The 71,334-nt window shown below is 49.2% G+C and overlaps 2 long non-coding RNA genes across 3 annotated transcripts; one reads left to right on the top strand and one right to left on the bottom strand.

The window, feature by feature from the left end:
• Window positions 1-25,647: 25,647 nt before the first annotated feature.
• LOC141579789 (uncharacterized) lies at window positions 25,648-39,211 on the bottom strand. The gene is made up of 3 exons (XR_012511773.1): window positions 38,514-39,211; window positions 27,458-27,707; window positions 25,648-27,107 (listed from the first exon to the last, which is right to left on the bottom strand). It is a non-coding gene; the product is annotated as an uncharacterized LOC141579789 (long non-coding RNA).
• Window positions 35,355-57,112, top strand: LOC123616122 (uncharacterized). Of its 2 annotated transcripts, XR_006723979.2 has the most exons (4): window positions 35,355-35,466; window positions 35,916-36,119; window positions 42,070-42,215; window positions 56,269-57,112. It is a non-coding gene; the product is annotated as an uncharacterized LOC123616122 (long non-coding RNA). The 2 variants fall into 2 exon arrangements; XR_012511774.1 differs by lacking the exons at window positions 42,070-42,215; window positions 56,269-57,112 and adding an exon at window positions 36,969-38,218.
• Window positions 57,113-71,334: the final 14,222 nt, after the last annotated feature.

Genomic DNA, 71,334 nt, shown 5'->3' with positions numbered 1-71,334 from the left:
TCTGCATCGTCTGATTTTTCTTTTTTTTTTTTTAATTGAAGTGCAATTGATTTACAATGTTGCATTAGCTTCTGGTGCACAGCAAAGCGATTCAGCCACACACATATGTTCTTTTTCATTATAGGTCATTACAAGATATTGAATGTAGTTCCTTGCGCTCTACAGTAGGAACTTGTTTTAGTTTTTTTTTTTAACAAACATGGACTGCTTGCATAAAAGTAAATATATGCTTCAAAAATAAAGTCTATTTGGCACTTGGGAAATCCAAGGTCCTGAGACATTTTAAAAAGTGAAATGATGGCCCGGTTTCAGGGGAATTATGATCCTATTTTGTCACGAGAAGGGCAGAAGCAACAGCTGTGGCGGCGGGCTTGCCGGCCAGCTCGCCCCTTGCGCGGACCGCTGGTGCCACAGCAGCCTGGCCTCTGAGTATCCTTGCCTTTAAAATGATTACTTGTGGTTAGGATATCTTGGGTCAGTAGTCCCCCTCCTGCACAGTCCGAGAGAGTAGCTACAGAGGCGGCTGTTTAAACTAAATTTAAAATGAAATACAATGAAACGTTTCGTCTTTCAGCTGCACTCGCATTTCCAGTGCTCCGTGGCCCCATGCAGCTGGTGGCTAGCATGTGGGCAGGGATGAACTGCAGAACATTTCCCTCAGGGCAGGAGGCTGCCTTGCATGAACACCAGGGGTGAGGACGCGTTGTTGAGAGAGCAGGGCTTTGTCGGCAGACTGGCAGAGCTCCGAACCAGGCTTCAAGCTCACGGAGGACAGGTTCACTCTACCGCCTGCATAGAAAAGCCACTGTATCAGTATTTGTTTGTAAATAAATGGAAAATGTTTGGGAAGATCTGGCACGTGGTAGAGCTTCATGCATGTGGCTGTTGTTTGACGGGTGTAATTGAAGGAGGAGGGAGCCCCCGCACCCTTCTTCTCCCAGTATAGATTAGGGAACTGATTAGGGAGCTTTCCACAGCATGCTCTGATAACTATCTCGAGGATAAGGTTACTCACCAGACACAGATGTTCATGGCGTTGCTCCATGGTTGCTGCCCCGGGCAATTTGTCAAGAACTCATCCATCGATCACTGAGCAGGAGAAGTATTCCAGCAGGGAGGTCAAACCATCTAACCCCTACCCGTGTTGCATGAATGATCAGTTCTGTCTGCTCAGCAGGCTGGGATGGGTACGCGTGTCTAGGACATGAGTAATTGTTGCCAATGGCTTGTCACGTCTCCAGCATCCCGGCTCTGGAGCAGATACGCACGTGGCAGAGGGAAGAGCACGTGATTAGCTGCAGTGAGATGCTGCAGGTCCCCGGATCTGCCTGGGAGACCTGTGGGTTTCCTGGCAGTGCAGCAGTGGTCAGACTCAGCCACTCCTTCCTTCTGCTTCCCCTCTTTGCACCTGGCACACCTCTTGTTTTAGGTTTGAATCTCTCATTGGAATTCTGCTGGGGCTACCAGTTCTGCACAGATAAATCCCGCTTCGTCTGTGTATCTGACATCCCTCCCCACATCCATTTTAATTATCCCATTTCTGCCATAGTTTTTTTGGCACCAGGGGTCTTTGTAACAGGGCCCAGAGAATATTCTATTTCTTCTGATTAAATCTGGGCCTTATTGGGTTCTTTTAATTTCCTCCTGTTTATCACTTTTCTTGTCAGTGACATTGCTGTTCCTTGAATTGCTCTCCAATGTGTGTGTGTGTGTTTGTGTGCGTTTAATTACTTGCAAAGGAACATACCAGAGGGTGAAGGAGATCACTGAGAAAAGCATCGTTGACTTTCCAGAACCTTATTTCGCTCTAAGGTCTTACTTCCTGCCATGTTGAAACACAACGTTTCCGTTTGGGTTGCCTTGGGAAGATAGCTACTGCGCGGGAGGGAGAGGCAGTCAGAACTGCCGGGTAAAGAAGGTCGTTGAATCCATCCTTCACACCTTCTCTCCACCAGCACCGCTCACCGGGGTCTCCACCCGGCTCCGGAGACGTGTGGTCCTGGCCTCGTCTCCCTGGGCAAGTTGAGTGGAACCCTTTGTCTCTGTGCCACAGCACTTCCCCTGTCCTCAGTCACATGCCACATTCTAAGCACCCTGGTGTAGCCTGCCTTCAAGGGGACAGGTGTCTTCCCGCAGCTAAACTGTTCACTGCTTTGAGGGTACATAGCGGGTTGCTCTTCCCCGGCCGTTTGGATAGGGTGCTTGCTTGGAGGTTATCCACAGAGTGTCCACCGTCATGCTTAGTGGGGCACCATCCACTCTGCCCACCTGTCAAAGGTAGAGCTGTTCCAAGCTATGAAAAATGAGAGTGAGCACCAGGCAGAAACAAGCCGGCCACACATCTGAGACCATCCTCGACTGGGAGCCCCCTCATGGCCACAGAACATCCGTTATCTCAGGAGCCACGTGTCTGAAGTCTGGGCAAGGCCTCCAGAGGCAGCTGGGGCTCCCGGCTGAAGCATCTGACGAGGTCCTAGAGAGCTTGGCTCTCACCTAGTACCCATGCTTTATTCCACGCTCCTTTCTGTCCCTTTACCTTCCTTGGCCCACTCTCCTAACTGATGCCAGCGGCCTCCCAGCACACTTACAGGGGAACCCAAGCTCCTTCCCACCTTTGACGGAGCCGAGCCCTTGCTCACCGTGTTCATGGCCCTCGCCTCCTCCCAGCTCCACCTCGCTCCTCCTGCCTCAGGCTCTGGCACCTGCTGTTCTCCCTTGTGACTCCTTCCCCTTCATCTTCCCATGCAGGGTCTTAATCCCCTCCATTCTCAGCCAGACTCTCACTCCTTCGAAGCACCATTCCTGTCCATCCTTTATGACAGTCGCCTGTTGTTTCCCCTGTAGCCCTTATCACAGTTTCATTTTTCAAAAATTTACTTACTTACCAGCTTCTTGACTGCCTTGCTCACTCAACTGTAGGTTTCGTGAGGATAAGGACCTCATTTGACTTTCTCGCTGCCACAGTCTCAGCGTCAAGCACTGTCGGCATGGAACGTGCACCCCTGAAATTGTAAACATCGGGAACAGCGTGAGGGCTGGGTCACCACGGGCTTCTAGTCACACCCAGGGACTGATCTGTGTCATGGGGCCAAAGGTTTGTATCTGTTCTCCCCTCCCTCACTCTGCTTCCTGCCCACAATTTCTAGAGTATTAATGAGAAAGATGGAAGAGAAAGATTCCATGTAAATGTGGGTCATAGATTCTAATGGACAAAACCAGATTTTATTATTTTCAACCTCAAACATTTGTCTGATCCAGAAATGTGCCCCTGCAGTTATTTTGGTTGTCACATGATTAATCACCTACACATAATATTTATTGATATTCATTTATAATGTTAATGTTTATTCATTAGTCATGAGGGCCCTTTGAAAGCTGCTTATGGATCTGAACTGCCAGATGTCTGGCTTGCTCACGGCCATCAGGCTGTCAGGGGCTGGACAACGACTGGTTGCCCAGACTTTGTTTAGAGAGCGAGTCCTGCAGATGCTTTGGTATTTCAAAGACCTGTCTTACTTTGCAGCATTAGATTTCTTTTTCACTTTGAATAAAAATAAAAAAGAAAGAATATGTCTAACTGACCTCTAAAAATAGCTCCATGTCTGTCGTGCTTGGAATCCGTGGTTTGGGAAAGCTCTTGGGAGATGCTATTCCAGGCTGTGGCAGTGGACCCGCCCTCCTGGTCAACCTGCAGGCTACCCACTCTGCTTTCACGTACATCGCCACTGCCCAAACGGTCGAGTTCCCTAGAGTCCTAGATGAGTGGCAGAGTGAGGAAGGAGAACAGATCGGCGTTCTAGTCAACACAACAAAACAACACAACCTGGAGCTGCTGGGTCAATGACATTTTACTGAAATGACCTCCTGTGAGTTGGAATGGCCACCAGTGAGACCTGGACGTGAAAATGACAAAGAAATGAGGATCCGTTAGACTCCAGGCTGGGTTCTCCACCTCCCAGTTCCTGGCTTTGTGAGAACTTACCCTCGTGACTTCCTTTTAAAATTGAAGTATAGTTGATTTACAATGTTGTGTTAGTTTCTGGTGTACAGCATGGTGACTCAGTTTTATATAGATTCCTTTTTATGTTATTCTTCATTATAGGTTATTGTAAGATACCGAGTATAGTTCCCTGTGCTGCACAGAAGGACCTTGTTGTTTATGTACTTTATATACAGTAGTGTGTATATGTTAATCACAAACTGTTAACTTATCCCTCCACACCCCTTCCCCCTTTGGCAACCAGAGCTGTTTTTCTATGTCTGTGAATCTATTTCTGGTTTGTAAATAAGTTCATTTGTGTCATTTTTTTTCGGACCCCACATATAAGTGATATTATATGATATTTGTCTTCCTCTGTCCAACTTACTTCACTTAGTATGATCATCTCTAGGTCCATCCCTGTTGCTGCAAAGGGCATGATTTCATCCTTTTTTATGGTGTGGTGCCTTCTTTAAGGCTGCTGCTCCTCATCTGAAAAGTGGGGATTAAAATACTGCCCCTCTCAAAGGGCCACACGTAGGATTGAATGTCACTGTTCAGGTAGTGCCTTAGAGCTCAGTCATTATTGTTATTACTAGTGTTCTAAATTCTCCCCAGGACTGAATCACACAACACCGCTCCCTGGGAGGCTGGTGAGACCTGCAGCTACACTCCAGAGCCTCCGCTGAAATAGGACCCCTATGGCTGAAGCTGTTTGCTTAGGAGTCACCACTCCAATTCTTGCTTTAAAGGCACCAGTTCCTGGATACTCCTTTCTGCAGGGCAATGGTTCTCAGCGGGGGGATTTCAGCCCTCCCTCCTGAGGGAACACTTGGCCAAGTCCAGAGACATTTTGGTTGTCACACTGGCACGGAGGGGAGCTCCTGGTGTCCAATAGGGGGCGTGCAGGGAGGCTGCTGCTCGTCCCACAGCGCGCAGGGCGGCCCCGTGACGGTAGTTTGTCTGACCCGTCATGTCAGCGAGTCCCAGCTGAGAAAGCCTGTTGTGGGAACATGACACCTCCAAGGACCCATTTCTCCTTCTTCTTTCCCCCTTGATGTGACTAAAAGCAGAAATGGGTTATCTTGGAAAATTATCATTTTGTTATCTGAAAACAAACAGACAAACAAAACTGCGTTCTGAATATCTAAATTACACAAGCAGATCCGGGCCTCCAAACTGTTTATTTAGGAGTTTGAAAATATATTGATTTTAAAATCATGCCCCAGAGAACGCCATTCCTTTTAATTACTTCACTGAGAATCACAAACAAGAATGCTAAGCCCAGAACACTGCGTAGATTAATGATGTAGTTGGAAGTTCAGTTCCTTCAGAGATCAGCAATTCATTTTCTGAGTATTTAAAATGATTTCAAATCAAAGGGTTCTAAAAAAAGGGGGTGTCACTCAATAAAGAAACAACAAGGGAAAACATGTATTTCAGCACTGTCATTTTCTAACTTTTGTTCCTCATGCATATATTTTCAAGATCTACAGCTTTCCCTTAGCTTTTCAGAGGTCGCAGTCCCAGGGAGTACATACAAGGCTTCACCCAGGTGACCTCTGAGGTCCCTTCCGCACTGAGATCTGGGGATTGCATAATATTCACCGCCCCAGATCCTGCACAGGCTTGTACAGGCCTCAGAAGCCTCGCTTTATTCTTGATCTGCCTCCTGAAACAAAGTGTTTTCCCCTCTTGCCTGGCTGTGTCTTTCCCCTTGATCTCGGCGAGACTCCGCTGTCTTTAACTCGTCCCAGGAATCAGATGTTTTAATGCACTTTCCTCTCTGATCAAACACAGGGTGACACGGACAGGGACGCTGCAGAATGACTTCAGAATTTTACATTCTGCGATTTGAAATGTCAGACGTGGCGGCAGGGCCGGCAGGAGCCTTGGAGCTGTGTCTTGATGGCTCCCACAAAGGTCAGGGAAGCTGATGGCAGGCCTTGCAGGAGCACAGGTCTGGGCGCCCGGGCACGGTAGAGGCGCGGACCGCCTGAAATTGGAGACGGCCCGGAGAACAAGCGTAGGCCTGCTGCGAAGTGCGCCCTCCTGTCTGAAACTTTCGTCTCGAGCAGCGCGACGGCCCCGCGAGCGAGCTGGGCGTGGGGCTGTGCCCCGCTGTGCTGGTTCTTCCTGCTGCCCCCCTGCCTGCGGGGAGGACGTGGGTCCTCAACGCGGCGGTGAACGGCGCGAAACCACGAGTGCACGGACCCCTTGGTTGATGAGCGTGACCTGTTTGGGGCTTAAATGTGCAATTGCCGTGAACTGCAGCATTTCCTTTGTGTTTCTGGAATAATTCATTAGTCATTTTAGCTTGGCCTTGTTTCCTTTTAAAAGAGTAGTTTCAGTCCCCTTTGCAAGTCATACAAAACAGCGACCCGTCCCGTTCAGCTTCTGGGAGTTTTGCTTTTCCCATCACAGCTCTCTGTACAGTAGGATTGTGCTGTGTTCCACGGGGGGGGTCCCTGCTGGTCTTGGAGGATGCCCTCCCTCCCCGCCCGATAACCCGGCTGAACTCTGCCGCCCCGCCTCCCCCGCTCCCGCCCCGTCACGCACCTCTAATGTGCACCTTCCTCCTCGGGTCACCCCCACCGAGTCTGGATGCAGGATGAAGGAGAGCTTCTGCATGCCTGCACTCCCAGCCCCCCATCATGACAGCCCCCAGTCTTCCTCACACCAGGAGTCTTAAGGATAGCTTTGCGGCCCACGTTGTCCTCAGTGTAGACAAAGAACACACCAGACTAATTGGATCCATGTGGCAAACCTGTTGGCCCTGATAACCTGGAACCTCAACTGCTTTCTGATGGAAGAGGCCTGAGAGCTACATTGTAAAATCCATTTACAGCCACACGCCTCTTCATAGGTTTGCCTAAATCCATGTATTGTGTCTCTGTCCTTAGTATTTTGAGCTGCAGTCGGTGACACCATTTACAGTGTCCTTCCAGGGGAAGTATTCGTTCTATTGAGGGGTGTTTGGTTTTAAACGACTCCAGCGAGAAGATTAAGTCAAATAAATGAATCCCCCTGGGGGAGTGCTCGGCTGTCTCCTGGGGAGGAAGCACCGTCAGTGATCCCGAGAGGTCGATCAGCGGAAAAAACCCCGACTGCAGAGAACAGTTCACCCCCAGCCCCCACGTGTGGCGTTTCACGTCTCGGACGGACTGCACTGGAAAGGATGGAGCTGGAAATCCACACACGGACACGCAAGGAGGATGGTGCCCTTCAAAATGAGGCTTTGGAGAGTGGCTGTGTCCACGAATCCCTAGGCTTATTGACAAAACAGCAGAGGTGGTCTGGCCGAAGCGCTGCCGTCTGAGTTCCCGAACTCTGCTTCCCATCAGCTTCAAAGGAGACCACGTCTTCCTTCACTCCCAGAAAGTCGTCTGCTTGTGTCAGTTTGCTCTGTTTCAACCCAGGATGAAAACCCGGCTGTTGGGGCGCAGCCCGGCCAGGCCTGTGCTGGCCGGCGGGAGAAGGAAGCGTGTGTCCGTTTCCTGGCTCTTGCACACGGCCCCTTTCTCCTGCTCTCGAACGATGTGGGCAACTTGGAGCGAAGGAGGCTTTTATTTTCTCTTCTGGATTTTCCAGAGAAGGGCCCAGCGCTCTGCTTCCCTGGCCTTACGGGGTGTGATGCGGACGCAGATGCCAGGAAAGGACCACTTCATCTTTGAGAACCTCAGGCTGAAGGTAGCGTTTAGGAGATTTTGCTGGAAGACGTACGTGTCTTCAAAGCAGGGAGGAGAAAGCCAGTTTCGTTTCTGTCGGCAGGTTAAGCTCTGTCCTCTTGAGTCCTGTAGCGGGGGTTACCCACGGCGCTGGGGGGGGGGTTCTGTCGTCTGCAGGGCTCCCACGTCCCTGACACACAAGCCTCCACCCGCACTTAGCTGAGGTGCGGGGAGGCGAGTGGAGCGTTCCACCTTTCCTTGCCTGTATTTGAAGCTAGACGGAACTTAAAGGGTTTGAAACAGTCAGTTCTCGTGAAGCCGGTGAGGAGAGCAAAGGGAAGTGGCAGAAGGTGGGGGAACACCCTCTAATTTCTCACTGCTCCGAGGAGGGTGGGCTGCGACAATTCCCCACGGCCATTTTACACTCCTCCAAGCTGCCCGGCTTTCTTGCAGGATTACTTAACTCTCTGGTTATCAAAACGCGTGCACGACCGTTCTTTACTTTCTGAGCGTGGGAGCCGTGAATGAGCTTTCCTAGGGGGAGGGCAGTACCCACAGTCCTGTCCTGCAGAGGTGGCAGGGGGCGTGTGTGGAATAAAGTCCGTGTGCTGGGCTCCTCCCCGACCCCCGCCGTGGGCCACAGGCGACAGGGAGCTCTGGGAGCATCGGAGGCCCCTGCGTTTTAAGCACTCAGGGCAGGTGGTAAACGAGCCAGTGCCGTGTATTGATAGATGGCCCTTCTCTGTGGGGTCTGGTAACCCTTTTAGATATTTTAAAAAACTTTATTACTTGTACTTGGATGTAGGGAAAGGTGACACTAAGAAAAGAAAAAAGCATATATATGTCCTGAGTCCCATCGTATTAAGCTGAAAATGGTGCTACCATGTATTGCTTTCAACATTGTTAATTACGGTGCCAACCTCTCAAACGGCCGGCTGAGGTGGAGAAGTGGATAGGGGACAGGGGTAAAGAATGACAGTGACTCCCGTATCCCCGGGCCAAGGCACAGAGCAGGGCCAGGGCAGCCCCACCCACTCAAACGCTTTTCCGGATTCTGCTTGCAGTGGTTGCTGACACCCTATCGGCCAAGGGAAGCCACATGGTCGCCTGAGAGTGAGAGTGGGAGGGGTCTGCTCAGGTGCAGACAGAGATGAGGGCACAGATGTTGCCAGGAGACAGGAAGAGAACTGGGCAGTTGCAGGGGAGGTCGGTGAAGTCCAAGGGGAGGTGCTGTGTGAGTGGGGCGAGTCTGGGGTCCTGACGTTAATGATTTCAGAGTGAGAGCCATTTCCAGGGATGTCGTCTGTGACGTGACGGTGTGTCTGATTCGGTGACCTCCCCCAGGAAGCCTTCCTGGCTAGATCGGAGAGCTCTCCATCTCTCATTCCACTTTGTTCTTCTTTTACGTGCACCTTCACGCACTGTGTGTCAGAGTGCACAAATGCCCCCAATTCTCCACCCGTCCCTATTTCCAAGCTTTTTGCCCATTCACCTTGCAGACCCCTCCCACTCACCCTCAGGTGACCATGTGACTTCCTTTGGCCAATAGGGTGTTAGCAGCTACTGTAAACGGCATCCAGAAAAGTGTCTGAGCGACTGGGGCTGCCCTGGCCCTGCTGTTGCGCCCTGGCCCGGGAACATGTCTGAGCTGGATTTCCCAAGGAGTCAGGATGTGTGAAGTGGAGATAAGTTACCGTCATCATCCTGGTTGAGGCCTCCTAGGTCAGCCCACTTCCAGCTGACCCCCAGGCATGTGGTGAGTCCAGCAAAGTCAGCACAACCCTCTAGACTGACCCCACGTGAGACCTGGGAGTACCCAGCACAGACCGGCCCAGACAAACCTGGGTGCACTGAACCCCATGGCATCGTGAACTAAATGCACGTTCAATTTCATAGTGCATGGTTTTTGTGGTTGTTTGTTCTTTGACATAGTCTGTGGACAGTGGGCAGCTGGTACAGTGTGTTAACTCATTAAGGGCAGGGTTACGTGCACGACCCATGCAACAAACATTGAAAAATAAACGTGTGAGTTCAGGTAACATCTCAGAGCGCGGGGAGCTCCCCACCTTGCTCTGCAGCCCCTGCAGCCTGAGCAGAGCCATGGCACACAGTCTGAAGTCCTTATTTATAAATTAGTTAATTCAGTTAGTCCTTGTTGGCCACCAATGCAGCACACGTAGAATTTAATAAAGCAAATCTGGATACTGAATCGGGTGGAATCGAAGGTGGAAATTATGTGGTTAAGGGGGAGTCAGTTCTCCCGTTTGTTACAGGAATTCCAAGAGTTTGAAGATAAATCTCAATTTGATTAAAGGCTTATTTTTCCATGAAACCAAGAGAAGAATGTATAGGAAGAGGATAGAATTTTTAAAACACAACAGCCTGCTTCGCGTTACAAACGCACATGTATTTCTGTTCAGCATTACAGAAGTATTTTTGTGTTTGCCAAATTTGCTACATGCCTCTCTATTTGAAAGGCCAGAGAAAGGTGGTTTTAATAAAGGTTTTCTAATGTAATAGAACAGGCAGTAATAACATCCTGTTTGAAATCTCTGGGAAAGGAAAAAGTTTCTTTTTGAAATGTTTTTTCAAGAATTGTGTTCAACTAACTGGGAGCAGAAAGCGCAGCGCCGGGGCCCGGACACGGCTCTCCGGCGACGGCAGAGCCATCGCTTCCATCTTGCTGATGGACGATGTTATTAGGGCTCAGAATTACTCTGCAGTCAGATGAAAGATCCAGAAAGCTCAGAGCAAAGGGAGGCCTTTGAATGCGGTCACAAAGGGAAGTAGGTTTTCCATCTCTGTCATCAACGAAGGTGGCAGAAGCGTAAGTGCACCACCCGGGTCCGTCCGCGAGCGGGTCGTGGAACAGCGGCGGTGCCGCAGAGGAAGGCGACGCGCGTTCCTGCAGGCGGACCAGCGGCCCTTTACATGGCGCAGTTACATGACGCAAAGAGGCGTCACGCGGCCCAGTTTGATCCAGCAGACGCTCCCTGGCGCGCGGTCAACCATGACTTCAGTAACGCATCATGACCTCTGGGTGTCTTGGGCCGTGCGTCACCCCGGGAGCCCACCAGTGCCTGTGTTTCGATGCCAGTCCAGGGCAATGAAGTGGCTGCATTCACTTGTTATGGGCTTTATGAATTCGGCCGGTTTTCCTTCACGCTGTCCTCGATGTGCCGTAAGATGATCTGCTTCGTAGACCTACTTTCCTAGGAAAACACTGCATTTCAGTCAACTGGTTGTTCCTAGAAAGGAATTCGGGTTTAAACAGGGCTCCTTCCTGCCAGGCGCGTGAGGCCGTAACAAGAAGGCTGTGTGTGAGAGCGCTGGGAGGGGGAGCCCGCAGAGAGACCCCTGGCCTTCACTGCCTCCACTGGGAGTGGCCTTCCTCCGCCGGCGAGGCCAATGGCCTCAGATGCTCACCTGCACCTGTTTGGTCGCCGGTGGGACTGTGACAAAGTGGGGCGGGTCCCGGGGGCACAGCTCCCAAACCCGGCCTGTGCTGCCACCGCTTCACGTTACCGGAGAAGCTGTCTTCCTCCAGAGCTCGGACACAGCCTCCCTGGTGTGTCTGCTGCATCCGCACCTCGCGGCCCGCACAGCAGCCGACGAGGCGGCAACAAAACCTGTCCGCCGCGGAGCGTGCACTCAGTTCACTCAACGTGTGTTCTCAGTCATTTTTATCATCCTCCTTTTAAAGTTAAGGTAACCCAGGTTACACAGCAGGATGCCCACACCCCAGGTCGTCCCAGGCCCAAAGGTGGTTAATTGTAGGAGTTCACTTGGCCCGGCTGTGGTGCCCAGGTGTTTGGTCAGACGCCCTGAGGATGCTTTGCAGATGTGGTTGACGTCACCTGTGAGTTACGGTGAGTAAAACAGATCACTCTCCACTGTGCGGGTGGGGCACCTCCAGCCAGTTGATGGCCTTAAGCGCAAACACTGAGGTTTCCCGAAGAAGAAGGATTTCTGTCATCCACGCCCCCCGGTAGATGAGGCAGCTCCCAGCACACACACATACGGAGACGTTACGCACGTGTGTTAATATCTGTGTCTGTGTCCATGCGTGTTAGGAGCTGTGTTGTGTATGTTGCACATGTAACAACATGTGCACTATGTGTGTTAGATATTTAATATAATAATAACATCTATTGCAATACTGGTTTTGTCTCTTTGGAGACTCTCGTGCAGACACCATCCCTCCTAGTGTTTCACAGGTAGCACCTCCGGGCTTCTCAGCATTAGGACTATAATATGAGAAAACGGCAGAGCACAAACTGCATGAAACTGTGAGGAAGCAGACAGTGGGTTTCACGACGTAGCCCTGTATCTCGTCAGCCCCTTTAACCTTACAAGGGTTCACCCGTGGCACCAGGCCTGGCCCCCGATGTGTCTCTCCCATGCAAAGCCTCGTCTTCATCTTTACGTCCCATGACTGTCACCTAGTCTAATTAACCCACCCCTTAACACAGCCAGACCTGGGCTGAGTCTCCACCTGGATCCCTGCATGACTGGACAGTCTCCCAGTGCTGCCCTGACTCTCAGCCATTGTGTCCATCAGATTCCGCAGAGAAACAGAATCTAGAGGAGATACAGAGATGTAGAGGCAGCTAGAGACAGCGATAGAGACGAAGGACGGACGCAGACAGAGAGAGATGGACAGACAGACGTAGCTGTGCAGGGAGCTCCCAGCATAGGCAGGTGTGGATTTAGACATAGATGTGGATGAAGGTAGACAGAGATTTATTTTAAGGAATGGGCTTACTCGATTGTGAGGGCTGGCGAGCCCGAAATCCACAGAGCCAACAGCAGGCTGCAGACCCAAGCAGGAGTTGGTGCTGTATCTCGAGGCAGGACAGCCTCAGTGTTTGCTCTTAGGGCCTTCAGCAGATTGGATGAGGCACCCGCATTCTGTGCTGCACTGAATTCAGCTGATTGTAGATTTTAGCCGCATCTACAGAGTATCTCCCCAACAACACCTGATCTAATGTTTGATGGAATAACCGAGAGCCAGAGTCCGGCCAAGGCAACAAAGGAGACTGGCATCATGGCATGACTTAGAAGCCCTGCCACTTGGCACCCTGGAGGGGTCCCTTCCGAGGAGAGCTTGGTGGCGTCTGTCCGCTGTCTGTGGGCACCGAGGCCCTCACCGCCTTGGCTGGATCCAGCTGGCTGTCTCCAGGGTGAACGCGTGCCTACTGCCCAGACTGGAACGCTCCTGAGACGGACGCTGTTGACGATTCCACGAGGCCTAATTTAGGGCACGTGTCCTGCCTCCGCATCGCAGCAAAGCTGCGCGAGCCCTTTGTGTCTCCTTTGCCAGAGCTTCCTCTTAAGGCTCCTCGACTGCAAAGTCTCCCGGAGGAGAAGGCAGACATTTCACATGGCTCCACCGAATGCCCTCTGGCGCCTCACTGCCACCCACTCTGCCACGCACGCTGATGATTTCTGGTCACCCACTTTGTTAAGAGACGTCTTTGTGGCTCCTTAAATTGCTACCATGATCCAGGAACCAACTGCAGACTGTGGTTTGAAAAGCTCGCTCCAGGTCGCTGTGGGCCGCCAGCACCGCCCGCGCTGTCCCGCCGTCTCTGCCTCCAAGCACGCTCTCCTCTCGCGTCCTTCGCTCCTTCTGAGGAACAGAGACCCCCACGTTCACCCCCAGGTTCCCTACCCTGCCTCCCACCCTGCGATGGACCTCACAGCCCGGATTAGTCTGTGCCGGGGTCTCCCCCCGCAGGGGCACATACTCAAGGCTTCTTAAGTCCGTAACCTTTTTTTTTTTTTAAGAAGAAAGATTTAAAAAGTGACATGACAGCTGTAGACAATCTGTAAAACACAGATCCGGCTTGTCACTTTCTTTTTTGTGCTACTTTTGCCAGGTCTGGGGCCAGAATTTGTGCCGCTTTGTGAACCTTGCCCCTGTATCCACACCTGGCACTGCTGGGATTTGAGGTGCACCTTTGTTGCACGTGGGGGGCGGGGCTGCTCGCCCGGCCCTGGACACTGGGTGTGACCACGTGACTTGCTCTGGCAAATGGGGTGTTGCAGGAGGCAACGCCTGCAGAGGCCTGAGAGGCCCTTTGTGCTGGTGCCTGGCCTCTGCTTCTTGGCCGTCACCAAGAGGAGCCGTCCAGGCAGGCTGCTGGTGCAGGAGGATGAGGACGCGGGTGTGGAGGGAACTCTGGGTGACTGCACACTCCAGACCCCACAGCCAGCTGAGCCCCAGGCCCAGGGAGCCCGGCCAGGGTCGGAGGAAACGTCTCCCCTAAACACCCCAACTTGGACCATACGCTAAGGAAAGGCTGAGCTTCGGGGAGGCTTGTTACACAGCATCATTATGGCCGGAGGTGACTGGTTCAACAGAGAAGGCAGTATATTTACATTTCAAATGAGCACCCAGACCATCCGAATGTACGTGGTTTGTTGGCTAGAATTTGTCTTGATGATACACTATGAGCTAAGCAGACATCTGATCCCACGTTCTTAAACGTTTCTTTCTTTTTTCTTTTTCTCTAAACCAAGAATGGATATTGTCATTATTTTCAGATACCTTTTTTGGGGGCAATTTTAAAGATGATCACATGTTTTTTTTTAAAAAAAAATCTATTAATGGGATATATTATATTAAAATCTCCCTGTGCTCCAAGAACAATCTTACTTGATCATGAACTATTATCATTTTAATACAGACTTGGTCTGAAACTGCTAGTGTTTTCCTTAGAATTTTAATAAGCCTATTCATAGCCTGTCATTTTCCTTTTGGTGCCACTTTTATCAGGTTCTGGGACCAGAACTGTGCTGGCTTTGTGAATTGCACTAGAAGTTTCCTGTAGTTTCCTCTGTGCTGGAGCAGTTTACATAGCTTGGTAATTATCTGCTCCTTGAAAGCTGGAAAGAGCTTAGCCCCCAAAGCCTGGGCTTGGCACCATTTTGGGAGTAATATTTTGATAATCCTTCAATTTTTTCCACAATCATTACACATTTGGATGGTATACTTCATCTTCAGAAGATTTTGGGAAATTACCATTTCTCTGAAAAAAATCATCCATTTCTGCAAGATTTCCAAATATATTATCCTGGAGTTAACCAACCATCTTAAGTATAAGAGGGTTGACCACATTATTAATTTAATCTTATATCTAGCTGTTTCCTCACCCTTTATTTGTATATGTGTATTTTCTCATTTTTCTAGAAGAAATGGCCAGATGTTTGGCATTTTAATTAGTTTTTCCCCTCCAAGTATAAGCTTTTGAATGTGTATATCAAATCTGGTTTTCTTCTATTTTTGCTATAATTTTCTTTTTAAAAAATTACTTCCTTCCTCCTGCCTTGTTTTTCTTATATTAACTTCCTGGACTGAATGTTTTCTTTTATTTTCATTTCTCCTTGTTTAATAATAAAAGCTTTTATGGATATAAATCTGTCTTTGAACACAGCTTAATTTTATTTCCCTGTGGTCAGAGTATTTGGCAGGCGCGATTTCTGCCTTTTGAAATTCAGCAAGCTTTTATGTGCGGTCTCACGCATACTCAATTTTTGTAAATATTCTGTACGACCCTGAAAAAGAATATACATTTTTCTACAGGGAACAAAATTAGAAATGCATTATTGCAGTTACCCTTATGACATCACTCAGGCACTCTGCGCGGTTATTTTAGTTTCTCATTCTTGATCTGTTGAAAACTGGAGAGGTTTTCTGATAGTAAAATATTTACTTTATTGAGTAAAAATACATTTTAAAAAATTTATACACAGGCAAATAAAAATTTCCTTTCATCTTTTCTTTCTCCATTCCCTCAGCCCCGTCACCAAAAATAGAGTAAAATAAAATAAAATAAAATAAAACAAAACAAAACTACCATAGGCAATCAGCATTATTGCTTTCTGAATATCCTTTCAGAATTTATGTAAATCAAGAAAATGCAAATATACATCTTTTATTTTCCCATCTTCATGTTTCATGTTTATGCTGAACTGTTTTAAAGTAAATCACAGGCATCTTGACACCACCATAAAATACTTCCAAATCATCTAAAAAACTAGAGGATCTCATCAGGTAGCCGATGTAGCAATATTCCAACTAAAAATTAGTGATAACTTTTAATGTTTTCTCATACTGAGCACATAAGCAAAGTTTCCAAATTTGTTCTGTCCACAGCAGCATGTTTCCTTTACATCTGGTTATTTCATCTTAAGTCTTCTGTTTTTCCAACATTTCATGATATTTTTTCAAGTACCCAGAAAAGTGAAAAGAAATGCGATCCGTTGTTGCAGACACAAACCAGGAAGGCTCAGGCAAATGGGGACAAGCTGTCACCGTGTCCAGCAACTGAATCTAACAGTGGCAAATATGGTCTCTTGCTCCCTCTCCACAATGACTTCATTTATATTTATTAAACCAGTGTTTCCAGACAGTTTCATTCACTCTGATTCACGAAGCTCTCACTCTTCCACATTCGGCCAGCGGTCATCCCTTCAAGCCTGGCCCCTGTATCTTCAGCATCCCCTCCCTTAATCCGAGTGCTTTCTGGATCTCCAGTGTGACGGTGTTTGGGGATGGGTGGATTGTGCCCCTGGTCCTGAGAGCAGCCCTGATGGCTTTTATTTGGGAACGTATCTTAGAAACCAAGATCTCTGTACCAGGGGGTTCACTGGTCCTAGAAGCCAGTGCTTCTGGGCTGTTTCAGTGAACAGTCTAAAGGGTATTGGAATGGCCAGTACTTTGAAGTTTAGGTAGAATCTTCCTGCAAACCATCATCCAGGCCTGACGTTTTAGGGATGGGATTTTTCTTTTTTCTTCTATGAAACTTGCTCTGCTTGGACTTCTCAGTAAATTATCCAGCTGTAAAAATTTTTAAAAATATGTTTGCACAGAGCAACAAATAGTTTCTTTTGATTTTTAAAAAACGTCCTCTGTTTTAAAGATTTTCTTCTCAGTCATCTTTAACTTTGTATTTATACTTACATCACATCCTCTTCCTTTATTGTATTTTCCTTTAGATTTTTTTCCAAAATGTTTTCTAATTTCCCTTGAGACTTCCTCCATAACCCAAGGGTCTAAAAGGGTGATGCTAAATTTTCTAATATTTGGTCATTTTCAAAGGATCTTTCTGTTGTTGATTTATAGTTCTGTATGGCCAGAGAAATTACTCTGTATGATTTAAATTCTTTTAATCTTGTTAAGGTTTGTTTTATGGCCCAGAATATAGTCTATTTTGACGAACATCCTATGTGCACTTGAAAAGAACTTGCATTTTGCTTTTTAAATGGAGAGTCTATGCTGTCAGTGAGGTACAGTTGTTCAGCGATGCTGTTCGGGTCTTTGATTTCCTTGCTAATTTTCTATCTACTTGTTTGATCAATCGCTGCAAGAGAAATGCGGACATCTCAAAGTGTAATTGTGGCTTTGCCCATGTTTTTCAGTTGTTTTTCCTTCATGGAATACAGAGCTTTGTTGGTAGACACATGTGCACTTAGGAGCGCTAGCTCTTTTTGATTAATTGACCTTTTTCTAATTTTGATATGCCTGTCTTTATCCTTAATAGTTTTCCTTGGTCTGAAGTCCCCTTTTCCTGGTATTACTATGGGCACTCGAGGGTTCCTGATTAATGTTTACTTGGTGTATTGTTTTGCTATCTTTTCACTTCTGATTTCTCTACATAATTATATCTGAGGTAGGGTTCTTGTGACTAGCATATAGCTAGCGTTTTAAAAAAATTCAATGTGTCAGTTTCCTCTAATTAGTGCTATTGTAGGCCATTTATGTTTAATGGAATTACTGAAATGGTTAGGTTTATGTTTCCAATTTCATCGCTCATATTGTCCCAGATTTGACATTTGGGAATTTTCAAATTGGCTGCTGTGTTCCTGGCACATCACCATCATTCGGGGGCACTTCCTTACTTTCTGCCAGAACCACGAGATGTTCCGGGCTCATTTTATGCCTTCTTTGCCCGCGTGCAGAGCAGCTATGTGTCTAAAGAGCCATAGTTGTCGCTGGAAAATGATATTTAGGAACCAAGATATGAGTGCCAGCTGAGCTAGCGTGCTCAGTGCTATGTTAGTTTATTCATTGTTTCTAGGCCTTCTTCATGGGCAGATGAAGAAAATATATGTATACAAGTGTACATAAATACATCTATACATGTCAATGTCTAGCTCTCTGTGTTTCGTTCATTAGCCCGCACCTTTGATTCCAGTTCGACATCCCTCCCTTCCTTCACTGGTAACTTCTTATCCTGACAAAGAGAGTCCTGGATGTTATTACCTAAATCTGTTTACTCAGTTTTTCAGTCTTGGAACACACAAAATCTGGTTCTATCCCACACTCCTATGGAAAACAAATTTACTAACTAGAGTACAATATCTGTATGCTGTTCTGTTTGCCTCAATCTTAAAGCCCCTCTCATTTTTATTAATATATCTGCCCTGTTCATAGCCAACTCTCTGGTGTGTGTCAGTCATCCGTCTACCATGGCTCTGCTCCAAAGGGGTGGCTTTCCTACTAGCGCAGCCCCGTCTTCTTTAATTGGGAGGAGAATTTATGTTTGGATAATATGAAATAGACCTTTTCTAGAAATGATGGACTAAGATGGTTCAAGTTCCAGAAGGCATTGGTCCAGCGGCCCTTCCAGACTCAGCACCTGTCTCTGCCAGCTTCGCATTCTACACGGCAAGTGCCGTCCAGAGGCCGTCTGCCCGACTGGAAGCAACTGGATAAGCATGGATGTCGCGGGAGGGGAGGGTCAAAATGGTCCTCGATGCTGCAGAAAGAAGCTCCTTGTGGTGGGGACGTTCTTCCCTACTAGGTACGCGAGGGAGGGCGGGAAGGAGCGGCCTTGCTTCATTTCCTTGAGCATGATCAAGTTATTCTCGTCTGTCCTCGTTTAGCTTTGGATTCTTAGAAATTACACCTCTGGTCTGGCAGAATGTGTCATTTCTGTATCCCATTTCTTTTGAAATCTTTGTTTGTTTCTTTGTATTTCAGTGAATTTGAAGACATTTGAGGAAAGTTTCTCATAAATGTTAGTTTGGTCATAATATTTGTGGCACCATTTTATTTTTAAGGGGCCACCATCTTACTCTGATCCTAGAAAGTTCCTGTTTGGTTTCTAATTGGTAACCTTCTGAACAGTCTAGAAGATACACAGCCTTACAGTTTCGGTCTCTTTCTGGAGGAGGAAGATTACTTTGCTACTCTCTTTTGGGGACGTTTAGAGCCACACCGTTTACCGGGGACGTGGAGCTGGCCTACGTTATTGGTGTCATCTACCAGTTATTCCTGGTCTTGTTGAAACTGAATATCCAAGAACGGATGCTTTTAACACTCCCATAAGCATTTAATGCTGAAAACTCTGTGTCATTTGTTTTATGGGGTCTTTCCATGAAATTAGAGTATATTTCTATCCACTGCACAGACAATGGGGAGTTTCCCAACCTCAGGGTCCCTGTATTATCATAGATGTGTTTAACTGAGAGAGACATTAGCCTGACTTCCAACTTAACTTTTTGTTTTAAGACAAAAACAGAACTGAATGCAGATGATGTTATTAAGTAGAGGAGATAATAATTGCATGGAGTGGGATTTAAATAAATACTAGTGCAAATTTGATGAACTTTAGCAACTACTTTTAATGACTATTAGTTATGACTTACTATCACCTGAAATTTGTTTCTCAACTTGAGAAGAGTAAATTTTTCTAATGTGTTACTTTAATTTGTTCTCAAACACACAGAAAATTTGAAAGAATTTTACAGTGAACACCTGTATACCCAGCTCCCAGTTGCCACCATTGACCCTTTGCTATACCTGTCTTATCATATCTACTGATCTATCTGCTCATCAGCGTTTATTCTTTTAAATGAATTCTTAACTTGGAGTTAGACTTTATATTGAATGATCCTTGGACTTCAGGTAAACTTGAGATCAATGTTCCTTGAATAACATTTGCCTGCAGCTTCTAACTCGAGCCAAGTGGGCACCCCAGGCCCACTCACTACACATCGCAGCACAGCACTGGATCGGAGGCAGCCATGAGCAGGGAGGACGCCACCGTGGGAGGCAGAGGGGACTGGGTCCTGGGGCGGAGCCTGGGTCGGGGGACAACCATTGTTGGCATCTACTCAAGCAACAGCTCCGAAGCTGCCCGGATCTCTGACAGTTGCCACTCCACCACAGCTCACTCCCAGGCCACCCCAAGAGTCCACGTGGGCCACGCCAGCTCTGCACTGTGATTCCACAACAGGGCAGGGGTGGCAGAGGCTGAAGGCAGCCATCAGCCACGAGGGAAAAGGAGAGTCGCACCCACAGGCGGCCTGTGGGAGAAAGCTGGGACCTCTGCCCACAGCGGGCACACACCAGGAGCCCCCATGGGCCCCACTGTCTCAGCATACCGCCCCCAGAGCAAGGGTCCTGGCGCTGAAAAGGAGCAGCGCCAACCCGGGCCGACCCTCAGGGCTTCTGCTCCAGCAGCTTGAGATCAGACTGCGCCCCCAGTAGGACAGGTATGGCCCCTGAGCTGAGGGGACGCCCCGCCTCCTGCCAAGGTGACAGCTGGCAGCACGCCCCGAGGAGAGCCACGCGTCGCGTCCACGTCAGAGCCAGCCCTCCCACGGCCCGCACAGGGCGCCCGCACGGAAGGCCGCGGTCCGTGACGGCTCCGCCTGAGCTGGCAGAGGTTGAGGAAGGCCAACAGAATGAAAAGGCAGAGGAACGGCTCTCAAATGAAGGAATGAGAGAAAACCCCTGAAAAAATAAATACTAAATCAGAAATAAACAATCACCAGATAAACAGTTCAAGGCATTGGTGATCAAAATGTGAAGTTAATCAGGGAAAAAAGTAGATGTACACACTGAACATTTTAACAAGGAACTAGATTATGTTTTTAAAAGACCTAATCATAAAGGAAGAATTCCAGATGGGCCCGGGGATGGGGCGGCACAGCCATCTGCTCAGAGGTCCCACTCCGGGTGGCAGCGTCGGTGGGACCTTCCTCCAGGTTGTCCTGACGCTGCCGTCACCAGAAGTCCTTCTCAGGTGACCTGAAAGGCAGAGACATGAGGGAAACATCCAGGGTGTGTGTGACTGTAGCCAGTTGGAAAGGGACACTCTTTTTGACACTTCATGGAGTGAATGCTCGTTGACCTCACAGTGGCCATTCTCTCTCTCCTAAGAAGTTGGGCACCTCGATGCTCTCAGACGACACAGCTGCCGACGTCAGGCTTCGGGACCCGTGGTTATTTCCGCAGTCTGCTTCCCTGGTACCTGAGTGAGGCCGAGCAGCCCTTAATTCTGGGATTTCCCTTTGGTTTCCTATAAACACAGAGGCGTATGGGACTCCGTGTTACCCACTTTCCAGCTGTCCTTTTGAGAGGTGGCAATGCCTCGATCTGAGAGCACTGTTTGGGTTGTTAACACCGGTAAAAACTAACTTCTAAGGTGAGTGGCTTGAACACACAGCCGGGAGCTTGCTTCCTGGGTGCACGTACGGCAGCGCCAGGTGGTCGGCACCCGGCTTTGCGCCAGCCCTCCTCCCGTGGCGCCACGCGGGCGTCTGTGTCCCTGTCTGCACCGGAGAGCTCCGCAGCGGCCCAGTCCCGATGGGCGTATGATGGGCATGCACAGCACGTTGTCTGGTTCGCCTTCTCCAGTCCTCCCAGGTCGCCTCCTCGTCATTGAAACAATTCTGAATTAAGACGAGAGCGTTATTCATCGACACCTTGTTCAGGTGACGCCCCATGTGTTTTCCACTAATGGGATGGATGAAGCTTCCAGTGTGGAGCAGTGGGCACCTGGCTGTGGCAGGTGGGTTATGGGTGTTAAGACGGCCCCTGCACCAACACCTGTCTCCTCTGCGCACCTAAGTCTACTCCCCACAGGCGTGTTTCTTTGCGTTACAGAGATGTTTACTAAAATGCACATTTAGTAAGAAGGCAAGCAGCTTCACCTGCAGTGATCAGCAGCCTTCCGGATGTTGGCTCGGTGTCCTCTGAAGGCAAGGTGGCCGTGTCGGGGGGGACTATGTTGGTGGCAGAGCACCTGTAGGCAGACAAACCTGGAAACTGAAAGGGAAGGGCTGTGGCATGAGGGTCTGGAGTGTCACATGCTACAGGGGTACAAATCCAACCCCTGAGGCCCATAGAGAAAGCAAATGTCTTTCCTAAGCCCTGCAGCAGGGTGCATCTTAGGACACGCACAGGCCCCTCGGAGAGTCTTGGTTTCGCCGCTCCACACCCCCTTCGTCATGGTGCCCCCGCGATGAGCCAGCACACGGGGACACAAGAGAACACGCGCACGTTCCTTCTCATCTTTTCCACGCTGAATGTGATGCTGATCTGCCGAGTGACCACACCCAGTGGGCGCGCCGTGTACCAGCCCCTGTGCCAAATCCAAGGTACGGAGTCTCTGTTTTCTCCTTCTTCAAGTCAGCCTGAAAGGCGAGAAGCAAATGTGATTCATTTCATTCGTGTTTATCGCATTATGTCAACACAAAAATTCTGGCAACACATGAAAATAATGCATCTGTGACCTCGGTTCCTCTGAATGTGAGGGACTTGGCTAAAGCAGCTCAAAGCGACTTATGCTTCAGGAAGGAGGAGGACATGTCTGCTCGTCAAATGTGCATTCTTTCCGCTTACAATACATAAAGCACGAGTTCTTGCCCTTGAAAGAAGAATCAGCAAGAGGTCACTTCGTTCCTGCTGATTCGGGGCTGGTCTGGGCAGGGAGGTCGGGACAATAATCTCGGAAAGAGTGGGCTCTTTGATGTGACGCTGAGGGGGTGGGGTGGTGTCACCAGCCCACACAGAGAGGTGGCCCTAGTGTCTCATGTCACTGGGGCTGGGGGCTGGGTCCCCTGCCAGCACAGGGCCTGCCCCGAAGGGCGGTTGGCCTTGCCAGTCTCTTGAGAAGCTTTGCTGAGACATGCTCGTTGGTTCAAGAATTTAGTTTAAGTCATGTCTGCTTGGAGCATCCGTCCTCTACCTCCTGTTCGCTGTCTCTGTAAACTCGGTGTCTGCGCACGCGGAGCAATGGTCGTCTCCCAGCGTCTACATCCAGTGCTCCATCCGGAGGACTGTCCCCTCCTTGGTGCTGACTAGCGGGCAGGACAGCAAAGCAGTGCCACGTACAAGTGCGTTCCTCTCCCCCGCCGCGCACCATGCTCCTTACGCAGGGGACAAAATACTGAGCGTGCAGGCAAATGATTTCTTACACACTTGACTTACATTTGAAGCACAAGGGAGGAACTCACATTTTAAAGGTGGACCATGGGGAGCCCTTGGAATCCGTATTTGCCTTTCTCCGGTTGTAGGGGCTTCACGATAAGAGGTTTAACAGATTTAATTCAGTTACTTTGAGGTGCCACCTGCAGCCCTGCCGTCTTAGGTGTTATGCAAATACTGTTAATTACAAGCCCAAAGTTAGGATGTTCGGGGGAACAATGTAGGAAGCTGATTAACACCACTCACTATTTGCCACCGGAGGTTTGCCGGGAGCAAAACCAGCACCCTAGCTTGGCAATTCCAAGTTCCCTAACTCAGCGACACAGTACTGCCTGCGTGAGGCCCAGTGTCTCTAAGAAGCAAATAAGGAGCAAACCCGGAGGCATCTCGAGTGATAGAGAAGCTTACACCTCACGCTTCCTGGGGGCGGCGCGCACACGCGGGTGGTGGCGTTGGTGATGGGAGCTGCTCTAGTTCGCATCAGAGGCGCTGGCGGAACTGGTCCCGTGAAGCTGGACGTGACCGCACTGGTATTCCCACCCGTACCAGGAACGCCAACCCCGTTCCTTCTGGGGTGTTTTAAAGACCACACTTCTAATCATAAGGCCGTGTGCACCGGCGCCTTGTGAGTAACTGGGTCGGGTTAGCATCCACTGATGAGCGGCTGAAGCCGGGACGCAGCCATCACGGCAAGTGTCATGCTATCATCCTCACGGAGAATCGTCCCTTGGCTGGGACTCAGCCCAGCTTCCTGGGTGTCCCCAGCTCTAAGATACATTGAGATGTGGGCTTCTGATCGCTTCAGCTCATAAATGTGCTAATTAGGAGCATCAAGTGACCAGGGAACACATCCCTAGAAAAGATTTACAGGCACATAAAAATAAAATTAATGGCACCATCAACACTAGCAGAAGGTGCTAACGCTGAGGTAAGCACATAGTGCCCTAGGCAGCTGGGGAGATGGAGACTGCGAAGAGCCTGGTTTGTGATCCTGAGCCAGAGCGGAAAGGGTGCCCTTTGGGAGAATGCAGACTCAGATATGGGCACCACCGGGAAAGCCAGTCTTGCCGACGGTGTGGCCAGTCAGCTGCGAGCTGATGAAAGCAGTGGCTTTGGGGATGATGTGCGCGGTAACTCCCGGGGCAGATGCGGTTAGCTCAGCCTCGTGGTGGCCCGGGGGAGGAGCCCCTCCTGGCACGCCCAGCGGACGTCCCAGCGGGCAGAGCTGGCCCTGTGCGGACGGGGCTCAGAGGGGCTGCGCTCGGCTGCAGCTTATGCCCGCCTCCTCTCTGTGTGCACTGGTGTTTGGCGTGGAGGCTATTTCCCTGCGGCTCCTTATTATATTTGCATTTTCTATTATAAAATAAAATATCTTTTAAAGAAGGGCCACGGAGAGGCTTGGAATTCCCACTGGACAGAGATGTTGAAAGCCACAGAGGTTACTAATTGTTACCAGTGGACAGAACATAGGTTAAAAATAGATGGACAATGTGACCGTCATTTCTTTGTGTGGTGTTTTTACGCAGAACGATTTCCCTTAAAATCAGCCTGAGAAATAGAAATTAGAGAAGCAGAACATAGAAGATTACGAGCCATTGAGAGGAAAGCGAGTCTGGCTACGTGCGTAAAGCACCAGTTTGACACAGGCAGCGGCAGCGTGGGCTGGCTGTGTTCTCGGCACAGGAAGGCGCACCTTGAGCTAACTCGGGCGGCCGCCGGATGCTCATGGAGCTGGGTGGAGTCGGGGCTCCCTGGGCTGCCCTCGCCCTGCCACGAGGCCGTCGGAAACCGGGCATGGCTGGTGAGGCCCCTCCTCCACGCCCTCGGCACCCCTTTCATGGGCTCCTGGTTTGTTTCTTGGTGTTTCTGAGTCTGTGATGTCTGTCAGCCTCCCCTTTGGTGTGGCCAGAGGCTGCCTCTCCACCTCACTCCTTGGTACCTGCTCCTACCTCGCTGTGACCTACTGTGGCCCCGATCCAACCTCATGGAATTTTCTGGCTGCAGATCCCACTGTTGAAGGCTTTATTCTCTTGTTATTTCCAAGTACAATCTCCCGAAGGGGGCTTCTGAGAGGGCCAGTCCATCTTTCCACACCAGGCGTCTTCAGGGGTGGCTCTCAGCTCAGGACAGCCCTGGTGTCATCCCTTGGTCCCACCGGGTGGTGGCTGGTGGGGTGTCAGCAGAGAGGAGGGATCAGAGTGTGCAGGCACCTTTGCTGGCATGTCCAGCAGGGCAGGGCGACTAGAGAAGGCTACGTGAGCGTCCTGCGGTTTCCACAGGAAGCTGCCCCTGGGGGGTGAGTCTTACAGACAGGAAAGACCAAGGCATTTCCCAGGGGGACCAGAAGGGGCGGGTCCTGTGAGGGCGCCGTGAGCTGAGCTGGACCGCAGGGTACTGGTCTTCAGAATGAGCACCTCATCTAATCAACTTAGAGATGTCATTGTTGAGCTCAGTTTCTGGTAGGTCGGGCCTGAGCCAGAAAGTCAAGCCGACAGACAGGGGGCCAGGGCTGTGGACCTGGAGTGGGAGCCTTCTCCTCCTTGCAGAAGGGGCCGTCTGGGCATGCTGCACACAGCTTGATCAACAAGTGTGAACATATCCAATGACCCAGCCCCAGCGTGGAGACGGACCTTTGCAGACACCTCCTGAACTCTCCAGAATTCCTCCCCACCCCTACACGCCACGTAACTAAAGTCCGCTGGACTGCAAGCTCCCTTCTGTGCTGCTTTCTACCCTCAGAGCAAGGAACCAAAAAACCCGAGCTGACAAAAGAATGGAAAAATAAAATATTTTAATAGTATCCATGTTTGTTAAATTGTTGCGATTCAGCCCCGCGCAGCCTGCGGAGTATTTTGCAGTTGTCTCAAAGCTCCCGGTAGGAGAGCCGTGACAGACTCCGCACAGGTGGGGAGTCCTTTCAGGGCAGGCGCTGTGTCTTGCTCACTCCCATGTCCCCAGAACTTGCTAGAAGTTGTATCTGGTGCACAGGAGAGACGTGATGGACACCGAACGAGAAGTCCGGTTTGGTTCCTCGGCTTCTCTGGGTGGCGCTGCAGTAGACTGACACCCTCCCAGGGCGAGCGCTCTGCTCAGCGTGCTGCTGGGACTGGGGTATGTCTCAAGGTTGGGACCCAAGGTCGTCTTGTCGGTGCTGGAGTGAAGGCCGCTGAAGGTCTGGGGACCAGGATTTGTCCTGCAAGTTGCAGCTGCTGTTTCTGGAGCTGGTGACAAAGCAGAACATCTGAGCTGGAACCAGGGCTCCCAGAGCAGAGAGGGACGGGGCTCAGATGGTCAGAGAGCAAGTGACGTCTGGTTCCTTTGAGAAAGACGACACCAGCTATGAATCGCGTGGAACACCGCTGCTGTTTCCATTTATCAGTGCGCTGTTAGCTGAGTGTCAGAAAAGCTGGCCGTGTTTAGGGGCTTTGTGTAAAGTGGTATCAAAGTCAAAGGCAAGTCACAGGGTCGGGGGCGGCAGCTCTCGTGGGGCGCTGGTGGCACGGGGCGGGGCGGCCCACAGACCTGCCTCACGGGTCCTCCCGACGACCTTCCGCAGCGTCTGCTTCTCCGTGTTCAGTGTTTTTCTCTGAGCTGGAGGAAGACGGCTCTGCCCTGCGGGTCTGGAAAGGCATTTTTGAACTTGTCTTACCATAGACTTTCTTGGTGAAGCTTTCTTTGATCCCAAAGACAGAGGGAACGGCTTTTCTCCAAGGGCCTCTAGAAGCCTGCTCGTAGCATACATCAGATTCTTAGGGCAACTGTAACAAAGCGGCACAGACGCAGAGGCTGGGACAACAGGAATGATTGTCCCACAGCAGTGGGGGCTGGCAGCCCACGCCCAGGGGGCCCGAGGAGGGGCCCACCCCACCCCCGCCCCGGGTCTCCTTGTCTCTTCACCCCATCTTCCTCGCTGTCTGTCTCTGTGCCCAAATTTCCCTTTTAGCAGGGCACCGGTTACATCGGGCTAGGGCCTGCCCTGATAAACTCTTTCCAACTTGATTTCCTCCCTAAAGACTCTGTCTCCAAATAAGGTCCCGTTCTAGGTGCAGGGGGGTTGGGACTTCCAGTGAACTTGGAGGGAACACAGTTTGATAACTCTCCGTTCTGAACACTGTTTTCCTCATCCTCTGCTCCTCTCCCCTCGGCAGACTGTGGGCCCAAGGCCAGAGCCTGGGATTAGGTCTTTGTGTCTTCAGGACAGTAGTTGGAATCTTCAGAGTGCTCAGAAAACATGCTTAAAAAAGAGAATCAATGAAAGGTAGGTGCTCAATGGCTATTGTTGAATGAATGAACTGTTCACAAATTTATACTAAGCTGCAAATGACTGATATGAGACCCTTTCTGAGAGCGGGTTTTGTTTGGGTGAAGAGCTGGTGTTCAGCAGACAGCAAGGACTGTGGGCTTCAGACAGAAGTGGGAGGGAAGCAACTAACAGCAACAAAGGAAGTACACCGGGACAGAGAGGGGGTCCCAGGACGAGAAATACTGATTTTCAGTTTTTCTTGAGGCTGGCCCTGCATTTGGTACTTTCAAGAATTTTAAATCTTAACCTTATAAAAAAAAATTAAGTAGAGTAAAACTCACCTTGTGCCGCAGGTAGAAGCGGTTGGTAACCAGGTTAGACACCCTTGATCAAGGCGGGGCTAGAAGCACCGTTTCCATCTTCCTCATCCATCTAAGGGGATGCTCTCCAAACCCTGCGCTATTAATGGCTCAGCAAAGACTTTGAGGTAACACTCATTGTTCTATGACATTTTCAGCCAGCTTGTCACAATTTCATCTTTTTCACTGTATAATATTCTAACAGGCCTGCCACATCCGTGATTGGATGAGCCTGCATAGAAAAGAGGAGAAGACATCTTAAGGGACAAATTTTAACTTGAAATTTAAAAGACTTTCACATATGCTAATGGCACACATATGCTAATGACATACAAATTACATACAAATCATATGCAAATCGGTCTCTCATCCATCCAGCTCTCCTTCTGCTTTGATGTGGCCCTCGGGAAGCACCCTTCTGGAGACCATTAATCTAAAGAGTTGATTTAACAGCTTATTCGTTCTTTAACTTTTTGTTATCTAATTGCCTTCATTAGCTGGGGTAACGCATAAACGCATCCTAGAATTTCATCAATAAGAGCCCATAATTTACACAAAGGGATCTTTATTTGGTGAGTGGTTATAGACACACATATACACATACACACAAAAGCTCTGTTTTGAAAGAGGTTATAGAAATCAGAATGCACATAGAAGATGCATTCATAATAGCTATCACTGTCAAATTAAGCACCTGGATAGCAATGCCATCTTTGCGCCATCCCTGAGAAGGGCCCTTGGAAATGTGTTACTCTGTGTCTTGCTAGAGCAAAACAATCACATTTAGGTACCAAATACGTATGTCTGACAAAGTGCTGTTTCAGCAGAGAGTGAAATCACACGAACTCTCTCACGTGAGCTGGCGGATGGCAGGCCAGTTGTCTGTAGATATTCCCGAAGTATTTCTAAGGTCACCGCGGGAGAATCACTGCCAGGCTATGGGACAGAGGAGGGTACCTCTGTCTGTTCAGGGCACCGAAATCACCCAGCAGACACCCGTGGGTGGAAGGCACCCTGGCAGACCTGTTTATATAAGGCCTGTGGCTGCAGGGGCCAGCGTGGCAGCAGCTCCAACAGCAAGTTCGACCAACAAAAATGCCCATCTTGATGCTGGGAGCGTAGTGTGAGCACCCCAGACTCAGCCGGCTGGCATCCCCCATGACCCCCAGCTTCTTTTTGGCCTGAGCAACTTAGCAAACACTCAGTGAGCACCTCCCTGCAGGGACACCCCACAGCATCCACGGGGGGAAAGCAAAGTAGTGAAGATGTACCCTGGCCACCATCAGTTCAAACCACCTTACAAGCCAGCATCCTAGTCAGTTCGTGCGTCCACATAGAGCGCTCCCCGCCGAGTCCTTTTTCTCCACAGCAGCCAAGAGCAGGAAGATGAAAATACGGAAAAGTAGTCAATGGGAGCCTTTCCTCGTCACCCCAGTCGTGGTCCTGGCCGCTCCCTGTAGACGGCAAAGGGTAAGGATGCGATGGGTCCTGTTTAGAATTCTGATCTCCTCAACAGGCTTATTGTGAACCGTGAGTGGCACCTCCAGGAGGCCAGCGGCTCTCGCACTCGTGGGCGTGTCTGCACTCCCGCTGTCCCCTCTGCACGCTGTTCACCAGCGCTCTCCTCTCCCTCACGGTTCACGACAGAGCTCAGCGCCTTACTGCCCAGTGTGAAAGAGGAGCGCCTCGGAGCAGTGGGCCCTTCGCAGGGGGGCTGTCATTCCAGGCACTGCGCCCATCTGCAGCCAGAGCCAGCCAGGCCCAGACAAGCACACAGGCAAACACCACCCCGCAACCCAGGTGCTTTGCTTAGTTCCACCCAGTGCAGGCTGAAACCCAAGACAGCCTCGCTCCAGAGTCTAGGCTGTTAATCACTAGGTTACGCTGCCGTGTTTCTTAGTAGACTCACACGATTTCCTAAAAACTTCGGTAATTTGCTAGTCAAATGCAAGAATGACTGCAAGGATGAGGTACCGGAGATGATCCAAAGCAAATTCGGTCCCTCCGAACTGGGAGGAAAACATGCAACTGAAAGTGTGCTAAGAAATAGGAAAACTTTTGCTTATAATCTCAGCGCAGGCAGTGGTGGACCCATTTGGTTGTCGCCTGAGTGGCAGGGGAGGTAGGTTCCGGGCCGTCGGAGACACGAGTGTGCCTTACAGATGGAGCACAGGCCAGTTTTCCCCGGGACCAGACTAGAGATTTCAGCTGAAGCAGAACAGGAGGAAATGCCTCAGGTTTTGAAGCCTGCAGCCAGGGAGGAAGAGCAGAACCAAGGAGGTCCGTGGCAGTCCCTCCAGCGCTTCCCGCAAAGCCGCCTGCGATCTGCGGGGCTGGCCCCAGGGGGACCGGGGACCGGGGCCCACAGGCTGGGCTGCAGCGAGTCTGCAAACCAGCTCTGCGCTCCTGGGAGGGGAGAGCGTTGCAGCAGGTCTGGAAATCCCGCTGGCCAGCCCACCCTGAATACCTAAGGTGCCTGCGGAGGGGCTGGGGGGCCTCCTAACTCACGGGGAGCTTTGAAGCCCCTTACGCTGTCGTCGGCACCTGCTCCCTGAGCACCTCTCGGCTCTCTCTCACGCTCACGTGCGTACTTGGTTTTCATTCATTTTTCTCCAGCTGAACTCAGTCTTTCTAAGAGGACCCATTTTTGCCAGTTTTGAGTCTAGGCGAGAAGGAGTTGTGGCAGGAAGAGTTACTGATTTCGAGTATAGGAAGTGTGGTCCTGGAATTGGTTAGCCGAGGCCCGGTCTGGCCGAGCCCCCTGGATCCTGTCCGGGGGCCACCGCGTTGGTCCTTGTGTCTCCCCTGTCTCCTCCCTTCCCTTGTCTGTCACAGGCTTGGCAGTTTGGCGGGTACTGGTTAGGTGTCCTGTAGAATTTCCCAAATCTGCGATTGCACAGTATTTCTTGCATGATTAGACTGGCGTTTGGGGGCTTAAAACGTCCTTTGGAAGACATGCAATTCAGTTTGCCTTTGTTTGGTTTTGTGTTATTTGAAGATAACGGCTGAGCCTTTTTTCTGCATCACTATCCAAGTTGCTAATAAATCCACGTCGGTGCCGACAGGGACACACGTCTCCACCAGCTGAAGCCCTGTTTATGAATGAGGAGGGTCTGCGATCACGTTCCCTCACGGTGTCTGGTGGTCACAGTTTTCCTTTTAGTGGCCCCTTCTCAAGTCATTTGATTTGTTTATTTTTCGGGATAGACATCAGATTTACCTGCTCGGATCACGTTCTCCTGCCTTCGCAGTTGTGTAACGTGGTTCTGCCCAGGACATCACCTGTGTTACGGCACATGCCTGTGGTTGGCTTGGCACAAGCCCGAGTTAACACACGTTGAGTCACAGATCTGAGTGACTGAATTGGCACATGGTGACAATTCTGCTGCGTCGGTCAGGATTTCGGCCAGCCATGTAACGAGGTGCTTCACGTGCTGCGGACAAAGCAGGGTGACACAGACTGTCAGGTGGAATGAGGTGACTGCGTCGGTGGAGTGACCGTCCCCAAGTATGGGTTAGTGACGTGGGGTGAGCCCAAAGTTCCCCAGCAGGGCTTTGCTGGGGGTTCTGCCCTGCGCTACATTTGTTGCCACACCTTGTAAAAATGCAAAAGGTGGGAAAGAAAAAGAGGGGGTGGCCCCAACCTGGCAGAGCCACTCACCTGTCTAACTCTTCAGGTAAAAGTAACCAGGTAGCAAAATGATCTTGACAAACAGGGAATTTTTAGGCCAAACTATCTAGAAATAGGAATATAAACGTACATCCTGGTTCCAATTTTATGCAGTTGCCACAATGAAATACTACAGACGCGGTGGCTGAAAGGACAGAAATGGACCGTCTCCCGGCTCTGAAGGACAGGAAGCTGAGATCAAGGTGTCAGCAGGGCTCCTTCCTCCCGAGACCCCGGGGAGAATCCATTCCAGCCTCCTGTCTGGCTTCCAGTGCTTTGCTGGCTGCCTTTGGCATTTGCTGCGTGCAGGAGCAGTGCCCATCTCTGCTTCCATCTTCCTGGTGTGCGGTCTGCGTCCAAACTGCCCCTTTCCATCAGCACGCCAGTCACGTTGGATTAGATACTCACTCCACTCTGATGTCATCTCAACCAGTTACACCTGTCACAACCAAGTGAGGTCACATTCGGAGGCCCTGGGGGGCCAGGGTTTCTGTGTTTGAATTTCGAGGGCACACAATTCAACCCCTAACAGTTCTGCTCACGACAAAACTCCACAGCATAAGTCACGTGAGATTTACCTGTGCCTGCAAATCACAAAGGCCTGGAACTCACGCAGAGCCCGGGGCATGGCTTGTCTCTTCCCCACGACGGTGGGGGTCTGCACTGGGAGGACTCACTGAGGACCCCACAGCTGAAAATCACCCGAAGTCTTGGTCACTGACACAGCCAATGCCTGGGCTGGGACAGCTCAAAGACGAGGGCTGCTGGCCCGAGGCCGCCTGTGTGGCTGGCCTTCCTCCCAGCATAGCTGCCTCCAGTCATCAAATTTCTACCTGCCAGTCCAGGTTCGCCAGGTGAGAGCGCCAGTGAACTGGGCAGAGGGGGTGTTGACTTTTGTGATCCGGCATTGGAAGTTACAGAGCATCACTTCCTCATGCTCCCAGAGCCATGGGAAGGGAATTTGATTACACCTGTTGATGGGGAGTGGCTGTCATATTGTGGGGGGGACACGTGGAACAGGAGATAGTGAGGTGGCATCTGGGGAATGTACAACCTGCCACCAACAGTCCTCCTCTTACCCAGAGTTGTGAGATAGTCTTATATGGCCTGCCTTTTGGGATTTCCTTCTTTCTCCTTTCCTTCCTTCCTTCCTCTCTTCCTCCCTTTCTCTCTCTCTCTCTTCCTTCCTTCCTTCCTTCCTTCCTTTCTTTCATTTTCTTTCATTTCTTCTGTTAAACAAATAACATATTCCCCATTCGTTCTTAATTCAACTTTTCCATAGGAAAAAAATCTATTTGACTGATCAATCATCATAATTTAATATTTTTTCCACTACTTCTAACACTTCTTCTGAGGACTGTTTCTGTTACTTCTCTACTTTCTCCTATTACAAGCACTGCTGCAACCAACTGTCTGCATGTACCTCACGGGGATCACATGGGATGCTTCTTTAATATCTGGGTTGCAAACATTCAGAGCGTGTGGCTTACGTTTAGAGTCCTACAGAAATGATATTTATCATTACGTGACCTCCTTGAATCTAACAGATCTTAATTTAAGTTTCTGATACTATATTTTTTGATACATTAGGGTTCATAGATCTTTCTGTTTTCTATTTAGATTATCTCCTTTATCAACATTTCATAACGCCAGCCCCATTTAATTTTGTTCTTGCGTATCCTAAAATTACGTTAAACTATACCAGCGCTCTGCTTTTTCCTTTGTATCTGTCTAATTTTTTGCCCATGTTTTATCTCTCCCATCTTCACTATCACACAGTGCATCACAGACCCTGTGGTTGTCTAACATGTCACTGGGCTTCTGGGACACCTGAGGGCAGTGTGATGTTTGTTTCCTTTAAGAGCTGGTTTATGGCCTCTGTGCTTGTGGCAATTTCCCTTCTGATTGCAATAAAAATGCCGTGGTTCCAGATGTTTATTTCCTTGATTTTCTTTGTGTGTTTCAATCTGTATCTTCAAGTCATCTCCATCAGTCATGCTTGCACTCTCCATTCTGTGCAAAAGCAGCGTCTTTGTTATTCCTCCTCGCCTTGCCCTTCCCCTCTGCGTTCTGGAGATCTTCCAGCTCACCCCACAGTGCTGAGTTGTTTTTGACAGTACTAATTGCCACCATCTACTCTTCCCCACACTGATTTGTTTGCTTTATTGCACTTGAATTATTTTAATTTTTCACTTTCTCATCCATGTCCCCTTTCTTGTAAGTTTTATGGACTTTTCCTTTGGCTTCCTGGAGACCTTTGTTGAATCCCATTAAGGTTGTCAGATAATCTAGGTGGAGACAGACTCTCAGACATAGAAACAAACTTAGGGTGACCTGGGCAGGAGGCGGATGGGAGGAGGGACAAATTGGGAGTCTGGGATGAGCAGATGCAAGCTACTGTGTACAAAATAGGTAAACAACAAGGTCCTACTGCACAGCACAGGGAACTGTGGTCGGTATCTTGTAATAACCTGCAGTGGTAAAGAATATGAAAAAGCATAATACATATTCTTGCGCGTATAATCGAATCACTATGACGTACGTCAGAAAATAACACAATGTTGTAAATCAGCTGCACTTCAATTTAAAAAAAAGGCATTGTTCTAGGTGTTGTCAATTTTCAGAGGCTTTTCCTGGCCCTGACAGCTTAGGGGATGATTTTGCGGCCCTAAATAAAATCACACAACGTGAGAGCCGTGGGTTAAGTTTCATTTGGGTCAAAATGAGGACTATAGCTGGGGAGACACCATCTCAGAGAGCTCTGAGGAGCGTCTCTGAAGAGCAGGGGGAAGACCCAGTATTACATATGATTTCAGTGAAGGGGGACGTGCAGAGGCTGCTGCTAGTCACCAGGAGCAGATGTCACTGTTAATGATTTTGGTGCTTTTCTAGATATGAGGAGACTCAAGAATTAGGGCTCATAAAATCTTCTCCTCAAAGTATCTAATTACCTGAAGGCCTGTTCTGCCAGTTTTCCCAGGACACAGAGCACCCCGTGCCTGATATCCACCTCGAACTCCTTTCAGGGAGTGTCGGAGGTCAGTGGCTGTCGCGGTTCATGATCTACTCCAAGGAGGGTAGATGGCAAGTGCCACCGTGGTCCAGTCCTCGTAGAGGCAAATGGCGAGTGCCAGTGCTTAGTTGGCAACTTCCACCTCCCTTACCTGTTGGGTCGTCCCCACGTCCTCTGTGTCGGGGCACCTGTGTATTTACTCATCCTGAAGAGAGATGAGCCAGACCCAACACTGGCCAAACGACAGGCAGACCGAGGGCCAGCACCCGGCGTCCCCAGGCCCCATGTGGGGACAGATGCCCTCTTGCAGACGAGGGGGCACAGCGAAGGCTGATGGAGACAGCTGGGCACTCTCGACCAGCGTCAGCTGGGCTTCACGCCGTGTGGTCCGGAGGGCGCGTGCGCTCAGGGCCTCGCCGGCCCTTGGATGCTCTGAATCGACGAGGTACACACAGGTCTCCCCAGGCTCGTCCCCAACACGGCTCTTCCTGTTTCAGAAACACTTTCTCATCGGAGCTGCACTGCTCAGAATTTCCTGTCTCCTGAACCTCAACGTTCCTTCATTTTTCTTCTTTTCATGCAGATGTAGTGAGAGTAAGAAAAATGGGGACTGTGGTGTTGTGTTGGTTAGAGGGAGCCGCCCTGCACAGACGCTTCAGAACAACACCCATTTCTAGCTGAGGGTTGGCTGCCAAGTTTTCTGTTCCCTGAGCGGGGAGTAGAGGGGAGGAGGGAGAAGTGTCTCCGTATCGCTGTCTGGCTGGCAGTTGGCTCTGTTTGGGGCAGGGAAGAAAACATGTGTAAGATGCTCATTTCAGTGCCTCAGATTAGGGCCCTGTGGACACAGTTTTCTAAGATCTGTGTCACAAGTGCTGTGTGCTTTGCCATCTTTTGCTTCGTCTTGGAGGGCTGTCTCGGAGACTACTGGCTAGGAGTCATGCTTAATAACATGTTTCTTGGTAGACTTCCTGGGAACCCCATTTCTCTATTATAAGTGATTTTCATTAGATACACACTTAAACGTTGTTGGGTGTCCAAGGGTTGTCAGGTAGCATTAGTTCCATTGAATAGTTAAGTGCACTCACCGGGGAATCACTAACTCGTGCTGGGTGCTCGGTTCCGTGGGGGAGGCTGGCTGACGGAACCCAAGAAGGAAGGAGGGAGGGAGGGACGGAAGGAAGCAGCGGGGAGAGAGGGGGAGGGAAGGGGAACCAGGGAGCGAGGTCTGAGTCCCTGATTCCAAAATCTGCACGGTAATTAGAAACACACATCAGACGAAATAGAGCCATTTTCTACCTGCAGATCAATGTAAGTAAAAGTCCTAACTAAAAAAGAAAATGCAACTTTAAAATGAGCCAAGTGCATTTTGTTTTCCGTGCATACATGCTAATATTTCCTAGTGATGAGCTGCCGTAGCCAGAATACAAATTCTATCTGGCCAGTCTTGTTGATGTTTTTGTTATAAATTTAGAAGCATAGGACATACTATGCTTTTTATAAACGTCACAGCTTATTAAGTCACTGGAAAGCTGGCAAAACGCCCCAGCCTTTCCGTATTTCAGTAATAATTCCCAGGCTATTCTTTTGTGCGTTCCCTTCTCTTGCCAAGCGCCTGCACCAAACAATTCATTTATTTCGCATTAACTTCAGTCGTGCTCTGAGTACTTCATCCACAGCCTTACAAGTATGCAGTCAGCCCTGCCAAGGACTTCTGCCTGTTTCTGCTTTACTTCAGGTTTATCTGCTTGTTTCCACAGATTTCCAGTCCAGACTCGTTAACTGATGCAAAAAAGGATGCTTTGGAGCCTTCAGCCTCTTCCTGTTAATAGACGGCCTCTGAACGCCATGTCTTTGCAGAGACGCCCTGTCCATACAGAATTTTCCTCCGACAGGTCACTGAGAAGCCTTCCTCGCATAGAAGATGATTTGTGATTTTCCCTTCAGGATAATCGTTTCCCCAGGTAAATTGTGCCTTTGTGCCAGTGAATCAGATGAGCAGTCTGGAGCGTCCCAGCGTGGGATTCAGGAGTTACATGTGATTTTTTTTATGAAAGTGGCTTCATTTGGCCGTAAATCTGTGGTGCCCTGAAACTGTCCTCACCGTGTAGAGTTACTGAGGCTGACGTCGGGGTAGGGTGTCCTGTGGTTTTCCCAAGGCGCACGCTGAAATCACAGGGTTTTCTGATGGCCAAAATAATAATAATAATAATAATAATAACCTTTAGAGTTACAATGTGTAAATTTTGGTCAGAAATTCTACTCACAAAGGCATGTGAGCTGATAGCTTTTTGTGTCAACCTGAGGGTCTACGAGACAGTCATGGCCCCAAGAGTGTCGGGAAGACACGGGTCTAAATACTGTTCCAATTAACAGTGTTAGATAGAGATTAATTTGTTTACCATAGAGTCACAGGGCACCTGGAACATGATTGTTCATTACAAAGAAAAAATCCCACATTTGACTACGCTTAGGTGAAATGTTAATTCTGGAGTTGATAAGGCCTGGCGACGCTTGAACAAGCTAATAATATTCTAACAGAGTTTTAATAGCATGTTGATGAGTAAGACCAATGGGAAAGTGTTTTCAGTTTCGCCAGGCAGGCCGCACGCTTGTCCCTTGTACTATAAATAAGAGAGTCAGCGAAGTCACCCGCGGTGTTGAACGCTGGAATTACTTCCTGTCTGAGGTCACTAAAGCTTATTCTGGATCACAGGTTAATGACCCAACGGTTTCTTTGTAGAAGGCATGAGCTGTGCGGGAGCGTGTGTGCTAATGATGTCAGCGGCTAATTCAGCTCCTCTGTTCCCTAGGTCTGGGTCTATTTTGAGCAAATGATACCAATAAAGTTGATAGGAGAGGCGGAGAGCTTTGCCCGCGACGCTGGCACTTGAGTGGCCCCGTGGGCTTTTCTGCACCAAGCAAAGAAGTCTGGCTTTAGTCATGAGAAACGCTCAGTGACAAGGGTAAGAGGAGGGCCCCCGAATATGAGGCACCAATAACCCAGAAAGAGGCGAAGGAAGGGTGCTGTGAGCGAAAACCCCAGGGGATGACTGAATCCAGAAACACAGTGAAAAGTAAGCCAGCTGGAGCTTCACTTTGTGTTCTGCTTAAGCCTAACGATGCTCTGCCTGGAGACGGGGGCACGGAACAAAGGGCGCCTGTCAGCGCTGGCGTGCCCCGCCACAGCCTTCCTGGCCTTCGGCCTTCTCGAGGAACACGGACACTTTCAGACTGGCGTAATGGCCTGTGACGGGGCATTCTTGTAGACTTCCCGTCTTTCCAGATTATTGGCAGGGCAAAATGCAATTCCTAGGATGGGGAAATCTCCGGACATTGTGACACTTCGAAACAAATGTTCGCCCTCAGCCTCTGAGGTGCTCCGGGCTTCCCCGGCATTATGTCATCATGCAGACCCGCAAGTCCCACACTTTCTCTATGAAAAGTGCTACCCCTTGAAAAGAGTGCCTGGTCCCAGCAGTTTCACTGGGAATCCCTTCCAAACTTCAGGGTTCCTGCTGCTGCTATTTAAACCTTTCCAGAGCTTTGAAAAGACTTCTTCTTTTTTTTTTTTTTTAAATAAAGTCAACAGAAGTACAGTATCGAAATGTGATGAAAATACCGCCCAGGTGCAACCACACACACTCAAAACTCAGACTCATCCAAGTGCATCGATTTACATTCATGTATTAAAGCCATACTTACAACAACAGCAGGTAAAATCAAGGTGCATCTAAAAGATGATTCTTCGTGACCAAGCGTGAGGAGCCACGTGTACAAAGAAAGCTTTCAATTAAAAAATATATACCATACAAGTGGGTCAGGGGATAAGGAAGAGTTTACTGACACAGGAACAATCTCTAAGGCTTGAGAATTTAATTACTTAGCAAGGATCATGAAGATGGAGGCGACATTGCAAGGAAACTCTTGAAATCTTTTTTTAAAATACGTATTTGTGCACACGTATGTGCTATTAATAGGTAATATGCTGATTCTACCTCAGTATTAAGAAGATAAGACAACTAATTAAAACACCGGAAGATCTGAAGGGCACTTTACAGAAGAAGACGCACAGATGGCCAACAGGCACGTGAAAAGATGCTCAGTGTTACCAGTCACCAGGCAAACACAAGGTAAAGCCACTGTGAGGTACCAACGCACACCCACTGGAAAGTCTGGAATCCTAGTTTCCTCACCTTTCTTTGCCGTCTCCTCCCCCTTTTATCCCAGACGACGACCCATCTTTTTCTGACGCTGCAGACTGGCTCACCTCGATAGAGTTTTGTATGAACGTGCCTTCTTTACTCCTTCGTGTCTGGCTCCTTCTGCTCAGCAAAGCGATGCTGGGGGTCACTCACCTGGCTGTGTGTGTATGGACTTTATTCCTTTTCACTGGTGAGGAGCATCCCATTGTACAGATACATCCACCTTTGTTCACCTTGCTGATGGGCATGTGGGCTGTTTCTGGTTCAACTCGAACACAAATAAACTTGCTGCAAACATTTGTGTACAAGTATTTGCGGGGCACAGGGTTTTGTCTCTGTTGGGTGAATGTCTAGGAACAGAACAGCTGGGTGACGAGATGGAGGTATTTCTAACTTTTAAAGACACTGTTAAACAGTTTCCCGAAGTATTGGACTGATGTCAACTGCAATACCTCCCACCCAATCACGCTCAGGCTCTCTTGAACTCACCCCACAAGGTTTTTAATCCTCAACACCCTGTTTAAAGTTTCTTGCTGTCAAATCGATGCTTTTGCAATATAAATTGGGTCATATCCCGCCCCTGCTCAGCAACCTGCCGCGGCTTTTGTTGAACGTGGAACCACGTGGACCCTCCATGCTACCTGACCAGCAGGGCCCCACGTGACCCGGGCTGCCTGCCGCCCGGACCGCTCATCTCATCTGCGCTCAGGACGCACTTGGCTCCCCGCTGGTCCTGCTGCTCCTGCAGTAGGCCAAGCTCGCCTGGACTCTGGGGATGTGTGGGAAGCCGCGCCCGCCCTCTCCTTTCCCAGAACGCTCCTTACTCAGCTTTTCCATGAAGCACCTGCTTTATTCTGTCTCAGATACCTGATCTCTTCCCTGGAAACTTCCCTAAACACCTGATCTCCGTGACTCAGCCTCACTCACTCTGTCCTCACTTCTCCTTCCTTCACGGCGTTCTCTCCGCTTGAAATGACACCACGTTGGGCTGGCTTGTCCGTCTCACGAGGACAGAGGCCCACAGGGACGGTGACCTCATCCCTCAGATGGTCCAGGCAGCACTGCACACAAACCGCCAGAGGAGCCACGCTGGGCCCCACAAGCCTTGGCCTTTGGCTCATGAGAAGTCCATGGGGGCCTGGGCGGTTCCAGAGCCCCAGGCCATGTTCCAGGGTGTAGGGGTCAGCCCGAGAGGTGCCCCACCACTTCCTGCTGTGCCACCAGGAGGCACAGGCAAGACCCTGGAGGGAGTCAAAGGAGGAATGAGTCACTAGATCTTACAGCCCCGCCAGAACTGACACGAGTTACTCCCGCTCATACTTCGCTTACAGAACACGCCACAGGGTCACACACACCTCCAAGGCTGTGTGGGCTTGAGGAGGGGGAGAAACGATTCGGGGGTGGGCAGCAGACATGCCTACCCTGCCTCACTGGCCGTTGGACCCACAGAACCTAGAACTGGGCGACCAGGGCTTGGCTCACAGCTGATCCTCAGTAGATACTGCTCAATATGGGTAAACACATCCACATGTCGGTTTTCCTTGCCAGGGAGGCACTGTCCCCAGGAAACCCAGAACAGCTGACTGCCTCCGTCCGTCCTAACTCCCTCCTTTTGGTGCACTGTGTGAGACAGATCCTCCTCCGCTTCACTTTCCCTCCCATGAGAAATGATGCTCTTGGTGATGCACTGGGCTGCGGGGGGTCATGGGTCAGTCCTGCTCTCTCCTCAGCTCTGTCAGACGAGGTGGCAGCAGGGTTGACGTCAAGTCTCCCTCATGCAACAGCTGGAACTGTGCTGGCTGTCTGCTCAAGTGACCAAAATGCACGGTTTATACCAAAGGTGTGCAAGGATGGAGGCAGCACATCCTCACGGAGCCCAGACCGGGCTGAGCTTCACGTCTTGGGCTCCAGTAACCTCCTTGCTCTCCTGTCCTCCCCTGGTGTGGGTTTTATGTTTTTTTATGGACAGAAAGTTTTTTATAATTTTTGGTCATCATGCTAGTTTTTGAGTTGAGTCATTGTCACACTAAGCATTTTTTGAGGGTAGAATATTAATGTTTATAACTGTAGGAAGGAACACTTGTCTTGTTTACACAACCAGATTTTCCAGACGCAAAGCATCGTCATGTACAGGATCAACTGAATTACTTAGCGACACATTCCCATCGCTTCTATCTGACACATTTGTCACACGTTTGTCAATCTAAGTTATGTAGACTGGCAGGAAAGCTGTTGCTCCTTTGAAATTCTAGCAATGATAATCATACAGTGACCAAGAAACTGAGGCACATTCAACCACCAGTTGATAAAATGCTTGTGTTGAAAAATAGGTACAGAAAAAAGAGAGGTGTGGCGCCGGCACATTCACAGCCAGCCCTCCGGTCCCGCGGGAGGAAACGGCACGTCCTCAAGCGTTTGGTCAGATGAGACACAGAAGTGGGGGGGACAGGCCCGGAAATAGGGCGCCCCTGCTCCGTGCAGCCCAGCCGGAGGGAGGGACCTCACTGTCCCCACCGCCGGCCTCTCAAGCCCCTGAAAAGGAAGAGGATGTGGAGGCGGGGATCCTTTAGTAAAAACTTACGTATCTATTTGGCACAATATGAAGTAGAAATACTGATGGGAGAGCACGCTCTGTGAATACTGCGTCCGCAGAGGGTGGAAGGGTTGCTGGTCCCCTTCTGAGTCTAGGTTAGGAAAAGCAGTGTGGCCCCGTCCCCACCCTTCCCCGTGTGACTGCCCTGGAAATCCAGCCACCAGGTTGTGCGGAAGCCCAGACCCCATGAGGGGTCACATGGGGGTGCTCCTGACCCCTGCGCCAGCAGCAGCTCCCCCACACATGAGGACGAGTCCCCAGATGACACCAGGTCCTGGGCTCGGAGCATTCCGGACGACCTCCAGGCCTCACGGAGCAGGGCTGAGCACCCCCCACTGCGTCCTGTCTGAATTCCTGACCCAGAGATGGTGCGGGAGCTAACAGATGACTATTGCTGTATTAAATCACTACGTTCGGAGTCATTTCTCATGCACATTAGGTGACTAAAGCCGGCTTTGAAAGTCCCTTCCTAGAATGCAAATTACAAGTAAATGTAATTTGTATGTAATTAAATGTGAAATACATGCAAATTACTAGTATGTAAATTGCCTTGCCTTAATTATGGTCACAGAGATTAGGAAAAAACTATGGTATTTGCACACCAGTTTTGTTCTTTAATTCCAGCTCTAAAAAATGTATACCTATTTAAATAGTTATGAAAATTTAAACATAATTTAAACATAATTTGGGGGAACATTTGTATTACTGATGCTTCTGTTGCATGACGGATAAAAGTGTGTATACATATATCCTCCATGTGAAATGCCCACAGTACCCAGGTGATCTCCAACCAGACAATGATCCAGCGTAACAACATGTCTGTGTTATATGTACTAAGACAATGTCGTATTCATTGTAAAATTTGACTCAGAATTGTAGTACACATGTAAATTTAAGCCACAGATTATGGTCAAAAATGGATTTCTAGCATGGCCGATTCTAATGCACTTTGCAAAAGAGTCGACCAACATGTAGGGCTGTTTATTAGCAAGCCTGAGTTCCCACCTGAGACTCCGCGGAGCTGAGGCCGCACGTGATTCTTGTGCTCACAATCTCTCTCTCTCTCTTTTTCAGTGAAGTCTAACTCTCAAAATTCAATTTGATTTAATTTTGTAGGTAAAGTATTTCTGTTTCCTCTAAAACGACCTCTTGGATGGGATGTGTGAATACACGACATGGGCCCAGGATGACCGTGCTCCCGACTTCTCCTGGCAAAACCCCTGCCTCGCCCACCTGACCTGCGCGACACAGGGCTTACGCAGGTACCCCGTGGGTAACCGTCTCTAGCCCACGCTCAGATGTGTAGTCTTTAAAAAATTTAGCATCTGAGCCCTGGTTGCTTTTAAAATTCTATTTGGGGCTATTTCAACGTATCAATGTCTATCCTGGTGTGAAAATAGCAAAGCAGCAGCGGCTTCTGCTTTGAAGCACCATTTTCTTTCCCTTCCCTGCCGACCGTGTCCCAGCACGGGTCCCAGCAGAGCCTGGGGTCCTGGGAGGTGTGGGGTGGGGACCCTGCGGAGGAGCACAGAGGTGTGTCCTGCTGACGCCACACCTTCTCTTGGGGACCCTGGTGGCAGCCACCCTGCCCTTACACGCCGTCCTCCCGGACAAGGTGTGCTCACGTGCCGGCTTCACGGGCTGCACGCTGACGCCAGAGTTGGAGGTGGGGCGTGGCTCTTGCTGTTGCAGACTGACTGGTCCCACGCAGAGAAACAGAGGTGGCTTCCCTGAGGCCAGGTGATGGGTCAGCTGGGACCCAAAGAAGAATACGCCTAGGTCACCAGTCAGCTGCGGCTGCTCCCCGAACCTCAGGCATGCCTCTAACGCAGTGGAATAAAAATCGACGGCATCCATGAGAAATGCCTGATTAACTAGAGAAAGACCAGTGTCTGCTCTGCCCGTCCTTAAATACCTGGGGTGGAGAGGGGGCCAGAAACTCACAGCGAGCCCAGCCTGTCTCCACGGCCCGGCTCCCACATGGCCATGTCTGCTCTGCACCCCATCTCCCAAGGTAGGTGCACCGGCTGTCCCCTCATCCTTGGAAATAGTGAGACTGTGTCCCCAAGGGAAAACAGTACTGGATGAGTGAACCGTCCTCATCTGCCTGGTCCTCCCCTCCCTCCCTCCCTCCTTCCCTCCTCTCTTCCCTCCCTCCCTCCTTCCCTTCCCCATCCTCCCCTCTCTTTCTTTCTGCTTTGCTTCCTTTTCTCCTCTGTCTTCTCTTGTTAGTCAAAGTGCTCAGTGTCTCCATGAAATGCGTTCCAAAGATGTTACTCTGAAGCACCCTCTGCCTTAACTCAGCTCTGGGCTCTAACTAGGGCCGGTGGTCCTGTGAGCTCCGCGTGAGGCTCCCGCTCAGCAAGCGGTCACGGAGTGAAAAGGCTGACTGTGGGCCACAGCCTGCCTTTCCCTAGTGTGGACACAAATTGGTCTCCTTTTCTGACACCTGTCAAAACCTTGCCGGGAGCCAGGGACAGCCTGGCCTGTTGTGGTTTCCCTTTATCTGTGAATCAGTATCAAAACGTACTGCTGTGGTTGGCTCCTGGGTTTCTTGGATTTTTGAGATGTTTTTCATACCAGTTAAAACGATTATTTTATCAGTGACCTTTGTAGATGAACTCTGGAGTAAACAGGAAAATATTCAGCCGCTGTGAATTATGTAATACTCTGAAATCGTCTAGACAGTGTGAGGAGGGCAGCAGATGGAGCAAATTCTTAGAAATGGAAAGCAATTTAGCAACAGAATTCTCAACCAAGACAATCTCCATCTCTCTCCTGTCACCATCTTTCTGTCGCCCTCCTTCAGCCTTTTGCCCCTCAACCCTCTGGCCCCAAGACACAGAGGGATTTACTTGGAGTCGGTTGTGTCTACCCTTCTGACTAATTTAGAAACGGGGTGCAATGTCGGCTACGGGCTCATCCATCATATCTCCTCAGTCCCCTTGCTGCCTGGAAAAGTTGCAGTAGGTGAAGGGTCAAGGGTTTTTCCAAAGCAAGGAGCACCAGTGAGCGCGGGAGGGACGACTTGATCTCCGCAGGGGGAGGTTTGAAATGGAGGAGAACGGCTAAGACCCCTTGGATCACAGTGTTTTAACCGCAAACCGCATCTTCAAGGGCTCTCCTCTTCCAGGGACAGAAAACGGCACATTAACAAGCCTATCTTAGAGCGATTCACCTGGTGGGAGTACAGTGAGAAGGTGAGAGAAAGACAGGCTCAACAGTCCAGTCATCACATCCCGAGAAATCAGCTGGCGGTCTGATGAATGAATAAACGCGACACTCCTGTCATGAGAACTTTATTCCTGAAGGAGGATAAAATAAAGCAGAACTCTGTGTCAAGGTCCGTTTGAAGGTTCAAGAAAGTATGAAGTGGGTCCCTGACCCCTGCAAAGCTCACACATTCATTTGGGAGCAAAGTGAAATGCAGATGAAGGTGGTGACCAAACCATGGAGGATGGGGTCCCCTCAAAGGACCAAAGTGACAGGCTGATGGCAAAGGTCAAGTTCCCTTTGCACCGGGGACTCAGAAATGGTCGGCAGGGGAGATGGAGGGGAGCTGGCCCCGGGAGGAGGTGAACCAGAGACAAACACAGGGCAGGGCACAGCCTTGAGGACGGGAAGGAGATTTGAGGACAGGAAATGATGTGGGCCAGGCGGAGCGAGGAAGGAGAGGAAGGGCCGGAGGCTCGGCTGGGTCTGCAGTCCACGCCGTGTCTGGAATGAGGTTCGGGCACTCCTGATGTCTCGAGAGCTCCACACGGCCGTCACGCGTGTGTCCTGCAGGACACGTGCCCTGGGGTCTCCCGTGCACCCACGCGGGGTTGCAGCCGCCACCTGTCTGGCTCCCGCTCTCATCTGTAGAGGCTGGGAGGCCAGTGTCTTTGCTGGGGTCCCCTAAGCAGACCTGGAGACAGGGATTTATGTGCAAATAGTTTATGTGGAAGCAGGACAGGGGTGGGTGGGGGCACGCGGCCAACAAGGAATGACTCGTCCAAGCACAGGCAAGCTCTTCTGCACGTGGCCGCTGCCTGTCATGGCTCAGGGGCCAAGGGATGGTGACCAGGTGGGCTGGGTGGGGCGATCACACACCCACCCCGGGTCCTGGACCCTCTGCGGCCAGGCTCTCCCGGGTCGTGAAAGCTGAGGGCAGATGGACGGCGGTAGGACCTGCTCCTGCGGGCGGGCCCGGAAGGCGGGAATCTAGGACCAGGCAGGGAGCCCCTCATGGCACCAGCCACATGCGCAGCTCCTGGGGTCTGGCCGGGCGCACTTGAAGAGCTACTGTGGAATGAATCATTCCCCAAATGAAAACAAAACAAAGCCAAATCGCCATTTCTATAGAGCTTCTTCATGGACTTTTCCTGACTGTGGATCCCAGAGGGCTCTCATCTGTTGCCACCTTTGGTTACCACGGATTACCCGGGTGTCACTGCTCCTCTGCCAAGCGTGTCGGGGCGAGGTGGAGGGAGGGGAGGGGGCTGCCTGGTTAGGACTTTCCAAAACTCCCCACAGAGACAATGGTAGCAAACTGACACGGAGAGAGACACGAGCAGAAGGATGCTGAGGAAACAATTTGGGGACATCAAAATGAGTCTCTGAACAACTATCTCTTGTAAATGTAACACCTTACTACTTCCAGGGAAGGTGAACTTTGGCTTCCGCCACCAGGAGGAAATGCAGTGATTTCTGGAAGCATACCAGGATCGATGCTGACAAACCGTGAGAAAATGAGACTGTCCCTAAACAGAGACTGGCCTCTGCCATTTCTGTGTCCCCTTTAAAAGAAGGCAGTGATTCAATTAGTGGATTCAATTAAAATTGACCGAGAGCCCCAGACGCCCAGGATCAGGTGTCCTGTCCTCTCCAGCCTTCTCACCTTTCACTGACTGGAAATTAACCTCCGCGGGGCTGTTGCTCCAGGAACCTTAGCACGGGCTTCACGCGACGATTTGAAAGAACAAGCATGACCAAGTTTTCCCAGAAGCCTTTAAAAAATAACCTCCCTTCTCAGCAGTGCTTCCCGAGCCGCCCATCACCTGTGTCACGTGGTGCCCTTTTCTGCGCTCACAGGACTGGGCCAAGCAGGTCACGTTTGGAGATGAAGCCAGCTAGTCACTAGCAAATCCAGTCCCTTGAGGGCCACTTGCGGTCACGTGAGCAGCTTGCGTCTCCTGGGTCAGAAAAGACTTTTACGTGGAACAGAAGCAGAAGGCAAACAGGGACGAAGGGGCCGTGGGACTTGGTGCCCCTCCCAGAGCTATGCATTTGGGACCTGGGAGCGTTCATCTAGGTAGGTTTCTAGTTTACATAGTCAACTAACAGGGGACAGATTTACAAATAAAAATGAAGAGAAAAGATGTGCGTCTGTTTCTGACACCCAGTATTTAGCCAAGTCTAAATATAACTGCAAGTAATCAAACTGCAAGGCATTTTATCACTTAAAATGTCTATCAGAAAATGAGATTCTGTCATTTGCAACCATGTGGATGGACCTGGAAAGGTATTCTACTCAGCGAAAGAAGTCAGAGAAAGACAAATGTATGTTTTCACGTATATGAGGAATCTAAAAAAAAATTAAAAAGGAACAAATATAACAAAACAGAAAGAGACAAATGCAGAGAACAAACCAGTGGTTATCAGCGGGGAGTGGAGGGGGGCAAAGTAGGCGAAGGGGACTAAGAGGCACAAACTGCTAGGAGTAAAATAAATGTTACAAGAGGATACGCATGACCGGGACGTGATGCTGCACACCAGAGATGGACACGTTGCAACGGACTACACTTCAACAAGAAAATAAATAAATGTTACAAGAATATAACATAGAGCACAGGGAATATTGTCAGTATTTTATAATAACTTTGTATGGAGCGTAAACGTAAAAATATCTGATCGGTCTTATGCGCACCTGAAACTAATATAGTACTACTGTAAGTCTACTTTATTTGAATAAATAAAAAGTATACATCACATACAGAATTGCTGCCTTCATGTTTTATAGGACGAGCCAGCAAAAACACCTGGCAGATTGCCCTCACTGCACCCCCTCCCCCCGCCCCAGCCTCCTCCCTCACCATCTGGAGAGCCTGGAAGTAGGAAGAAGGCGGCTTCGTCTTGTCCTCCTGATGCCTGAGGCTGGGGGTGCCTGCGTCATCACCGTCTGCTTTGTGGAGGAAGAGCCTCTGATCTGAGCAACCCAATTTGTGAAAAAGCCCTCTGTCCTGGCTCCCTCTAAGCTGTCGTACAAGTGCCACAGCTGTGGTGCCCATGCTCCTCCCGCATTTACCCAGCTCTCACAGGCGCTGAGAAGACAGGACAGGTGAACACGGCTGGTGCTCTGGACGCCTGGGATCCGCTGGAGGGACCAGCCGCTTCCCCCTCCTCCATCTTCTCCTGGTCAGGCCCCCCTTGACTCACAGGACCCAGCTGAGGCACCCTTTCTCTTTGGACGCCTTCCTTCCCGGTTCCCCAGAGTAGGGGCTGTGCGCCTCTTCCGTCCTCATGACACACACAGCTCACGGTGCGTTCTTGTAATTGCCCTTGACTTGTCTGAATTCCTCTCCCCCTACCTTCACAAGTGAGAGCTCTTCCGTCCCAGGACTGGCCACACAGCAGAGAACCCACAGGTATTTTACGACAGAATGGAGGAAATCAGAAAGTACAGTACATTGGGACAAGCTGCCTGATGGGGTGTGTGCAGTGAAGATTTTCCTGGACCAAGGATGGTTTCAAGGATGAATAGGAGTTTGTCCAACAAAGAGCAGGGAACAGCCTCGGAGGCAGAGAACCATGCATAGGCACCAGCTGTGCAACAGTGTCACTTGGACTCCAGGGCAGGTTCCCGCCACACGCTGTAGGGCCCTGCAGGGAGAGAGGAGGACTGGTCCAGAGGGCAGGTGGGAAGGTGGCCAGGGCATCGCAGAGATAACCGGGGGCAGTGTGGGGGGCGCTGGGTGGTACCCTAGTTCTGAGGCCGTCACTGACTGGCGGAGAGACAGTCAGGTTATGTAACCTGACGGCTCTGACATGAGTGTCACTGGGGAGCCCAACCAGTGTGTCCTGGAGGAACTCTCCAAATGGACTTGCCTTGGTCCAGGCCCCAGAATTCTGCTCCGTGGGTTCTGGTGGGCCTCCCTCTTATTCAGCAAAGGCTGACAGGCAGTTGGAGCGCCGTTGTAACAATCTGTGCTGAATTAACTTGTGGAACCATCGTCACAACCCCGTGAGGAGGTCCTGTGTGACTCCCCCACGTAGGAGTGAAGGGGAAGGGACAGGTCTGGCACCCGCGCTGGGGCATTCCGAGGTCGCTCTGACCAGCAGGCAGCTTTGGGGAGAGCAGGTGCCCTGCCCCTCCCTGCAGCGCACGAACACCTTCCGTGGTGGCCGCGCCCCGGGGAGGGACACAGATGAGAGCGCCAGCGCGCTGCCGGAGAGACGCCGGCCGTGCTTTCACGCAGACGGAGGCGGCCCTGTCACTTTTATGGACCATCGCAGTTACCACGTGACTGACGGGCTTCATTCCATCCTTCGCGTGGAGGCTTCCTCGGTGAAGGAGTTCCCGCGTTCACAGCCAGCCGCCCTCCTCCTTTTACACTCCGGTCGGTTCCTCTCGGGTTCCTCGTCTGTCTCTAGCCCGGTTTCTGCAGTTTTCCAGAGCTTCGCGTTCATTCCCTAAGAGCACAGGACGGGCTGTCAAGGGGCTGGGGGAGAAGGGCGGCCCCTTTGTGAGGGCCGCGCCGGAGGATGCGCCGCGCCCCGAGGCTGCGCCGCGCTGCCCGCTGCCTTCTGTCTGCGCGCCCGGCTGCGCTCGCCGCCTGGCAGTAGGTTGGTGCCTCCCACTTGAGAAACCGCTTTCTCTTCTCTTCGCGTCACGTGTGTGCTCACCCAGAAAGAGGAGAGTGACTGTCCGGACGCCACCGTCCTCTCCTCCGGGCTGGTCCTCGCCTCCCGGTCTGGGTGCCCCAGGTGGTTTCCTCGCAGCTAACGCCTGATTATATTTCAAGGGACTGTTCTGTGCTGTTCCCGGGAACCCGGCCTTTCTCTTTCCTTCTGGAAGGAGGCCGTCATGTCTCCCTCTGGGAAGGAGAAGAGAGGGTTTTGGAAAGAGTGGTGTTTTCCCCAGGCCAGGTGTCTGCCCCGCGTCCTGCCGTGAACCTGCCTGGCAGACGAGGACACCGTTCTCTGGGACTTATTTCTGCATTTCCTGTGTAATTTACTCCAGGCTGGGATCTTCTGAGAAATTATGACAACTAGGGTTTGTTTTTTTTTTTAAATTCTTCTCATCTGTTGGAAACAGACACGCATAACAGCCAGTCCTACTGGCTGACAGAAATTGGCATTAGCCATCACACTTTATCTTGGTATGACCGTGTGGTCACTCAGGATGCTTGCTCTGTGAGTCCAATCTTACTGATTTTAACATTTCCAGGCAATCAAGATACTTTGATGTCAGACGACCTCAGGTCAAGTTCTCTCTCAGAATTTTATGAGCCGTGTGATCTTGGGGAGGTAATAACAATAAAGTCATTCTAATAACTGAGCGGCATGTGTTGAACTCTTTCTCTGGGCCAAGCATGGTGCGAAACACGGAGCAGGAATTGTCACGCTTGCATCTCGTGGGTACCCTGGGCAGGTAGGTGAGTCACGCACCTTACCTGTCCCATGTGGCTTTGATGTGGGGAAATTAAATTGCCTCACTAAACCCAGAGATGGTTCTGGGCATCAAAACAAGTGGCCCCTATGAAAGGACTTTGTTCTTTGCAAAGCAACACACAGATGTACGAGGCTGCTGTTTTGGCTCCTATCTGAGCACAGTGCTGACTCACTGTTCATAGTCCAGGCAGGCAGAGATGTTCTGCCAAGAGCAGGGCAAAGTCGACACTGCTCAGCTCAGCACACACTCCCCGGGGGGCGCGGGTGGGAGGGGAGGGCTCCAGCCACCCCCGTGACTGTGAGCAAGGCAGCCCAGCCAGCACGGGCGAGGGTTTGGCTCCATCACCCACGACCCTGCGTCCGACAACCTGCAGGTGCTAATCAGACGTTCCACTGTCCGAAACCTTGGAGCGTTCACTCTAACAATGTCTTCTTAATTTTTAATAAAACAGCTGACACTTGTCTGTGTACGTAAGTCTGAAACAACAATTGAATCTAATTGTAATGACCACTGGTGACACCATTTCCTCCACTGTGGAATTTTTTATTAAGGACCAATAATTCCACTTTAAAATGTTGTTGGACCACTTTCCGTGTTTTAGTCATGCATTTAGAGCTAAATTATTGTGGCTGCATTTATCTTACTGTCCCAGGCTATGTGTTAAATGCAAAATATATATATGTGCTTTGAACCTGGCTATAAAAATTTGCCACTGGGTATTATAATAAAATTCTATTTTCCAAGAACAAGCTTTGATCAGAAGGCAGGATTTTATTAAAGAATTGCAAATGCTTTATGGCCCTTCTTATGTGTGTGTGCCTGAGTGTGTGTGTGTAGACCTAACTGGTGTTTAGTTGAATTATGTTTCCCCCAAACTCATATTTTGAAATCCTCACCCCCAGTACCTCAGATCATCACCTTATTTGGAAATAAGGTCTTTGCACATGTAGCCAAGATGAAGTCATTGGGGTGAGCTTTAGTTCAGCCTAACTATGTCCTTATGAAAAAGGGAAATTTGGACCCAGAAGCACGTACGCTGAGAATGTCATGTGAAAATGAAGGCAGTGACCAGGGTGATGGATCCACAAGCCAAGGAACGCCAAAGACCGCCAAAGACCACCAAAGACCGCCAGCAAACCATCACAAGCTGGGGGAGGGAAATGAGGCAGATTCTCCCGCACAGCCTTACAGGCAGCCCACCCTGCCCACACCTGGATCTCAGACTTGTGGCCTCCGAAGCTGTGAGAGAATAAGTTTCAATTGTTTAAGCCACTCAGTCTGCGTATTTCATTATGGCGGCTCCTGCACACCAGTATAAATTTACAGATGATGGATGGATGGTAGGTACAAGATGATAGATGCATAGATGATAATGAGATGATAGACTCAGCAACCTGCTGTGTATCTACAGTCCTTTTCTTGTCCGTAGGTTTCTTGTCTGTAGGTTGAAGTAGAACATACATTCAGACAAGTGCACGTGTAGTAAATGTACAAACTGGTAACTTCCTCAAAGTGGACACATCTGTTAACCACCATCCAGATTAAGAAACAGAACATGACTGGCACCCAAGAGGCCACTGTCCCAGTCACAATCCACCACCCTCCCAGAGGTACAGCTGCCCTCATCCCTATCCACATTGATTAGTTTGCTGATTTTGAAATTTATAAATGCAGCGTCATAGAATGTGCCCTATTATGGAGCTGACATTTTCTCCTTACTGTTGCGTTATGAAATTCACCCGTGGTGTTGGCTGTAGCTGCAGTTCACTCATTTTCACCACTGGATAGTATTCCATTGCATAAACAGATCACAATTTACGTGTCATTTTATGACAGAAGGTCATGATGGCAGTTTGCAACTTGGGACTATTACAAGTAACATTGCTGGAGATACTTTCATTTAAGTCTTCGGTGCTCATCTGTGGGCATTTTGGGTGAGCATATGCTAAGGAGTGGAACTGCCGCACTGCAGAGTGTGCATATGTTGAGGTTTAGAAAATACCACCAGTTTTCTACGGGAGTGCCTGCTCTGTGTGCTCTCCAACTCTCATTCCGCACCTTCCCTTTTTCCTCTCTCTCCTCCTCCTGCTTGCTCCCGCCGTCCTTTCTGTCTCTGTCTGCCTTTCCTTCCTTTTTTCTTTTCTATTTTTTGTAACTGTGGTCATTCTGGTGAGTAGGTTCTGTTGCATTTTATTTTTATTCCCCTACTGAGTTTAAGCATCTTCTCATTTTCTCATATGCTCTTTGGCTGCTTGGACAGACTCTTCTGTGAAGCACCATCTCAAGTACAAGCTTTTATAAAAAGACAGTTTTCTCTCTTTATTTTTCTTTTAGATAAGCAGGAATTCTTCATTTATTCTGACAAGTCTCTTGTTAGATATACGTATGGCAGAATCTTTGCCCACTTTGTAGTTCACATGTCCAAGTTCTTAATCGTGTCTTTTCATGAACAGAAGTTCATAATTTAAATAAAGGAAAGTTTATCTTTTTTTTCTTGTTCTGGGTAGCACATTCTGCATTCTGTTTAAGAAAATTTTCCTACTCCAAAGTCATAAATATACTTTACATCCCATGTTTAGATCTACAAGCCATCTGTAATTTATTTTTGTGTATATTATAAGATAGGAATCAAACTGTATTTGTAAAAAACACGGATACTCCATTAATTCTGTAGCATTTATGGAAAAGATCATGCTTTCCCCGCTATACCACTGTGTCACCTTAAACCTATATTAAACGAATGTATATGAATGAGCATTTTTCTCAGTTTGCTTTTAGTTTGTTCATCCTTGTGACAGTAACACACTATTTTAAAATTGTAGCCATGTAATAAGTCTTGATATCTTCCAGTGCAAGTTCTCCAATTTTGTTATTCTTTTTCAAGATTGTCTTGCACTCACATTTTTGAAACACATGATGATATTTTGATTGGGATAGTTGAGTCTACAGTTCGAATCACAGATGACTTTCTGTGCCTCAATCCATGAACATAGTATATTTGTTTATTTATTTAGGTATTCTTTGATTTATTTCTATAAAGTTTTCAGCTTAATTACTTTTGTTAGATTAATCGCTAGTTGATGTGTTTTTGATGCTATTATGTTTTATGTCATATCCTATTTGCTTATTTTTCTGGTATGTAGAAATACAATAGATTTTTGTATGTGAACTTTTTTACCACTGGAATAGATAAATCGGCATGTTAATTTTAGCAGTTTGTCTGTGGAAGCTTTTGGATTTTTTTATATGTGTTATAATGTTGTCTGTGAGTAAATCCACATTCGCTTCTTCTTTTCTAATCCTCATACATTTTCTTTCCTTAAAACATTGGCTAAGAACTCACCAGAGCCGTTCAACAGAAGTGGTGTTAGCACACGCACTTTCTCAGTGCTGATCTTGGGGAGAAGTATCTCAATATTTTACAGTGAAACATGACGTTTTTCTAATAGGTTTTGCTGTAAATCACCTTTATCAGATGAAAGAAATTTCCTTTTATTCTTGGTGATTTTAAAATCATATATGTATGTTGAATTTTATTAAGTAATTTATTTGTATCTATTAGTACAATCTAGTGTAGTGAATGGCAATGATCAATTTCTAAATGTTGAATCAATCTTGCACCCCCAGAATAGGTCTCGGCTTGGTTCGGTGGGTTGTACATTTTATGTATTGACTGATTTAGTTTTCTAATATTTTGTTTAGAATTTTTGTATGAAAATGATGACTTGTAATTTTCCTTTTTTTGTAATATCATCCTTAAATTGGTTACTATTATTATGCTGACTTTATAAAAAGCTGAGAAGTGCTCCCTGTATTTCTATGACCTGAAATAGTCTGTGTAAGATTAGTGTTTTTTCTTCCTTAAAAATTTAGAGACTTTTACCAGTGAAGCCATGTGACTTGGATGTGTGGGAGAGTGGGGTGGGGGATGAAGGTGTTTAACTGAGTGATAAGTTTGTTTGCAAAGTATAGGACCCCTCAAGTTTTCTATCGATTCTTATCTTCTTTTTGATAAGCTGTGTTCTTTTAGGAACTTATCTTTTTCATATACATTTTCAAATGTACTGGTATAAGGGTTATGTGTAATACCCCTTACAAACTTTTCAACGTCTGTAAGTTCTATAGTGACTTGCCGTTTTTAGTGATTTCCAAATTTTGGTAGTATTTGTCCTCTCTCTCTCTCTCAGTCTCTCAATCTTGTCAAGAACATAACAATTTTATCATTCCTACAAGAAGAGCAACTTCTCGACTTACCTGTTCTCTCTCCTGTATATTTGGGTTTTCTTCATTAATTTATACTCTTGTAACTACTGTTTCTTTTCTACTATTCCCTTCGTGTTTAATGGATTTGGGTTTTCAAACTCCTTGAGCATTTACAGAGATTATTTAATATTTAGCCTTTCTTTTGTAATACATAAATTTAGCTGTAAACTTCCTCCTAACTACAGTTTTTACTTCACCCCACAAGTTTTATTACGTTGTATTTTCATTCTAATTTAGTCAAAAATATTTTCTAATTCCCTTTGAGACTGCTTCTTTAACTCACAGGTTTTCTTTACACGTATCACTTAATCCCCAGCATTTGGCAGTCCCTGATTGTATACATGTATTTACCGACTGCCGGCTTATTTCCGCTGTGGCCGCATCACACAAGCTTTTCATGGTTTGAAATGTGTTGAGATGTGTTTTATGTTTGCAATTTCAGCAAATGTTTATGGACGCTCACCAAAAAAATCGTATTCCTCCCTGGCGGGCCGGTGACGCTAATTTAATTCTGGGTGCAGCTAGAGAGCACCCGTGCCCCTTGATCCACTTCTTTGGCTTCCTGGAGATGCGGAAGAGAACTTTGAAGCTCTGACAGCTTACGCAGCCGTCAGCAAAAGGACGAACTCTATTAGAGGGACGTAGCATCAGTCGAGGAAGATGGCAGCTGATCTGTGAGCAGTGAATTTGTGCTCCCTCTGAGGCCTCTCACACCCCTGGGGGGGGTCTCTGGTTGGAACGAGACCTGCTCTCCTTGGTAGCGAAGCGCAGAAACACTCTAGGACGCTGCAAAGGCGTGCTTCCCTCCCTGCGGTCTTTCGAAAAAATTTTTGTTTTGTTTTTGTTAATAGAGGTACTGAGGGTTGAACCCAGCACGTCATGCGTGCTAAACAGGTGCTCCGCCGCTGAGCTCTACCCTCCCCAATTCCTGCGGTCTGAAGTCCTTCCACTCATCCCTCTGTCTCTCCCTGTGCCTCCACTCCCTTTGGTCAGGCTCCCAGCAGCCCTTCTCAGAAGGGACCACAAAGCTCAAAGCTAACAGACTCTTGCCTGGTCCTGTTGTTGCCTCCAATCTCTCATCTCTGCAAATAAGATTGATCTTAAATCCACATCACCCACATCACTCTTTCAAGTGGCTTCATACAGCCTGCACGGTAAAGTCCAAACATGTCACCACGATTTCTGAAGCCGTGTGACCAAGCCCGACCCTGTACCCTGCCTCCACGCCTCATGCACGTGTGCCTGGCCCCCAGCCGTTCGGTACAGCCCCTCACTCTCGTGATTTTATGCAGTGGCGTCAGCGTGGAATGCTTGCTGCTCCTCACCTAAGCCTGCTTATTCTTTTGCTTCAGCTCCTTCCCAGCATTCTTTCTGAGCACTTTCCTAAACCCCTTCACAATCTCATATTTTGTCCCTTCTCTGAGATCCCATCCTGTTCCGTTCCTACTGCTCCTGTTTCGCTTTTGTGTGTGGTGTTTCGTGTCCTTCTCTGCCTGACTCCCCAGAGGGCCAGCTCCTGAAATAAGGGACCCTTGGTGAAAGCAAGCTCACCAGGATTTACATGCGTCTTTGCAGACTCACTCAATGAATGAATGTGGAATGGAATCCCCTAGAGTCTGCTATTGCCCATAGTAACTTGGAAAGTATGTGCACTTCTTAGAACCAGTTTTTCAAGTGAAATGAGTCATCTGAAGGTCAGGCTATCTCAGTGTGAGATTTGGTAAGTGCGTCTACAGTGTCTACAGCGGGAAGCACTAAGAAAGCAGTAGCTCTGGGTCGGGGCTAAACAGGATTAAGTAGAAAGGGAGGTGTGTGTCGCCTTCCAACTTAGAAGATTAGAATTTCCACTTTCTCTGTATTAAAAATAAATCTGCTATCTGAAATCAAAGGATGTGGTCAGGGAGTGTCCCCTCCCCGCATGCCCTTGGAGAGCCGAGCCTCTTCACTGTGTTTCAGAGTTTGCCTCTGTAATCCCGAGTTCAAATGGATCAGCTGCTGCTGGAGATGCTTGAGGCAGGAGTTACTGGGTTGGCTGAGAAGTGTTGTAGCAAGGAGTTCAGACGGTCTCCCGATTCCATTTCATGTGCTTATCCTTTTCTGGAAAGAAGAGGAGAAAATTATTCTATTACGTGTCATGGTGCGACGGGCTTCTCATCCACCTGGCACCAGGCTGGAAACCTTGACTCAAGGTTCAAATCTACATCTCTTTCATTCACTGCCTCAGTTTCCTCTCCGGTGAAGTGGGTTTAATCACAGCACCTCACAATGTTAAATGACTCCATAGATAAAGTGCCTGGAACGGTACCCATAAATATGGAGAAGGTAATGATTACTGCAAAGAGGCAGGTCTCCTGACTTCTATCAGCCCTGAGTTTGCTCCTCTGTCTCCCTTTCTGCAGAATGAGCTAAGCTCTGTGGCCTTTCAAGACCGTGGCCACAGCCCACGTCACTCACGAAGACTTCGCACTTCTATCTTGTGAGATCAGCTCTTCGAAGACCAGCACGCTACCAGATTCTTTTGTGATGGTTCATTTCATGTGTCAACTGGACTGGACGTGGGGGGCCCAGATTAAGCATTCTTTCTGGGTGTGTCTGTGAGCGCTTTTCCAGATGAGATTAGCATTTGAATTGGTGGATTCAGTAAAGCAGCTCGCCCTCCCCTCTGTGGTGGGGAGGGGGCATCAGCTAGTCCACTAAGGGCTTGAACGGAACAAAAGAAGAGGACGGAGGAGTTTGCTGTCTTTCCTTCTGGCCTGCCTGGTACAGCTGGGGCGTGTTGTGGCCCCCTGCCCTCCGACTGCGATTCCTGTGCACCTGGTACTCAAGCCTTTGGACTTGGACTGAATTACTCCACCAGCTCTCCTAGGTCTCCAGCTTGCAGGTGGCACATCAGGGGACTTCTAGCCACCTACGCATCTATCCATATATCTGTCTAGCTAGCTAGCTACACATCCAACCATCCATCTGGCTGGTTCTGTTCCTCCAGAGAACTCAGACTAATACAACTTTCAAGTAGGTTATATTGAACTCCTCAGCTAAATTTTAATCTTAAATTATTCATTTATTAATTCGTTTTCTCAACAAGCATTTATTGAGACCATGTTCCTGGCTTTACACCCTTCTGTTCGGTCAGCGCACCTCGGTTACCTGTGAGCTGTATCCTTACAGTGCGATGATGAGCTCACAGTCTAGAGGTTGTCATTCTAGCATCATAACCAGCACTTACATTGCATTTAATTGCATCCTGGGAATGTCTGCATTTGGATTTCTTCACTTTTGGTAAATCTTTCTGTACGTATCTCTTTACATATATATATGTACATATATATATATATAAATAAATTCCACTTGCATATAAATTCTATTCACATGTGAATTCCATTTATATATTTATATTTCATAGATTTCAGACTGCCCCATGTAATCTTACCCATGAAAAATGTTGGTTGGTTAACACCTTAGCATCTTCACTACGCAAGAAGGGGTTTGTCTTCAAAGAAGCTTTGAAGATGACACATACCAGAGGCCCCTCTGTGAAATTTACCATGGTCATCAGTATGTCAAAGTGTCTAAGCCAGCTATCAGTAAAGAAGATGATTAACTTTGTGTAATTCAGCAGGGTTCACACTTATATGGCCCCAGACAATTTTCCCTAAGATATGCAGTGCTACAGTTGTTACGAGTAAAATTTTTTATCTCCTAACAAGGAGTTATCACATGATTTTGTAGAACGGGATGTACCCACAATAGATGTGGAAAGATAGAATTATAAATAAATAACCATGCTGCCTGGGCAATTATGCTATTTGTGTAAACCTATGTGTGTATATATGAAAGTTAATTATTGATTAAGCATATTATCTAAATTCCTAATATTCTGTTTATTCAACCTCGCTGATAGAAGTTAAAAAACCACAATGACATGTTAAGACACATTCTTGTAATATTCACATTTAGCTCCTTTATTATCTGTCTTTTCCTGAAAATGTTAGAAGCCTATCTGATTTGGCTGTCATTAAATCTGATTAGTTAATAATTCAGCGACAAATGAGCCATCACCCCCTTATTTTGGTCCTAGTTTTATTTCCCTTTGAATTCTCATGGTAAGTAAAGCATCCATTCTTTGGTTTTCAGCCAATCAGAAGAAGGTATAGGCTTTTCCATTAATCAGCACACTAAAACGGCCTCTCAGATGTGTGAACTTTAGAAAGGTCAGTTTCCTTAGGAAGCCACAGAGCCTCTGGTGGTAGACAGAGTCATGGGCACCAGAGACGTCCCTGTCCGTCTCCAGGACATGTGGGGCCAGGGCAAGTCGAGGGCTCAAGGATGGGGAGGGAACAGAGTTGCTAATCAGCTGAGCCTGAGATGGGGAGGGCCCTGGGTTATCCAGGCGGCCCAGCGCGATCAGAGGGATGAGGAGTCGGAGAGCCCACGTGAGCCGGGCTCCGCTGCCCGTTGCTGGCTTCGGGGAGGTTAGGGGGTCCATGCAGTGCGGCCCCGCTGGCATCTCGGCTGTAGCCCGATGAGACCCACCGCCTGCAGAACTAAGAGGAAACGCAGGAACTCACCGCCAGGCTTGCGTCATTCATTCCAGCAGCGGTAAGACACTCACATGCCTTCAGTGTCGTCTGGGGAGGAAAGTCGAAGGATGTGATTCTCCTGGAAGTTGGTGATGGTTCAGGCCATTTAGAGAGAGGTTTCGAAAGCTTGGTGCTTACTAGAGTCATAGGAAAAATACCATGGTCCACAAGGCCAAGGAATGGCATTTCGGCAGACGCAGTAGTTGGTCCAGGTCCCGAGCCCAGCGGACCCCTCCCACCTGCTTGCCTGTGATCCAGGGATCCATCCCCACAGGCTCCGGCGGCAGTTCCAGCATCAGCCCCGGAAGTGGGGAAGAAACTCAGGTGGCCCCTCGAAGCCCGCAGCTCTTGCTTCTGCTCGGAGCGCCCCACCTTACTGTGGCTGAGAGGTCATTTCTGCCATTCACAGGTAAACAACTGGGGCCCTAAGCTGTCCAGTGCTCCTGTTGGGAACCTCGGGTATTTGGTGCACCTCCCTGAGCCTCCCTGTTCTCATACCCGCCTCAGGATGCAGGCTTGAGGCCAGGCGTCCCCCCTCCTGCAAGTCCCTCCTGACACCAAACGCCTTACCAGGGGACTCCCAGATCTGTCAACTAGGCCATGTGTGCCTGCAGGCACCACCTGCCGACTGCAGGGTCAGAACGTGTGAGTGGGACTGGATGCTGCCCGGGCTCCTGCATCCAGACTCCCAGCTCCCCCCTGCCCCACAAACCTGACTCCAAGCCTGCCATTTCCAGATCCAAATGTCTTTTCCTCTGCAGCCGCCCTCACTCCCTCACAGGGAAAGCCCGACCCTCATACTTTGACCCCTTTTGCTGCCAGAAGGGTCACCCCCCTACACTCTTGGTCCTTTTGTGTCTGGGTGAATTCATTTTGTGTAAGGCATTCAAGGTCCGTCTATGTCAGAGCATCTTGGAACTTCATTCCTTTTTATGACTGAATAGTATCTCACTATCCGGGTGGCGACAGCCCCTCACAGGTCGACTTTAACTCCTACTCGTTTCCCATCATAGGTGTGACCCAAGCTCAGCGGTTCTATCTAAGTCAAATCATGTCATAACTACCCAGGGAGCCAAAACCCCTCTCCCCACAGTCCTAAAACCTCCTCCCCAGTCCTAAAACCCCTTCCCCAGTCCTAAAACTCCCTCCCCCCGTCCTAAAACTCCCTCCCCAGTCCTAAAACCCCTCCCCCAGTCCTAAAACCCCCTCTCCAGTCCTAAAACTCCTCCCCCAGTCCCAAAACCCCCTCTCCCCCAGTCCTAAAACCCCCTCCTCCCCCAGTCCCAAGCTGCATGGCTTCACAGGGCTCCTCTGTGCTCCCCCCTCCCCAAGCAGGTTTTTTCACGCCTTCCTCTCTCCCTGGAACCATGTGGCACCACTGCAGACCCCCATCTCCTGCAACCTCTGTTGTAGCTTTTAACTGGATTCTTGCCCCCAGCCCCAGGACACTGAAATCTGTTGTTTTTCCAAAATATACGTAATCCTGTAATTCCCTTAATTAAAAGCATGCAGTGTCTCCCTATTACCTATCGACCAAGGTCCAAACGCCTAAGAAAGACAGTCATGTTCCTTTGCAATCTGCTTAAAGCCTATTATTTCTCTTAGCCTCCTCGTCCTGGTCTATGCTCTATATCAGCGATTCTCACCCCGGCTATGATTAGACTCACATGTGGAGATTTAAAACCCCAAAGCATCAATGCCCAAGGCCGGCCAAAACCAGACTCTGGGAATGGGCCCTGGCTGGTATGAAAATTAGGAAAGGAGTAGACAGGAGTCCTTGAACCTCAAGGTCTCTGGCAGGTGGCGTCTTAAGTCCCCACCCCAGCAAAGAGTCATCTCTATTTGTGGGGAAAATGAAAGTGGAAGAACATTCTTTTGTTCACCAAGGCAGCTCTTCTTGTAATATCCATAATGGGTTTCACTTTCATTCCAGCTTAGTAAAGATGAGAGTGAATGTAAGAAGGCCAATAAAATATGATCTTCCAGGAATTAAGACTTGCCAGGGGCTGCATTAACTTAATTGGTCTGTGTTAATAGAATGAAGGAAAGCAGCACAGCGATCTTCACGATGTACCATAAAAGGATACTTGTTGTGTAGATTTAAGAGAAAGTCGTAAAGTAGTGTGTGTGCCCGTGTGTGCAAGTGTGAGTGTACCCGTGTGTGTGTGTGCGGTTGTGTGGTGTGTGATCTGGAATTCTCCTCTTCACACTCTGTCTCTAAAGCCCAACTTCACTGATTTCTCAAGTAGGCAGTTGCAAATCCTCAGCGTGAATAAGATTAAACTGATATTGTTAATGGTGATGAAAACCATTAAAAAAAAAAATCCCAAACAAGTTAAAAGGAAGAAAATGTTTTACCCCATATTTAAACTCCTCCCTAATCTGCCAAGATGCCACACTGGATTTTTCACCATATTCTCTACATAGGTTTATAATTTGACTCTTTCAAATAGTCAAATATACTACATTTAGTATTATCATTCTGACAGATTACCATTTCCCCCAATAAACCAGCAGCTGGCTGCGAAGTATTTCTTAGCCTTTAATTCCAAAAGTATGTTAAAATGCATATAGATTGCAAAACCTTTAAAAACAATTCTTTTGGCAGATGCTGGTGGCAGTGTAGTTTGTAAACTGCCTTGAATTCTGACCCGTTCCCCAGTGAAAAGCTCCTAGTACAACTAAGAGAGAAGCACAGAAGTTGCACAAACCACATTTGCAGCAAGACTAGTGGCAAGGTACCTCCATGGTCTTCAGAGTGCCACAGAGGGACCAGTGACCCCGGGAGACTCGAGTGGGGTCGTTGTCTGCCAGGGCGGAGGCAGAGGGAGGCAGCGGGACAGCTGTGGATACAGGACAGGAGAACAGAGCCTGGAGACACTCGCCAAAAAACCCCAGGGTCACTCTGAGACCGGCTGGGGAAACAGCTGAAGCTCTGCAGACCCCAGCTTGTGGGTGAGTGCACGGGTCCCCTCTCCAACTGACCAGCCACCCTCCCTTCCAGACAGAGTCCGGCGCAGAATCAGAACAGAATCAGAAACGAGTGGGACGGAGGCAGTTGGAGAGGGGGCCACCCCTGACCCCCTGGTCGTTCAGGGCAACAACAGAAGGGGGCGCTCTAGAGCCAGGAAGCTGGAAAAGTTCTTCAAACCCATCTTCTCAAAAACAGGAAAACTCACCTCCGGCGGAAAGGAGCAACAGAAAAGGACTGAAGTACGACCCTACTCCGTCATTCTCAGACAAGGCAGGCGACGAACAGAGCCACGGTCCTACAGACGGCGAGACACGCCCACAAAACCCAAGGGAAGCGGAACCCGCCACCCCTCAACGGGCCCTGAAAGAGACGAGGAGAGTAACAGGAGAGACCCCGAGTGACACGACTGCGAGCTAGTCCAGCTCGGGAAGGCGGTGACAGCGGTCGGGACTAAGAAAAAAAAATCGCTGTAGAAACACAGCACCTTCATCGAAGGTGAAAAGAAGGGAGTATTTTAAAATCCAGAAGAAGGCATTTAAGGGAAAAAGTGGGGAAATTTACACAAGAGGCAAAGAAGTTTCAAAATAAGTCTCAGCATTTCCTAAAGAAGAAAGCAATGAAATAAAGGGTGAAAACTAAACTTGCACCAATCTGCCCCGAAATAAAAGGACGGCGGAAACGCACCGCCCGGCGGGGCCTTCCTGGGCCCGGCGGCCCGCGTGGGCAGGGCGGGTGGTCCGGGAAGGGGCCCGGCTCTGAGCGCGCCTGGCTTTGGTCTGAGAACAAAGTTAGGCCTGGAAACATCCCCGTGGAGAGGACACCAGCGAAGACAGCCAGGCTCTCAAAGCCCTTTATGGAGTTTTAAACGTGGGGCCGTCGCGGTGCCGCAGTTTCTACACGTAGGAAAAGTCATTTCCGTTTCGTAAGCGATTTTCTGCAGACGCTCCATCCAGCAAAGGAACCACCGCAGGCGCCGGACACGGCGCGCTCGGCGGGCCCTCTCCCCAGGGCGTCATCCAAGGACCCATCAGGGGGCGAAACGGACCAGCCCAGCAAGATGAGCCGGCTCCCACGGCCGTAAATTAAGAGGCTCCGAGGAATCCCCGGCCGAGGCGGGGAGCTCATTTTCTCCCCTTAATTAAAAGAAAACAAAGCTGCGTGGGTGGAAGTGTTTACTTGTACTGTGGACATGCATTTCCCCTTTGGAAATGTCATTGGATTCAGGGAATCAATAATGTTCACACCTCCCTTCCCTTCCCGCCACGTCCAGTTTGAGATTCCAGTGGTGAATCCGGCATTCTGGGGGCACGGTCTCATTCACCACAGCTCGCGGGTGCTTCCTCATCCTCGTGAAATAAGAAACCAGGAGAAGCCATGGGGCAGCAGGAAGGTTTGCGTATCTTCTTCAGGTGGGACAAAGAAAGAAAGAATGTTCGGAAAGTTCATTGTAAGTGTCTCCAAAACAGGTAAATGCTCGGGCGCCAAAGCTGATCACTGAGTAAAGCTCCTTCTGTGTGAAAATAAACAATGAACGTGCTGGTGGGGACACTCTGATAGATTCTCTTAAAGGCAGGAAACGGTGATAGAAAAAAGAATTTTTCATCTTTTAGATCGGAAAACAGACAAGTTTTAACTCTTCTATGAATGTTTAGGGATGGAATTTCCCCAAGAAAGGAGCTTGACAAAGGAAATAAATGTTTTCTTCTCCTGGAAATGAAATTGGGAAGAAATAAATGAGTTATTTACTTACTTATCTAATAAGTGAGCAAACTTTAAAGTCCCATAGCTGATTTTCCAGAAAGGGTATTATAAGTAAGAGAATTCCCGGGAAGGGCATTGCCACTAAAGCAAACGAGGAAGTATGTGGTGCAGACAGTGCGTGAAGCCTGCCCATGCCTTAGACTTCCACCAAACACAGGGGCTGCTTCAGAAACAATAAAATGTACTGCTCTCAAGTTGTATGTCGTCCGTCAGCAGAGGACTGGATAAAGAAGTTGTGGTGTATTTATACAGTAGAATACTACTCAGCCATAAAAAAATACTAAAATAATGCCATTTGCAGTGACATAATTGTCATTCTAAGTGAAGTAAGTCAGAAAAAGAAAGAAAAAATACCGTATGATATCACTCATATGTGGAATCAAAAAAAAAAAAAAAAAAAAGAAGACACAAAACTTATTTGCGAAAGAGAAACAGACTCACAGACACAGAAAACAAACTTATGGTTCCTGGGGAGAAGGGCCTGGGGAGGGATAAATTAGGAGTTCAAGATTTGCAGATACTAGCTACTAGATATAAAATAGACAAACAGCAAGTTTCTTCTGCACAGCACAGGGCACTATATTCAATACCTTGTAGTGACCTATAATGAAAAAGAACATGAAAGCAAATATGTGTATGTATATGTATGACTGAAACACACTGTACACTAGAAATTGAAATAACATTGCAAACGGACTGTTCTTTAATAAAAAATAAAAAGTCATATGCTAATTTTGATTCTCAAACATTAACGTTTAACTTCTGAACTTCCTTGGTCGATGTCAAAGTATACCAGTATCCTAATGACTTATTTTGCTTCGATGCAAATGGAAGAACAGTAGGAAATTAAGGAAGTATTTTCTATGAAAACTCATGGAACAGTCAATGCCTCTTCCTTCGTATCTTCCTTTCTGAGCTCACCGCCGTCTTCTGGGTCAGGGAGGGTGACCCCCTAGGACAACCCCCAGGACCCTCTGTGGGTCTTCTTGGAGGCCCCACACACATGGCCCATGGTTTCAGCTTCTGCAAGTGCATGCGGACAGCCCTCCCTAGAGCCTTAAAACGACCCTCCCGCACACCACCATGTCCTACGGAATCACGTCCACACTGTTCCCCAGCACGTCAGAGCCTCCAGCATACAGGCCTAGTCGGGCAGCCCCGTGGTCAGTGAGGTTTCCCCTGACTGCTGTCCTTCGGGGCTCACCCCCCCACCTCGGGGCTTCCAGTGAAGCCATTCCCCTTTCAGGAACACCCTGCACCCATTCCTGCTGAATTATAACAAAAACCAAAACCACCCACAACACTGGCCTTATTTTTATCCTCCATTCTTCTAACATGTTTTCTAAATTTCAACAAAGTTTATAAATGTATAGTTAGAACATTCAAGAAGAGGCCATTTCTGCCCAGTTTTCTGGGCACCTGTTTCCGTGTCCCACGTCTTGGAACCCTCCGATGACTCAGCTGGACCTGCCCTCTCCTCTGCCTTCCCCCGAGGAAGTGTCTCTGTGCTCCCTGCGCCCCCTACGCCGACCCCGTGTGCTCCTTCCGTCTTTGTTCAGGGGCCTTGAGGGTCTACCTCTGATTCAGGTGTGTCTCCATCAGGGTGCGGAACCAGGACATGTCCAACTCTTTCTAAAGACATTTGCAACAACATGGATGGACCTTGTGGTGTGCTAGGTGACATCAGTTGGACGGAGAAAGTCAGTGCTAGCCTTATCTTCAGAATCTGAAAAAGCCAAACTCCTAAAAACAGTGATTTCCAGAGGGTGGGGAGGGGGACCTGGGGAGGAGGGTGCTGTCGTCCTCAGTCACCAGTGGTTTCTCTCAGAGCATCCTGCACAATCTACGCCCTTCCCAACTATGGGGAAGGCTGGATTCCTTCTGAAGGGCGGGCACACTTAGGCTGGTATTTGCCTGTGTTCTGAGATCCATTTTATTTTCCTTTGACTTGGCTGAGTAGCACTCGCTAGAAGCATTTCATTCAAACAGCTTTTTACAGAACAAAGTACTGCATATTTTAAAGGCTGAAATCCGACAGGGGATGGCCAGTGGCTTGGTGCTGGCGGGTTGGGCGTGAAGGCTCAGTGCCACTTGGCAGATGTCTGGCCGGTTTGCCTTCTCCCTGACTCAGCCTGGACATCTCGGTGCTGGAGATTTCTTCCGGAACTAGGGTGTATCTGCCCAGCATTAGGTCTCGTATAACTGGGAAGATGAGTGGTGAATAAAACACCTCGAATGATTCAGGTCCTGGAGCGTGTCTGCGGAATGCAACGCAGTAATTGCAGGCAGCGTTCCAGGCCATCCTGCGAGAGGGCAGTTGGGACCTAGCTTACTGCTCTATTTTTAATAAGTGAGGTCACGAAGTATTTATATGTGCCCTTGGGGCAGCCCCACCATCAAAACAGGAACGTACAAACTTACACTTCGGTGACCCCGCTGCTCACCAACTTGCAGTTTCATTACATGTAAGCATTTTATTCCCTTGGAACAAGGCAGCAGAGAAGAGAAACAAAAAGAAATGGAAGGAAGAAAGCATTTTGCTTTTACTTCCCTCCAAAACGGGCATTGTCTTCACTTCAAAAGAAGACAGGTCAACAGAATTGGTCCATTCCGTCAGTTATTCAGGGATTAAGAGAAGTGAGCCATCCACCCGCAGAGCGACAAGGCGGGAACGTACGTGCAAGTGGCGGAGTGAAAGAAGGCCGTCTGCAACGGCTGCGCGATACGTGATTCCAACCATGTGACATCCTGGAAAAGCAAGACCGTGGAGACGGCAAAATATCGGAGGCTGTCGGGGTCAGGGCTCAGGAGGCACGACGAGGTGGAGCACAGAGACCACCGGCGAGCCGCCGCGGGGGGGGCGCAGCCCTGCACACGCGGCTGGCGTGGGAGCAAAGCTGAGAAAGGGGGTGGGCCGTGGGGCGGGGCGGGGCGGGGCGGGGCGGGGCGCGGGCGACATCGTCAAGCGAAGTCTGTAGAGGGCAAGTCTAGACGGTTTCTCCACGACAAAAGAAACACCAGCGAAACAGCTAGTTTTCGAATATAATAATCAAATATAACATTCAAATATAAATCTGACAAGTTCAAGCTTTTCAATTAGCTCCATAACCGTGAAAAAGGGGCGCTCTGCTTGCTGCGTGTCTGGGTGGCCAGTCTCGACGTCACTCAGGCCGCGTTCCGTCCGCTGGCCCCGCGGGCCCTGGCGCTGCCCGTGCTCTGTCCGCACCGGCGCTGGTGCCGCCCGCCTGCGGCTCGGGGCCGCCGGGGGCCCGGCCAGCTGCCCCTCTCAAGTTACAGCCGGAGAGAAGCTGCAGCGTGAACGTCACCACCCAAACAAGCAGGACTTTCCTCCGAGTAAAGAGCGAAGCCAAATAAAACAACATGCAATTGTTCCCAGTGAGAAGGGTTTAGACCAGATCTGCAAACAGGTGTGTCTGCATCCAGGGCTGGCCCCCGAGCGTCAGCTGACCTTCCCTCTTCAACCTGCGTGAACCCTTCCCAGATGATGACCGTGAACATTTTGGGTGAGGACGTGCGTGGGCCAAGGGGTGGGCCGAGCCCCAGGGAGGGCAGCGGCTGTCCTGCGGACAGGGCTCAGGACTGCCTCTGTCACCCGTCTTCTTCTGGAGCTCAGACGGGGGCCGGGCACGGCCATCGCCTGGGGTCGCTCGGGGCTGGGCGTCCCTCTGCTTGTCAGCTGTGCGGTTCTTTCTGTGAGTCGGTTCAGGTAATACCTCTGGGCAAACATCCCCACTCCTGAGGCCCTTCAGACGGGATGGCGATGTCATCAGGTGGCTCTCACCTGCCTGTCCCATCCTACCTGGGTCCTGGAGCAGAGGTCAGCCCTGCAGCCCTGTGTCCCCAGCACCCGCGAGGTACCTGCCACATTCTACGTGTTCAACAAACCTTCACCTTCAGGAAGAATTTGAGAAGAACAAGAGCCCGGGACTCGTTCGGCAGGAGGCTGACACCCGTCAGCAGTTGCCCCCGCGCCCCACCCCCGGCTAAGCCCCCACGTCCTTGACCACAGGAAGCAGGGAGGCCTTGCCGTCTCCATGCGCCGGCTAATCACTCCGCACAGTCTTCCTCTTTCCTCCTCAGGGTCTCTTGTCGTCCAGAATTACGGCTTTTAAGTGCTTCCTGTGCCTCTGTCCCCCGGATGTTGGCTCCCTTAGTTATAAGGGGGCCGCCTTTCTGGGCCGAGTCCTCTATCAGCCGGCTGCACTGCCAAGTTCTGTGACAGATGTTGTTGAAACTTTAATGTTGCCTATCATAACCCCCACAATTTCACATTTTAGCAAAAGCTGGTCACTCTATATGAATTTTTACTTTGCTCTCTCATGATTTTAGAACAATGTCTCTTATTGCAACGTGCGCCCTGTTAAAAATGGGTCTGTTGTGCTGCGTCACTAAGGGCAGATGTTGCAGGAGAGTATCTAGTAACAATAGGAGAAACAAGCAACAGGGTGACAGGCTGCCACCGCCCCCCAAACAAGCCGTCGCCTCCAGCTTCTGCCTCTACAGCGAGGCTGCTACGTGGATTTCGAGGTCCTCTTTAGTCCTTGCATTTATGATGTTTGAATGATTTGACTCAGATTCTAGAGTGACAGCTTAACTCTGTTTTTAATAAAATGCTACATTCCTTTCGGCATTAACTCCACATAGTCCCGTGAGCAAAGCCCAGCAAAGCAGAGACAAGGTTATACGTTCAGATGGCAAAGGATTCCAGAAAGGCCACGATGAGGACCGCATCTCCCGAGGCCCACGCTGTGCATCACTGAACAGGACTGAAATGCTGGTGAACCCGGAGCGCTGCCCGCTGTGCTCAAAAGTGGGTTTCTGAGCGGCACATTCAACGATGCGTTTACAGCGGCCCTGTCGCTCCGCTTCCTAGCTTTATACCGCAAGTGCCATCTGGGATACACGGAGTAACTTCTCCTGTGGGAATTCTGATTTCCTACAAGTCTCTGAAACAAGACGCCCAAATAGCAAATGGAATCACTTCCACTGCCCTTCGATGCTGAACTATGTCGGAAACAAGTGCGTCTATCCTGCAAGCACGTAAGGACGGCGGGTTTTGGTGCCTTGGAAGGCTTCGGGTTTGCGAAGCGGCCACAGACCAAGCGAGCGAGCAGACACAGCGCTTCCGACCTCAGCCGCCGAGCCGCGGCAGGCCTCTTACTGTTCTGGTTACACTTGTTTTTGCACTAAGGTTTTTCTGCTTGTAACCGTCATCAGTGTCTAGAAAGAAGAGTACATTTGAAGGCAAAAAAGGTTAGAATTTCATGTTTTTTAATCCAATGGTAAAAATGGGAAATCAAGTTTGCGATGTTTTATGAATATGTTTTTATGTTTGTAAAGGCAAAAAATTTACTTTAACTAATGGCTGAGAAATGTTCAGAAATAGGGTTTGGGGGGTTTGGATAAAGACCATGCAGAGGAGTATTTCGACTTCCCCTGTGCTTGAAGGCAGGCCGCACGTACCTGCTCGGTCCTGGTCTCTGATGGCACCTGGTCATCCCTGGACATGGTCCAGGGGCCACGGGAGCCTCACAGCTGAGCTCAGAAGGCAGCAGGGAGAGGCAGTCTAGGGGACTGCTCGGAAGCAGCTCTGCATCGGTTTTTACTGGTTCTGCTCCTTATTTGGCATCAAGACATGTTACCTCTGCCCTGAGCCTCTGCCTCTGTGATGGAGGATGAGTAACTGCTTCTTTGTGAGCTGGTGATGAGGGTGGCCCGGGGCTGCGCAGGTGACGAGTCAGCTCAGGGCAGCGGCTGGGCATCCAACCTCAGGCAGCATCGACGAGGAGGAAGAGGGGCAAGGAATGAGGTTCCCGCTCCCGGGGAGACAGGATGAGAAACTGGGGGCTGGAACCGAGAAGGGGCTGGAGAGGGGGACTGTCCAAGGAAGGGCCACGCTGCTCAGAGGAAGGCCCAGGGGTGGGCAGTAGCCTCCACGCTGCTTCTCCCCTCTCAAGATTGCCTGGTGACACAGCTCTGTCTCTCTCTTTTTTTAAGCGTCATCACTGGGTTTCTCCAGCCAGTCACTCCGTCTCCAAACTGACGTTCACTTTTGTTTTCTCATTGGGGCCGTTCTTGGTTCTCCTGTTTGCAGGAGACCCGAGGTGACAGACATTTACCTGCATCTGCCCCTTGTCCAAGGTGCTGTCTCTGGTTGGTCGGCACAGGTAGGCTGGAAAAGCTTGACGGACAGGCTGAGGTTATCAGCCAGAAAGGCCAGGCGATGTGGTTAGGGCAACCTCGTGACCGGAGGAAGGGGAGACGCTGGTTGACCAGCAGGCCACGCAGCAGAACAGGGCAGTGGGAAACCTCAGAGAGCAGTGTGCTCCCGTCACAAGGTGGACGGCCATCCTCCCCAGATGACAGCGTGGTCTCTTTTCTCCCAGATTTGGTCATGGCTCTTCCCTGACTGGATGGCTAGTCTTTGATGGACAGCAAGCAACTCTTTGAATAATTTTATCACTTATATATGTGAAAGAACAGCACACAATACCAAAGAGAAACTCTTCATGATTCTGAGGAGGAAAAAAGTAAGTATAATTTTTAAAACACCCTTTAAGGACTCTGAGTGGGTCAGAGCACAAAGGCCCAGCACCCGAGGAACAGCTCTGTGCTGGCTTAGGGAGCAGACAAAGAATTCCGGTAAAGCTGTAAACTCTCACACGGTAACGAGGCAAGTGTGCAAAATGCTGCTTTTACAGGTGCTGATGAATCTGCAGGCAGCCAGAAAATAAGAACTTATGTGTTTAGAAAGTTAATTATTTTATAGAATCCAAAGCTGTTGCCCCTTGCCCTCTCTCCTACTCTGGACCAGCAAAAGCATAGATGGACCATTTGTTTCCCTGAGTGGTTGTGCCATAATTTTACTTTCAGTGAAAGATCATGTCGCAATCAAAGGCTTGCTGGGTGAAAATAAAGCTGTTCTGTGGGTGCTTTCTTGGGATGGTTCCGTGACTGATTTTCCTGGCCATTAATGTATTTCCCACTGACTTAGGCCACGAGTGAGGGTGCTATTTAAAACCTGAAATAAAACACAAGTGTTTTCAAAGGAAATGTAATTATATGATCCATTATCCAGGGAATGTGCCAGATTTTTAATCTCATAACATCAGAGGTGTAGTTTTTAATACTAGGTGTGCCTGGGGCTCTGCTAAGATGCATCATTCAGAGCAGTTTGGATTAAACCCTGTTTTGGTGCTTTGTCCTCAGGAGCCTGATGTGCCTTGTTTTAGAAAATGGAAGTAAAGTCAGTTACAATGGTGATCAGCATAATGTTTCGGTCACACACACCCATGTATATATTCATCTTCATATTATTTTTCATTATAGGTTACTACAAGATATTGAGTATAGTTCCCGGTGCTGTACAGAGGAAATTTTTTAAATCTATTTTCATATATAGTAGTTAATATTTGCAAATCTCAAACTCCCAGTTTATCCCTTCCTGCACTATTTCCCCCAGTGACCATGAGATGATTTACTCTGTGCGAGTCTGTGTCCGTTTTGTAGGTGAGTTCATTAGTGTCCTCTTCTTAGAGTCCACATATGAGCGATCTCATATGGTATTTTTCTTTCTCTTTCTGGCTTACTTCACTTAGAATGACATTCTCCAGGGACATCCATGTTGCTGCAAATGGCATTATTTTATTTGTTTTTATGGCTGAGTAGTATTCCATTGTATACATATACCACAGCTTCTTTATCCAGTCATCTGTTGATGGACATTTAGGTTGTTTCCATGTCTTGGCTGTTATAAATAGTGCTTCTGTGAACATTGGGGTGCATGTACCTTTTCAAGTTAGAGTTCCCTTCAGATACATGCCCAGGAGTGGGATTGCTGGGTCATATGATAAGTCTATTTTTAGTTTTTTGAGAATCTCCATAGTGGCTGCACCAAGTTACATTCCCACCAACAGTGTAGGAGGTTTTCCTTTTCTCCACACCCTCTCCAGCAATTATCTTTTGTGGACTTTTGAATGACTGATGTGCTTTTGATGACAATAGGGGGAAAAGAGTGGGTTTTGGAGTACATTGCCCAAAAACCGTATCAAAACATATTCTTGAAATGGTTAAACATATGGCTCATTTCTGTTGCATCAGCAAACCAGGAAACCCAGCAGCAGGAGGAG

The sequence above is a fragment of the Camelus bactrianus genome, chromosome 14 (assembly GCF_048773025.1).
Source record: "Camelus bactrianus isolate YW-2024 breed Bactrian camel chromosome 14, ASM4877302v1, whole genome shotgun sequence".
NCBI lineage: Eukaryota > Metazoa > Chordata > Mammalia > Artiodactyla > Camelidae > Camelus > Camelus bactrianus.
This window is presented reverse-complemented; position numbering and strand designations above follow the sequence as displayed.